We start from the raw sequence: 72,089 nt of genomic DNA, 5'->3' as shown, positions 1-72,089 counted from the left end.
ATTCCAGGGGTCCACGGGAAGTTCCACACGCGGTTTCAGCAGGGTACGTGTATTCCAGGGGTGCGCGGGAAGTTCCACACGCGATTGGCCCCGTGCGAGCAGGGTACATGTATTTCAGGGGTGCGCGGGAAGTTCCACACGCGATTGGCCCCGTGCGAGCAGGGTACGTGTATTTCAGGGGTGCGCAGGAAGTTCCACACGCAATTTCAGCAGGGTATGTGTATTTCAGGGGCGCGCGGGAAGTTCCACATGCAATTTCAGCAGGGTATGTGTATTTCAGGGCTGCGTGGGAAGTTCCACATGCGATTCCATCAGGGTACGTGTATTTCAGGGGTGCGCGGGAAGTTCCACACGCAATTCCATCAGGGTACGTGTATTTCAGGGGTGCGCGGGAAGTTCCACACGCGATTGGCCCCGTGCAAGCAGGGTATGTGTATTCCAGGGGTGCGCGGGAAGTTCCACACGCGATTTCAGCAGGGTACGTATATTTCAGGGGTGCACGGGAAGTTCCACACGCGATTGGCCCCGTGCGAGCAGGTTACGTGTATTTCAGGGGTGCGCGTGAAGTTCCACACGCGATTGGCCCCGTGCGAGCAGGGTACGTGTATTTCAGGGGTGTGCGGGAAGTTCCACATGCGATTGGCCCTGTACGAGCAGGGTACGTGTATTTCAGGGGTGCGCGGGAAGTTCCACACGCGATTTCAGCAGGGTACGTGTATTTCAGGGGTGCGCGGGAAGTTCCACACGCGATTTCAGCAGGGTACGTGTATTTCAGGGGTGCGCGGGAAGTTCCACACGCGATTCCATCAGGGTACGTGTATTTCAGGGGTGCGCGGGAAGTTCCACACGCGATTGGCCCCGTGCAAGCAGGGTATGTGTATTCCAGGGGTGCGCGGGAAGTTCCACACGCGATTTCAGCAGGGTACGTATATTTCAGGGGTGCACGGGAAGTTCCACACGCGATTGGCCCCGTGCGAGCAGGTTACGTGTATTTCAGGGGTGCGCGTGAAGTTCCACACGCGATTGGCCCCGTGCGAGCAGGGTACGTGTATTTAAGGGGTGTGCGGGAAGTTCCACATGCGATCGGCCCTGTACGAGCAGGGTACGTGTATTTCAGGGGTGCGCGGGAAGTTCCACACGCGATTTCAGCAGGGTACGTGTATTTCAGGGGTGCGCGGGAAGTTCCACACGCGATTTCAGCAGGGTACGTGTATTTCAGGGGTGCGCGGGAAGTGCCACACGCGATTCCATCAGGGTACGTGTATTTCAGGGGTGCGCGGGAAGTTCCACACGCGATTGGCCCCGTGCGAGCAGGGTACGTGTATTTCAGGGGTGCGCGGGAAGCTCCACACGCGATTTCAGCAGGGTACGTGTATTTCAGGGGTGCGTGGGAAGTTCCACACGCGATTTCAGCAGGGTACGTGTATTTCAGGGGTGCGCGGGAAGTTCCACACGAGATTTCAGCAAGGTACGTGTATTTCAGGGGTGCGCGGGAAGTTCCACACGCGATTTCAGCAGGGTACGTGTATTTCAGGGGTCCTGGGGAGTACTACACGTGAATTGGCCATGTGGGTCCTCCCAGGTGTTCGCTCTACAACCTCCACGGCCCCTGCAGGCAGCCCACACCACGGGGGACTACCCTGCACCCCTGCTCATGTCCCGCAGGCAGCCCATTCACCATGGGAATGCCCCCCAGCCAACCCACATGTCACCTTGCACTACTGATCAACAATGCATGTCTCCCAGCACCCCCACCTCCCAGCAGTCAGGGGCACCCTCCACCAGGCCCCCACACATGTCTCCCACCACCCCCACCCCCAGCAGTGCAGGGGCAGCCTCCACTAGGCCCCCACTCATGTCTCCCACCACCCCCACCCCCCAGCAGTGCAGGGGCAGCCTCCACCAGGCCCTCACTCATGTCCCCTATTACCCCCACCCCCCAGCCACCAGGGGCAGCCTCCACCAGGCCCCCACTCATGTCTCCCACCACCCCCACCCCCCAGCAGTGCAGGGGCAGCCTCCACCAGGCCCCCACTCATGTCCCCTATTACCCCCACCCCCCAGCCACCAGGGGCAGCCTCCACCAGGCCCCCACTCATGTCTCACACCACCCCCACCCCCCAGCAGTGCAGGGGCAGCCTCCACCAGGACCCCACTCATGTCTCCCACCACCCCCACCCCCCAGCAGTGAAGGGGCAGCCTCCACCAGGCCCCCACTCATGTCTCCCACCACCCCCACCCCCCAGCAGTGCAGGGGCAGCCTCCACCAGGCCCGCACTCATTTCCCCTATTACCCCCACCCCCCAGCACCAGGGGCAGCCTCCACCAGGCCCCCACTCATGTCTCCCACCACCCCCACCCCCAGCAGTGCAGGGGCAGCCTCCACCAGGCCCCCACTCATGTCTCCCACCACCCCCACCCCCCAGGAGTGCAGGGGCAGCCTCCACCAGGCCCCCACTCATGTCCCCTATTACCCCCACCCCCCAGCCACCAGGGGCAGCCTCCACCAGGCCCCCACTCATGTCTCCCACCACCCCACCCACCAGCAGTGCAGGGGCAGTCTCCACGAGGCCCCCACACATGTCTCCCACCACCCCCACCCCCCAGCAGTGCAGGGGCAGCCTCCACCAGGCCCCCACTCATGTCCCCTATTACCCCCACCCCCCAGCCACCAGGGGCAGCCTCCACCAGGCCCCCACTCATGTCTCCCACCACCCCCACCCCCCAGCAGTGCAGGGGCAGCCTCCACCAGGCCCCCACTCATGTCTCCCACCACCCCCGCCCCCCAGCAGTGCAGGGGCAGCCTCCACCAGGCCCCCACCCATGTCTAACACCACCCCCACCCCCCAGCCACCAGGGGCAGCCTCCACCAGGCCCCCACTCATGTCCAACTCATGTCTCCCACCACCCTCACCCCCCAGCCACCAGGGGCAGCCTCCACCAGGCCCCCACTCATGTCCCCCTGCACCCCCACCCCCCAGCCACCAGGGGCAGCCACCACCAGGCCCCAACTCATGTCTCCCACCACCCCCACCCCAGCAGTGCAGGGGCAGCCTCCACCAGGCCCCCACTCATGTCTCCCACCACCCCCACCCCCCAGCAGTGCAGGGGCAGGCTCCACCAGGCCCCCACCCATGTCTACCACCACCCCCCAGCCACCAGGGGCAGCCTCCACCAGGCCCCCACTCATGTCTCCCACCACCCCCACCCCCCAGCACTGTGGGGCACCTGCCAGCAGGCCCCCACTCATGTCCAACTCATGTTCCCCTGCACCCCCACCCCACAGCACTGTGGGGCACCTGCCAGCAGGCCCCCACTCATGTCCAACTCATGTTCCTCTGCACCCCCATCCCCCAGCACTGTGGGGCACCTGCCAGCAGGCCCCCACTCATGTCCAACTCATGTTCCCCTGCACCCCCACCCCCCAGCACTGTGGGGCACCTGCTAGCAGGCCCCCACTCATGTCCAACTCATGTTCCCCTGCACCCCCACCCCCATCACCGTGGGGCACCTGCCAGCAGGCCCCCACTCATGTCCAACTCATGTTCCCCTGCACCCCCACCCCCCATCACTGTGGGGCACCTGCCAGCAGGCCCCCACTCATGTCCAACTCATGTTCCCCAGCCAACATGTCATCACAATCTAGATCCCCGGTTCCTATGGTCAGCCTCCAAATGCAAAACACCCACCCGAGTATTGCATCCACCCACTCAGAAATGGCAATAACAAGATAGAACTGCAATTACAAGTTTGGAAACAAACACATGTCCCTCACATACACCCAATGGGTGTCAGTGAATCTCAAAACCCATATCATGATATGCATGAAACCAATGAGATGATACTACACATTGAAGTTTGATCAAAAAATATGTATTAAAGAAAACATGAATTGAATCAAAAATAAACTAACAGAAATGGGAATGTAAAAAAAGTAAAAAGAAGCATGTCCATGAAAAAATGCAAAACCAAAAATCAGAATCCATAGGAATGGTTTCCAAAGTCACAGTCCATAAAAGAAAATCCAATGGGAAATTATAATTGAAAGCCATTGCTCCATGGGTAAATTGTAAAAAGAAAAGAAAATCCAACAGAGAACTATGTACAGGTGAACAAGCCAGGGTCCATGATCCCAACAAAAGAAATGAAACCTATCTAACAACACTACCTAACAAAAAATAACTATATACAAAAATGTGGCCCATTGTCCAAAAGGTCCAAAGAAAATGCAAAAACAAAGGAAGCCTAACACTAACTACATAACTATTTACATGGGCAGTAGGCTAGTCCAACGGCTCACTGGATGTTGTCATGGGCCAGGGCATCATCGAACTCCTGTTCAATGGCTTGGAGGCGGGCATGTTCCCTGGCCCTGAGGTCTCGCAGGGATAAAGCAGTGTCCAGCTCCAACTCCCTGCGAATACCCTCAAGGCACTCAGCCGCCTCAGCGCCCTCCGCATGGAGTTCCCCGCCCTGACCATTGTGAGCCGTTCCTCCTCTGCCCTCTGCTGCTCCGCACCTATCTGCTGGCCCAACCGCTCCCACACGGAAGCCACTCCCATTCCAGGGTTCTCGTGCCCTCTGGCCGATGCCTGCACCCCTGATTTTGATGGCCCCGAGCCATGATGCCTCCCACGTCGAGCCTGCCGCTGCCTCCGACGCAACTGCCTCTGCCAGCACGACGGCATCCAGGCTGATGGTATCCACCGACGCCGTCGTGCACGTGCCCTGCCCGATGATGCCGTCACATCCTCCATCTGCTGGGGTCCAGTTGCTGGTGTGTCCACCCCTGCTGGACCTCCGACTCCCGACTGTGGCAGGGATGGGATCCCCACCGAGCCGGCTGCATTGGTCGGGGCAGGTCCACAGGGGGCCCTGGTGGCATCTGGGCTGGAAGACGGCATGGAGAACGACTGGTGCATAGTCTCCACAGAGGAGGAGAGGGTCGCCAGATTGGCCGACACATGTAGGAAACCCCCAACCATGGCCGTTCCCAACTGGGCCACGTCGGCACGGTGCTCTCCGTGATGACGTGCATGCTCCTCCCGGGAAGCACGCACCTCATCACGAATTGCACCTGTGCGCAACGCGACACCAATCAGGACCTTCTCTATACGGCCAGGGGTCCCCTCGTACGCAGGTGGAGGGGAGTCAGATGACATGGACATCCCCCCTACCTGCGGACGGGCCTGGGATGGGGCATCCCCGCTGGTGCATGGTGGTACAGTCACAGTGTCAGGGCAGTGACATGCACAGGCCCCTCCACGGCGACCTGTGCTGCCTCCTGCCCCTGCCCCTGGACTGCAACACTTGCACCAGCAGGGATGCCCTCACCAGGCCCCATGTGCGCCTCAGTAGCGGCCTCCTCCTCCTCTGTGGAAACCACCAACCTGGATGGCTCCACTCCGTCTTCCGCCGTTGCAAGCCCCTGTTGGGTCTCACCCACCCCTTCCGCTGCAGCTGTGGGGGCATCCCCGCCACTTTGCTCCACAGAGCCGTCTCCGCCCTCTTCTTCACGTGGCGCTGTGTAGAGGGAGACATAGAACACAAGCATCAGGGTACTTTACAATGGTCCCCTAGACAGGAAGCAATAGCAGATGAGTGGCACTGTCAAAGATCACTTCCATCATGTCCCTCCACAACACATGGCTCAGTGCAGGTAAAACACATGGGGTAACAGGCATGGCGCATGCTATGGACATTAGCATACATGTCCAAGTGATTCTTGAAACATACACTGTTGTTTTGGAACTCACATGCATCATGTGCCATGCCTATCACATGCACACACTTCACCCTAGTTTCATCCATCTGGCCTCGTACACCACAGACACAGTGGATACAAGGATGACTAGGCTGCATCAGTGAACCTGAACATTGCGACAGACATGTGTCATGCATCCCTGGCATTCACAAGTCACAGACACGCAGGTCAGACACACAGACATGGACAGCATACATGTACATGGCATCAGCACCCATCCCTCACCCATGTCCAGGAACAGAAACTGGCATGCTTTCATGTGGCCATTCCGCATAGGGCAACCCATGTTGCATTAGAACACATGCACCAACCGTGTGGTTCACACATTACTGGTCTCACATGCATGACGTCCCTGCACACACACATGCATACATGGCCTATGTCACACATACAGGCAAGTATCAGACAACCAGCACACTGCGACATGCCCTGTCTCACACAGCAATGCTTGGCCACTTACCGCTCAACTCCAGACGGGTCTGCCTCTCAAGGATCTGGGCGTGGAGCGCTGGGCCTATGCGTTCCAGGACCCTCATCTGGATGGTACTCATGCAGCCCCGGCCCCCCTCCATGAGGTGTCGGGCCTTCAAGAGGGTCCTGGACCTGCAGTCATCCCAGCGCTTCTTGATATGTTGGTAGTCGCGGACTGCCACCCCCTCCGCGTTGATGGCAGTCACAATGTCCGTCCAGATCTGAGTCCGTCCTTCCTTGTTGGCGCGCTTACTTCCGAAGAGGGCATCATACTGCCCCAGGACTTGCTCCACCAGGACACCAACTTCGGTGGCAGTGAAGCTGATGCCCCTCTGACTCTCTGGCCGGGGGTTGCCACTGGTGCCAGATGTTGCAGTGCCTGACATGGCAACCCCAGAGGCAGGAGTGGGTGGGCAACTGGGTCCTGGAGCTGGGCTGTGGAGCGATGGTATCCCAGTCGGGAGTCTTCTGTTCCAGCAGGGGTGGACACAGCAAATGGACCCCTGCAGATGGCTGATGTGCAGGCACCAAATGGCAGGGCACGGTGGCAGCAGGTAGGCAGGCAGGCAGCAGCAGATGGCTCGTGGGAGGCTGCTCGGGGCTCTGTGGGGCAGTAATTCGGCCTTTTGGGCAGGAGCGTGGTCTTCCGTGTGCTTACGCATGGCCAGCTTGATACGGAGTGATTTGGCACGTGAAAATCCTGCACGTCTGCATGTAAATCGAGGAAAGGCCCTTAGCGCGTATGCACGTCAGCACGCATATGCGATTTCATTGGACCAAAGGCCCTTAGCGCAGGAGCGTGTCTGTGACGTGAGGCGCGCGGGTGTTTCCCTCATTACACGTGATGACAGAGCACACGTGGATTTCCACCAATCGCGTGTGGAACTTCCTGCGCACCCCAGAAATACACGTACCCAGGCCAATCGCGTGTACGCTCACTTCCCTCCGATTACACGCGATGACACTTGGACATGCAGTTTTACCACGTGTGCTCGCATATACGATTTCATTTGCCCAAAGTCCACCATGCGCAGCTGTGACGTCACACTCAAGGCCGTAGAGAATGGCGCGTGTAAAAATGAAGAGATACACGTCCGAGTGTCAAAGCGCGTAATTGGTGGAAATGGCCACATTGCGTATGCGCTTCTGTGACGTGTGTATAAAAGGTACGTGTAGAACGCCATTTCCTTGTACGTGCTTTTCGTGGAGAGCGAGTGGGTGAAATCTGTACTTCTTGTCGGTTCACGCGCGATTTACTTCACTGCGTTTCCAGTTCGTACTCCCTGTTACCTCTGACAGCTTTTTCTCTTTTCCTCTTTTTCCTGGGCCTGTTTCCTCAAACAGCGTTCCCTACTACTGTTGTCCTGTCTCCTCAGACAGCGTACAATTCTTCTTTTGGCGGGGGTGTTGCCAACGCGCACACGTGCAAATTTTTCACGCTTTTGTTCCTGGCGGACGGTGAGTCGCGCACGTATTTAACATCTGTGCTTGCCCCGTGTGTCGCGTACCCCTTCAGAGGTCATTCTAGGCTGCGTGTGACACGCATACGTTCATTCTTGTGTTCCTGGGTGCCACAGCATGGTGCAGGTTTATTTTTCCACGCACGTGGTCTAGGAGGGGTTGCGTGCACCTTACTTTGCTTTTTTGGGGTGCCTGTGCATTGCGTGACCCGTCATCTTTCCCCAGGGGTGACATACAGCCTTGCTAGAGCACTAGGGTACGATTACCATCTGGTACCCAACCCCTTTGACCTCCAATTGCCCAGGACAATAGTTCACATCGACTCCCATACGCACAATAACATCAGTGCCATGGCTGGGAGGTGAACAAGCCGTAAGGGTGGCAAAGGTGGCCGAGCCCCAAGTGGTGGCCGTGGTGGATCCGGTAGGGGACGTGGCCGTGACTTGCAGGGTGCCCCTAGCCCCCCACATGTGGAGGAGCAGTCAGGGACACCCATGCCCCCCCCCTGGTTGAGGTTACACCATCCATGCTCAGCCCTTGTTGGACCAGCCCACTGTGGAACCAACCTGGCACAGGGTGACTCCATGGCTGACTTCCAGGTCAGCAGGTCTAGGCCACGTGCGCCGGTGAACGTTGGTGTCATCAGGCCACGTGGATCAGGGGCATCTGCTGCCCCGCGTAGGCAGGCTGGGGAGGCTGCAGGGGCAGCTGCGGCTCCATCCACCCCACCTCTCACACACCGATCCAGGACAGTGTCGGTCCAAGTCCATCATGCTGACATTCCCCCTGACACCATCATACTTGAGACAATGCCTGCACCAAGTCCCATGCTGAGTGTGCAATCCCACGCTCCTGCCCCTAGTGTCCAGAGCGGCCCAGGACACTCCGGATCCCCAACACCTTCCAAGCGGAAGAGGAAGAGTGCTCGTCCAGTAGAGGCTGATGCCCCAGACACGGCTACACAGTCCGGCCCGTCAAGGAAGCCCAGCTTTAATGAGGCCGAACTGAATGCACTTGTGGAGTATGTGTCCGCACATGACCGCGAAATGGTGATTGTTGCAGGATCCAAGACCATACCTGCACAACGTCAGGCACACTGGCAGACCATTGTGGACATCATAAGTGCCCTTAGAATCGTGAGGCGCACAGCTAATGAATGCTACAAGCGCTGGAATGACCTGAAGCGCAGGGCAAAGAATAAGCTGGCCTCAAGTCATGCCGCAACTCTAGTGACTGGAGGTTGGTCTCCAGCAGACGACATAGAACTCACTCCACATGAGCAGGTTGCTGGGACCTACGTCACGGAGGAACAGATCCAAGGCGTGGGAGAAGTGGCAGATTACGAGGCATTGTCCGGTGAGTGCACATGCATGTGTGTGTCATCCATGTGCATGGTGTGTGTGGGAGGACTTCTGTTAGGGTACCAGGGGAGGGTGTGTGTGCCTGAGTGGTTCGGCTCACCCATGTCCCTCTTCCTATACATTCTTGGAAACAGCATTTGGGTATAGCAGCATCCCTTCGGCCAACATTAGACATCCAGCCCAACACCACGGCAGTTGCCCTTGTAGTGTCATCTTGCCACAACACTGTTGCTTATTTACCTCTGTTTATTCAGGCAGATTGTTTACATACCACCACTTTTACTCGGGATTTCTCAGTCCTATTGTCACATGTCTGACATGGCTATGGTACAGTGGACTGGCTCAGTTTTGTGGACATGATTAGTTTGGACATGTCCCTGTGCTATAGGACCATTTTTGACTGGCAGCTGCAGGTTAAACATTTGAACCATTACAATGAAAATAATCAATTATATGAACAAATTGGACTGAATGAACAATTGGTGACCTCCTCTCCCTCTTCACTTCATAGCTAGGGTACATGCCATCTGTGTGATGGCATGTGTATTTGACCTGCCAATCACTGGCCAATGTGTGATGCCACTGCTAGGCAGCATGCAGCAAATGTGTTCATCTTCCATCTTGGTGTCATCAATGTGTGCCATCTGCTTCCCCATCACACGCAGTGACGGTGCATGCATGGGAGTGTTTTAGTCATGTGGGACATGTGTCAATCAAGTACTGTTTCTGTAACCTCTCAGCCCTAATTGTGTGCCATAGTGCTAATGCCTGTTGTTAGGGAGAATTCTCTGTTTAGGCTGAATTTCCTAACCTAGTGAGTCCCCCAGCAGCTTTGCTGGATTTCTGGAGTTTGTTTTTTTCCATCCTGCCAAGAGTGGGACTCTTTTCACCCGCTCTTGGACATGTATGTGTGTAATTCCTTTGAATGTCAATGTGTTCTATGGACTATGGGGTCTTTTACTCCATAGGGTCTCATATGTTTTTCTATGTGTGTTACACCGCACCCTACGTGCCGTAGCACTGGGGCGTCTTAGCGGACACCCACCATAGACTCCGTACCCGGGGACTGACTACTGTCTCCCCGGGCATGTAAAGTCACCATTGGCTTTACTAGACCTAAATTTACTAACAGAACTAGTACAAACCATTTTATTGTGGACGTACTAGTAGGGGTAATTCGATTACTCCTGGATCTGTTACTCGAGGGGGCACTGGCCCGTCCCCCCTCGTCGAGTTTTGGCTGGTGGCAGTGGAAACTACTTGTTATGTTCGACCCCGAACATAACCCTATGGGATTCGTCCCATTGTTGGAGATTGATACTTTTCCTCGTTAATCTCTAACGTACCACCGGTCTACTTATCATAAATAAGTTTATCGGATGGTATTTTCTGCCAGAACTCGGTTTTTAAAATGGCGTCTGTGTTCGTCTCTGTGACTCCTAAACCAAAGGTTGAGCCCTTTGTTCCACTTTTGGCGGGCTCTGTACAGAGACCCTCCAAAGTGGTGCCATTCTGTCTGGGATACCACAGGGGTGTGGGAGCGGGTTGAGGCACCCTGGACCGAGTTGCCTTGCCAACTCCGGTCACACTCTGGAGTGATTGGCCCAAGTGGTGAGCATCCCCGCTCACCACTTAGCATGTGTTGATTGACAGCTAGGCTGAATGAATGGGGGTTTTCTGCCTAAAAGCAGGGCTTTTGGGACTGTATCGTCAGAAGTCGCCACAGGACCTAAGACTCCGACGAGGGTAACGCTGAGCCCACCTGCACGACGACACCTCCGGTGGAGCCCTGCGGAACCGACTCACCACTTCCCGACGACACAGGAGATCTCCCTGCCAGAGAGTCTCTTCCCCTGACTGTTGGGAACAACCAGTCCCCTTTGCTTTTTATTCACCTCAGGACGCAGTGGTCGAATTGACCGTGCAGAGCACCTCGGCAACCGGATAGCCACTACCCCTGTACCGCGACCAAAAGGTGGTGCCTTGTGACGGAGCACTCCGCGGCTGGTCTCTTCCCTGGTGATGCACCAGACTTCACTTTTCTTCGATGACGAGAACATCTCTACTCTTGGCAAAGACCCGATGTGCATCCACCACCAGGAACAACTGCCCCCGCCGGAGCTGCCCTCCACAACAAGGTACCGTGTCCGCCTGGCTTCCCTTTCAATCTGTTCGAGTGAGGTGTCTTAATCCTCTCCTTTCCGTTGGGTCGCCTCCAAGATTTCTCACGTATTGTTCTGAACTGGTTCAATCGGCCGATAACAATTTGCCACAAAGACTCAAAAGCATTTCCACTAGAGACTTTTGGGACATATGGCCTTGCCTCTCTCCGAGTGGGCCTGGCCTCTGAACTTTATGATCTATTGTGGTTCTTGCCTTCTTGCCTTGCATTTTTCCCGTGAAGTATTGAACCGTGTTGCTTTCATAACCTGCCTATTTTTCTCTCCCGTCCTAACTAATATTAGAGTGCCATCTAGGTTGAGGCATACACCTCTGTCTGTAAATAAGTGGTGGCGGTAAAACCTAGACTTGTCGAAATATTGCTAGGGGGATTGATCGTTTCTTCTTCGTAGAGTAATTGTGTTTGATTTGTTTTCCGTGATAGTGCCATAGTGTTTTTGATAGATGTTTTGTTATAAATAAATACCTTAATATCTTTACACTGAGCCTCGTTGCGTGTTGCTTGTCCTACTGTGAAGAATTGCCCTATCTTGTATACTCCACATACTGCTTAACTCTTCTTGAGAGAAGTCTGACTGCTCAGCCACAGCTACCAACAGTGAATCTGTGTGGTGCAGACTGCTACCAAGTGGGTTTACTGCCAAACACCTGTAGTCCTAAATCTTTTGCAGTGGTCCCAGAGGGAACTGCACAGGTTTCCGCCTAACACTGGTGTACAGCGGTGGGATTTGTATTGAGTATACAGTTTAGAGTGCTTTTCGACACTTTAGGATAACTAACCACAAAACCTAGCACAAAAAGCAACTTTAAAAAAAAAACATGTCTACGATGGAAACTTACAGTCAAGAGTCCTTGTTAAGTGAAAATACTGAGAGTTTGCGAGCTCTCTGTAGGCAAGAGAATCTTCCTGTAAGAGGCAAGTAGTTAGAACTAATAGAGAGATTGCTGGCGAACCAAAGTCTGGGTACTGGTTCAGAGGAATCAATTACGCCAGCAAATGTAAATAACAGTGATGGTGTTGATCTAAATCGTAATTCTGATGATAGCGATGAAGAGGCTGAAGAGGAAGGAGAGGCTAACGAAACTGTCTCCCCTGCTCCTCTACCTGCCTTACCAGCTGTGCCTACGGGGCCCATACCAGGTCCCACAAGTAACCCTGCTTATTTTGAACTTGAAAAAATGAAGCTCGAATTAGAATACAAACGGTTCTTGGCTCAATCTGAACGAAACCAAGAGCTCGAGTTCAGACGGATGAATGCCCAGGCTGAGCAGAAGCAAGCTGATTAAGACTCAGGGAAATAGAACTTAATCACGAGTTAGAGATGAAAAAGTTGTCTATGGAAAATGCTTCTCTCTCCTCTGGTTCCTCTAGGAGCTCCAGTCCCAAAAGACCCTAGATGCCGAAGGAATTAGTGGGTATGTATGAACCGAGATTGGATGTGTTGGATTGGTTGAAACTGCTTGAGTACAATCATGGGCTCCAGGACATCACTGTGAATGATTTACTTCCCTGGTTGTTCTCTAGGCTCCCTCCTGTTGCGACTGATGTGGTAATGGAGTTGGGGGAGGCGGATAAGACGGATTACGAAAGTGTGAAACTGGCTTTGATAGCTAGATTCGGGAAGACCCCTTCCCAGTATCTTAAGAGGTTTAGAACCCTCAAAAAGCATGATGGTACCCCTTGGGCTACCTGGGTGAGTGAATGGTTGAAAAACTTAGAGGGATGGATTAAGGGTTACAAAGTGAACACTTATGAGGGTATGAGGAATCTTTTTATGTTGGAGTCTATTTATGATGCCTGTTCTCCTGAGCTCAGACAGCACTTGGCTGATTCGAAGGAATTGGATTCCCGGAAGCTAGCTTAGGCTGCTGATTTATGGGTTGCCAACCGGGCTACTCATAAGGATTCTGGGGCAACTCAGAAAAAGGATGAGGGAAAACAGCCTAAAAAAGACTCAAAAGAGAATTCTAATAACTCAAATTCCAAAGAGGGCCCCAAACAGAACCAGAAGGGTAAGCCACAAGGAAAAGCACAGCAGAATAGTGTGTCTTCTGGTGCCAAACCGGAAGGAGGTCAGAACAAGCCACCATTCCAGAAAGCATTCGGTAAATGCTTTGTTTGCGGCTCGACAGACCATGTGAAAGGAGATCCCAGATGTAAGGGTAAACTTTCAGGGGTCCAGCTTGTCTCCTTAGCCTTCGCTCCAGAGGAGGGAGTCCAAATGGCAAGTGGAAACTTTCTACTGCTGGCTGACGAACACTTTGGAGTCTCAGCCAGCGTTTCTTTAGTATCTCTGGGGTTGTGGGAACAACAGAATTTAGATGTCTATAATTCTATCCCCGATAATACTAAAGAGTATTATAAGGACAGTGTCCAGGTGAATGGTCAGGAGACTCCTGCCATTAGGGACACTGGGGCCAGCATAACTGTGGTGGATAAATCGTTTTTTCAGGCTGAGGATGTTGCTAAGGCACCCAAACGCCTCACCAAGTGAGCTGGAGGGCCTGTGCAGATGCTTCCCCAATTACCAGTTCTCATCCAGTGTAACGACATGACTGTGAAGATACCTGTCAGCATACAGAGTGAGGTACCAGGACGCGTACTGTTGGGTAACGATTTGAAAACTCTCGGAGTTGTATTGCATACTCCCAGACCTCCTAGTAAACGGCTACAGGAGCTAACCAGACCCGCAAGAGAGAGGACCATGCGCGGTACTCTCCAGGAGATGATGAAGAAAGAAATCACTCCTGCTCCACTGGAATTGTCGGCCGCTGTCTCCAAGAAATCAGAAGCAAAAGGGAAACCTAAGACTTCTATCCCGAAACCAGCAGCCAGCATTCCAGTGAAGCCAACACGGACTTCTCCGTGGTTGTCCAAAGTTACACCCATAACTCCACCTCCAGCCGAGGCTGAGAGGGAGGTACAACCCTGTGTGGTAGAATTAGACTCTGAGGAAGAGCTAATGGAAGTCCAGGAACTCATTGGAGATCTGGATCCTGTTGATCATCCTGAGCTGCAGTCTTTACTGGCAGAAGGTGGACCGAGCAGGGCAGACTTCAGTAAGGGACAGAGGGAATGTCCAACTCTGGAAGGTCTTCGCCACAAGGCAGAAGCTCAGGCTGAAGGGCAAGAGCCTGGGAAATACAGGTTGCACTGGGAAGATGGCCTCTTCTACAGTGAACCACCCGAGTCTGCACCTGGAGACTCCAAACGACTTGTAGTACCCCAAGAGAACAGACCACAGTTCTTGCAGTTAGCCCACGAGATTCCTTTGGCTGGTCACTTGAGTTTCAAGAAGACTAAGGAAAGGCTCTCGCTCTACTTCTATTGGCCAAAGATGGGGGCCGAAGTAGAAAAACACTGCAGGAGCTGCCACACCTGCCAGACCTCTGGTAAGGTTGGCTCCAAGAATGTGGCACCTTTAGTGCCTCTCCCAGTCATGGGAGTCCCATTTGAGAGAGTAGGGATTGACATTGTTGGTCCCCTTGATCCTCCCACCTCTTCAGGCAACAGGTTTATACTTGTTGTAGTAGACCATGCTACTAGGTATCCTGAGGCCATTCCTATGAGGACTGTTACAGCTCCGGCTGTGGCTAAGGCCCTCCTTGGTATTTTTACTACGGTCGGGTTTCCTAAGGAAGTAATCTCTGACAGGGGGTCAAACTTTATGTCCCACTACATGAAAGCCATGTGGAAAACCTGTGGAGTTACTTACAAGTTCTCAACAGCGTACCACCCACAAACCAATGGGTTGGTAGAACGGTTCAACCGAACCATGAAGAGCATGATAGGTGCTTTAGAAGAACCCCTTAAGCGTAAGTGGGACCTTCTATTGCCATGCCTTCTCTTTGCTTATAGAGAAGTCCCTCAGGAGGGAGTAGGCTACTCTCCCTTCGAACTACTCTATGGTCATCCCGTCAGAGGTCCATTGGCCTGATTAAGGAGGGGTTGGAGAGTGCTCCTTCCCCTAAGCCAGTCAGAGTGACTGACTACGTGATAGGTCTCCGGAGGAGAATGTCACACATGATGACGGAAGCAAGCGATAACTTGATAGCTGGACAAGCATTGGTCAAGCACTGGCACGATCAAAAGGCTAACATGGTTGAGTTCGCTCAAGACCAGCTCATTCTCGTTATGATCCCAACAAGGCAGAGGGCCTTGCAAGACAAGTGGATGGGACCCTTCAGAGTTGTGGGTAAACTCGGAGAGGTCAACTATCTGGTGGACTTGGGCAATCCCAAGGAGGCTCCGACAGTCTTTCACACCAACCGAATTAAAGCGTATGTCTCACGACCTGATGTAGGAGCGTTGCTTCTAGCATCATCCGAGGGAGAAGAAGAGAGTGAAGCTCTTCCGGTTCTCCTCAGAGGCTTACCTTTAGATGAAAAAATTGAAGGAGTAAATCTCTCCTCCAATCTGACACCCGAGCAACAAGAAGAGTGCAAATCTATGTTGAATCAGTTTGCCTCTCTGTTCTCGCTTTCACCAGGCTTGACCCCTTGGGGCCAGCACGACATACTCACTGGTGACTGTCTGCCAGTCAAAAGCAGAGGATACCGAATGTCAGAGAACGTACGAACCCACATCAAAGGTGAGGTCAGCAAGATGCTTGATCTCGGGGTAATAGAGCCCTCTACTAGTCCATGGTCTAGCCCAGTTGTGTTAGTACCAAAAGCCGGATCTAAAGAACTTTGATTCTGCGTGGATTATAGAGCTCTTAATACAGTCACCAAGACTGATGCCCACCCTTTGCCAAGAACAGATGAGTTGGTGGATAAACTTGGTGCCGCCAAGTTCCTCAGCACATTTGACTTGACGTCAGGCTATTGGCAAATAGCCCTGACAGACCATGCCAAGGAGAAAACTGCATTTTCTACCCCCGTTGGCTTATACCAGTTTAAGGTAATGCCTTTCGGATTGAAGAATGCACCTGCTACATTTCAACAGATGGTAAACCAGGTTCTGAATGGGATGGAGGACTTCTGCATGGCATACTTGGATGACATCGCAGTGTTCAGCAATTCCTGGGAAGAACATGTAACCCACCTGAGAGATGTTTTGCAGGTTCTTGGATGAGCCAATCTGACCATAAAGGCGAGTAAATGCCAAATTGAACAGAGTAAGGTAGTCTATCTTGGACATGAGGTAGAAGGTGGAGAAATAAGGCCTTTGCTCAGTAAAATTGAAGCTGTGCAAAATTGGACAACACCGACTACTCAAACCCAAGTGAGAGCCTTCCTAGGCCTCACTGGGTATTACAGGAATTTCATAGAGAACTATGGGACCATAGCTTCCCCACTGAATGTCATCACCTCGCCCAAATTTCCTAAGAAGGTTAGATGGAACGAAGAGAGCAATCAGGCTTTTGAAAACCTGAAAAAGGCTCTTTGCCAAGCCACAGTACTCAAAGCTCCGGATTACCGCCAACACTTCATTGTGCAGACAGATGCTTCAAATGTAGGAATAGGTGCCGTACTCAGTCAACTGGATGGGAAAGGTAGGGAGCACCCCGTTTGCTTCATCAGCCGCAAGCTGAAGGATCCTGAAACAAGGTGGGCAACAATCAAAAGAGAGTGCTTTGCTATCGTGTGGGCTCTGAAGAAGTTTAGGCCGTACTTGTATGGTTCTACTTTTGTCATTCAGACTGACCACCAACCCTTGAGATGGTTGATGCAAATGAAAGGGGAAAACCCAAAACTATTCAGATGGTCGATCTGCCGGCAAGGGTTTGATTTCACCATTGAGCACAGGTCAGGGTGTCACCACCAAAATGCTGATGGTCTCTCTAGGATGTATGTCATCGACTAGAGGTATGAGATTCATCCAGGAGTGGATTAAATCCTCCTGTCCCTTAGTCTGGGGGGGGCGAGTGTTAGGGAGAATTCTCTGTTTAGGCTGAATTTCCTAACCTAGTGAGTCCACCAGCAGCTTTGCTGGATTTCTGGAGTTTGTTTTTTTCCATCCTGCCAAGAGTGGGACTCTTTTCTCCCGCTCTTGGACATGTATGTGTGTAATTCCTTTGAATGTCAATGTGTTCTATGAGCTATGGGGTCTTTTACTCCATAGGGTCTCATATGTTTTTCTATGTGTGTTACACTGCACCCTAAGTGCCGTAGCACTGGGGCGTCTTATCGGACACCCACCATAGACTCCATACCCGGGGACTGACTAATGTCTCCCCTGGCATGTAAAGTCACCATTGGCTTTACTAGACCTAAATTTACTAACAGAACTAGTACAAACCATCTTATTGTGGACGTACTAGTAGGGGTAATTCGATTACTCCTGGATCTGTTACTCGAGGGGGCACTGTCCCATCCCCCCTCGTCGAGTTTTGGCTGGTGGCAGTGGAAACTACTTGTTATGTTCGACCCCGAACATAACCCTATGGGATTCGTCCCATTGTTGGAGACTGATACTTTTCCTCGTTAATCTCTAACGTACCACCGGTCTACTTATCGTAAATAAGTTTATCGGATGGTATTTTCTGCCAGAACTCGGTTTTTAAAATGGCGTCTGTGTTCGTCTCTGTGACTCCTAAACCAAAGGTTGAGCCCTTTGTTCCACTTTTGGCGGGCTCTGTACAGAGACCATCCAAAGTGGTGCCATTCTATCTGGGTTACCACAGGGGTGTGGGAGGGGGGTTGAGGCACCCTGGACCGAGTTGCCTTGCCAACTCCGGTCGCTCTCTGGAGTGATTGGCCCAAGTGGTGAGCCTCCCCGCTCACCACTTAGCATGTGTTGATTGACCGCTAGGCTGAATGAATGGGGGTTTTCTGCATAAAAGCAGGGCTTTTGGGACTGGATCTTCAGAAGTCGCCACAGGACCTAAGAATCCGACGAGGGTAACGCTGAGCCGACCTGCACGACGACACCTCCGGTGGAGCCCTGCTGAACCGACTCACCACTTCCCGAAGACAGAGGAGATCTCCCTGCCGGAGAGTCTCTTCCCCTGACTGGTGGGAACAACCAGTCGACTTTGCTTTTTATTCGCCTCAGGACGCAGTGGTCAAATTGCCCGTGCAGAGCACCTCGGCAACCGGATAGCCACTACCCCTGGTGGTGCCTTGTGACGGAGCACTCTGCGGCTGGTCTCTTCCCTGGTGGTGCACCGGACTTCACTTTTCTTCGACAACGAGAACATCTCTACTCTTGGCAAAGACCCGACGTGCATCCACCACCAGGAACAACTGCCCCCGCCGGAGCTGCCCTCCACAACAAGGTACCGTGTCCGCCTGGCTTCCCTTTCGATCGGTTCGAGTGAGGTGTCTTAATCCTCTCCTTTCCGTTGGGTCGCCTCCAAGCTTTCTCGAGTATTGTTCTGAACTGGTTCAATCTGCCGATAACAATTTGCCATAAAGACTCGAACGCATTTCCATTAGAGACTTTTGGGACATATCGCCTTGCCTCTCTCCGAGTGGGCCTGGCCTCTGAACTTTATGATCTATTGTGGTCCTTGCCTTCTTGCCTTGCATTTTTCCCGTGAAGTATTGAACTGTTTTGCTTTCATAACCTGCCTATTTTTCTCTCCCGTCCTAACTAATATTAGAGTGCCATCTAGGTTGAGGCATACACCTCTGTCTGTAAATAAGTGGTGCTGGTAAAACCTAGACTTGTCGAAATATTGCTAGGGGGATTGATCGTTTCTTCTTCGTAGAGTAATTGTGTTTGATTTGTTTGCCGTGATAGTGCCATAGTGTTTTTGATAGATGTTTCGTTATAAATAAATACCTTAATATCTATACACTGAGCCTTGTTGCGTGTTGCTTGTCCTACTGTGAAGAATTGCCCTATCTTGTATACTCCACATACTGCTTAACTCTTCTTGAGAGAAGTCTGACTGCTCAGCCACAGCTACCAACAGTGAATCTGTGTGGTGCAGACTGCTACCAAGTGGGTTTACTGCCAAACACCTGTAGTCCTAAATCTTTTACAGTGGTCCCAGAGGGAACTGCACAGGTTTCCGCCTAACACCTGTTTCCATTTGTTTTCTTTCATGTCTTTGCAGGGGAAGACGCACTTGATACTGCTGGGGTTGTGGAGATGGTGCAGACCCAAGAGGGGTCTGAGGGCCGACCGACCACCAGTGAGGGACGTGTTGTGGTGGTGGGTGAGAACCCACAACTGCTGCAGGTCGTGCTCTCAAGGGGTGTCTCTAGCTGCACCTCCCCCGAGCTGTACTCAGGTGTTGATTCGGATGATGAGACCTACGTGCCGTCGCAGGTGAGTGTTCCTGGGAGGGATTCTGTTCTGTCCGACCCACCTGCACCAGGGTTAGAACCCTCAATGGGGATGTCAGTGTTGGCAGGTACGCCTTTGGTGGTTACGGATGCAGGGTCACACTCCGCGACATCTGATCCTGTTCCTGGGCCAGCAGATCAGAGGGGGAATGCAGTCCTGCAGCCTCAGGCAGTGCCGGCACAGCAAGGCGCAGTTCACCTTGCCCCAGACAGGTGTGGTGCCCGCCGATGTGGTGGCCGTATGCCACCTGGCAATACCGCATGGGAGCAATCCATTTACAGTATGGCAACCCAACAGGCAGCATCAGCAGAGATGATGGCTCAGGCCATGGATAGGGTGGCCACTTCCATTGTCCCCCCCGAAAGGCTGGTGGAGCGACTACAGCAGGCAACCGACTCCATCTGCCAGTCATACAGGGAGGACATGTTGGCGTACGACAGGGACAGGCGGGCGGCACTGGCGACTCTGCAGGAAGCCATCTCCATAGAGTCCCAGGGCCACAGGGAAGCCCTGAGGCTGGAATTCCTTCACCTCAGGACGACTCTTGTTGAGCTTGAGGCTTCAACAAACCGAAGGACAGAACAGCAGCTGGAGCGTCTCACCCGTACGCTCTCAGCTGAGATGCAGGCAACTAGGTCAGAGGTCCGGGCATCCCGTGAGTTGTTGCATGGGGACCTCCGCACACTAATCCTCCAGAACGAGACCTACCACACCCGCATGCTTGCAGCCATGGAGGAACAGACTAGGGCTTTGCGTGGGCTGCCTCCCATAGTGCCACCACCTCCGGATGCAGCTGCAGAGGGTGAGGATAGCGACAGCAGTGATACTCCCACAATAGGGTAGCCGTGTAGGCCATGAGCCCATGGAGGTGTTTTTTTTTCGCAAGATCCACACAGGTGGGTTTTGGTGTGCACCCTGTCCTCGGACCTCCTGGGTGGCCTCCCCAACCCCCCGGGCCCATTAATGGGCATTTTTGATTTTTTTTTTTTTTGTTTGGGACAGTGTGTTGCCTTGTGTGGCTCCCGTGGGCATAAGCTGCATTGTGGCTGGGCACATGCCGGCTAGTCATGGATTTGGTTCAGATGCTTGGGTTTTTGTCACACACACCCCTCCTGCTTCCCTTTTCCATGGGCTTGCAAAGGGTGTGCCCAAGTGACATTGACGTACATGGTGACATTGGACTCCCATGAGCTGTGTGGGCAGTCTGTAGTCAATACTGTGTATACATTCATAGTGCATATTGTTGTTGTCTTGTACACTGCGTGGTGTATTTATATGTGCCTCTGCATCCTTCTCATCCTCCATATTTGCAGGTCCATTCCTCATGTCTTCACGATGCGGTCCACCTTGGAACTGGAGTCCATGTTGTAAGCAGTGCACCTAGACTCTTGCGTGGCACTAATACTGTATACTTGGAAGTGTTTGGAGGGCTGTCATCATCAGGTGGTGAGGCTAGCTAATTTTTAAGTCTGTAATGTCATGTTTAAGGTAGGTTGGAGGTTGTGTAGGTGATTGGTATTCTTCGTAAGTATTTGGTAATGTGGGTTGTAGGTCATGCATTACTGTGAGCATTTCATGTGTGGACATGTTTCCATTAGGGACACTGTAGCTGCTGACACTTGGGGCATGTTGTGGGGAATAATTTCTTTCCTCTCACATTGCATGACATGCCATGGTGTGTTGTGTGGCCGTGCCGGGGAGGGGGTGGGTGACATGGCACTGTTTTCATGTAGTATTTTGCAAGTGGGTATTAATTTCTGCAGCATGGAAGTGTCTTTTCATGACACTGCATTGGTGGTGTTTGTGTAGGTAGGGATGCACACATTGTGACACTTCCACATGAACAATCTCAGGCTGGTATGGTTCTGACAGTTGACAGTCCCTTTGTTCGTCTTAATTGTCAGGTCGAGTCATTGCTTATCAGATGGTATGTGCCAGGCCTGTGTGACCTCCACTGGGGTGTGATTTCTATGTGAAGTAATTAGCCACCAGCTGCGTACGGGCTGCCTCATTCCGTGCACTCTCCCCTCCCATGCGCAGCGGGCGTGCACGTGGTTGGGGATGTGGGGGCACCACCATGTCCACGGCCAGGCCCCAGCGTGTTGCAACATTATGCAGGACACATGCTGCCACTATGATCCTGCACACTACTGGGGGCGCATATAACAGCTCCCCGCCAGAACGGTCAAGGGAGGGAAAGCGTGACTTGAGCACTCCGAATGTGCGCTCCACTATGCCCGGGTTACAATATGGGCTGTGTTGTATCTTACCTCTGGAGGCGTGATGGGGTTCCGAATTGGCGTCATCATGTGGGTGCTCAGAGGGTAGGCACTGTCCCCTTTTGAGGAGGTGATGGGTATCATTAGTGGGGTAGTGACATAACTCTGCATCTGACATGCATGCATGTGCAGTGGCATTCATACTCACCAAGCAACCATGTATCGCCATGCCGCCCAGCTTCTAGGTCCCGGCTTAGGGTAGACATTCGGTAAATGAAGCTGTCATGGGTAGACCCTGGATAGTTGGCATATACTGAGGTGATGATTCCCTTAGCATTACATACTACCTGCACGTTGATGGAATGCCAGTGCTTGCGGTTCCTATAGATGTGCTCAGATGCCCTGGGGGGACGTAATGCCACATGGGTGCAGTCAATGGCACCTTGCACTTTTGGGAATTGTGCCACACCGTAGAAATCGAGGGTGGCAGCCTGCCTTTCTGCAGGTGTCCTGGGCAGGTATATGTGCCTACGGACTGATGGGCGTGCAGTGATGATGTTCAAGACCTGGTGTAGGCAGCGTGACTGTGTGGCCTGTGACACCCCACCCACTATGGCACTTGTCCGCTGAAATGATCCTGTGGCCAAGAAGTGCAGTACATTGAGGACCTTCTCCAGGGGGCTGAGTGCTTGGGAGCACAGGGTGGGTGATGTGAGGTCATCCTCCCACTCACTGACCAGGTCCAGTATTATGTGTGGGGGAAACCTGTACCTCCCATACACCTGGTCATCAGGCATCCCAAAAAGGCTGGTTCTGGAGTGAAAATTCGGGCCCTCACTATCCTCCTCCTCCTCCTTTGGTAACCCACGGCCACTGCTGCTAGGAATGGTATGTTCATCCTGGCGTATGAGTTTGTTTGTTGTTTGCGCGCACTTTTATGCTGCGCGGGTCGACGTACGCCTGCTTCATGCTGGCGTACGTGTCTCAGGATTGGACCATTTTTCGGCACGTCGTAGGCGAACGTGTGAATCTTCCCGCCCACCCCAGGATTACACGTAGCACGCTCTCACAGGCACAGTCGTGGGTAAATATTCCCGCCCACCCCTGGAATACATGTACCCCACTCTCACAGGCCCAATCGCGTGTGGAAGTTCACGCGCACCACGAAGTACACGTACCCAGGCCAATCGCGTATGGGACTTCCCGCGCACCCCGAAGTACACGTACCCAGGCTAATCGCGTGTGGAAGTTCACGCGCACCGTGAAGTACACGTACCCAGGCCAATCGCGTGTGGAACTTCCCGCTCACCCCGTAGTACACGTACCCAGGCAAATCGCATGTGGAAGTTCACGGTAAAACCAGCCGTTAAGCTCGGGTCCCGCAAAGGGAACTCGTAGTAAGGCGGTAAGGGTTTACCGGTACCGGTGCCCTTACCGGTACCGGTAAACCCTTACCGCCTAACGTGTAATGAGGCCCATATTCCTTTAGGAACCACCTTTCACAGTTAAAAAATAGAACTAAAAAAAACATGTATAGACTCCATCTACTTTATATTTCTCAGTAAAGTACATAGACTCAATAAGATTTTCCAACATTTCCATTTGCATTTTGTGTTATGCTAATGGGAATATTGTGGCGTTCATCCTCCGTTCCAAGGACTGGAACAGTGGTTACTGGCCCAGCAGCCCAAGTTATCAGCCCAAGCGAAGCGAGGGTGGATAACAAGGTCTCGGGACCATTATCCCCCCATTCCAGCCCCTGAAATGGGGGATCAAGGCCATTAGCACCCTAGGTTCCTAAAGCGGGAACCCGGGGTGCTAAAAAAGAGGATTTGTCTTCCTACACCGGGACGCCTACGGCACACAGAGCCCCTCTTCGCTTTCCATGGCAGCCTGCAGAAGGCAAAAAGAGAACACAATCAACATATTACCACAAATATATTTTTCTTCCCTTTGAGATCTATCCTAATTTCAAATAACTTTACCACAAAGCCAGTCCCAGGTGGACATGGCCACTTTAATCCTATGTTTTGTCCCTTGTGGTCATGGCCAGTAGCCAGATTGTCTGGATCATGACCTTATTCCATGACACAGAATATCTGGCCACTGCCCATGGTCACATAGTCACCAAAGGTATACCGCTATTTTTTGTAGCTACATTGTGACACTTGTCAAATAATAAAACACTGGCACATTTGCAAAACCATGCTTGTAGGTCCTTGCCAATGCTCCTTACGCAAGTTTGCTGGAAATCTACCCATGTTTTATTTTTTCAAAATGATGTTATGTTATGTTACTTTGCATTTATGTAGCACCTTATGTACCATTGGTATGGTCTCAAGGCGCTGGTAGGTTAAACGCCCTCGGGAACCGAAGTTCAAGTCAGTAGAGACAGTAGAGAGAGTCAAAGGTGCATGTGAGCACCGGCTATGTGTGCAGCTGGTGTGGCATTCCAGTGATAGCTGCTTCTTAGCGGTCGCTGTGGTGGTTTAGAAATCAGGAGTATGTGTTCGTTCTGGCAGGTTGTAATCCAGACCGATTCTGGCTGCATTAGGCCTGAGGAGAACGCCTAGGCTGGAGGCTGTGTAACCAGCAGTGTTTAGTTAGGGTGATGGGGAGTATGAGGCAGATGATGGTATGAGAACAGCTATACCAAATGGTGTTGTAGTATCGCTGTGTTCTATTTGAGTGGTGGTGTAGAGAAGAGAGTAAGCGTGGAGATGTGAATATGGTGTCAAATGTATGCACATACAATCGTCATATAACCTATCCCCACTTGACAAAATCCATTCAGACTTTACAAACACATCTATATTTTTTGCTTCTTGCAGCCATATCCCATCCCATCCTCATCACCCCTCACCTCCCCAGAGATTATTTGATAAGTTTGACCAGTGCAATGTTGTATTTTTTAATATGTTTTTACCGCAATCTCCGCAGACATCGGTCGCTGTCCGCGAATCCAAGATGGCGGGCATTTCCAAAAATCTGACGCACTTCACGCTCTTCACCATCCAATCAGCGAACACGTCGCATGTCCGAAGACATGACACAAGCCAATTAACCAATCGGTGTCCTGCCCTCGGAGCGGACATAGATATCACTAATTTTTTCTGACCTACTTTTTGGCCATTTTTAAAAAAACGACTGGACGGATTTTCACCAAATTTACAAAAGCATGCTTTTGGGACAAAACCGCTGCACCTTCTGCAAATTTGATGAAAATCCAGCCAGCTGCTTGATCTGTAGCCATGCGTAAAGTTTTTCCCCCATTCAGTCTATGGGAAAAAAAGACATTTTCAGAACCCCCCCTACAACTTTGGCCCCCCTGGACCAAACCTCACCATACTTTGCAAACAAATTCAGAGTGGGCCATATATGCAAACTATAGTGAAGATTCGTCCATGGGGAGCCAAGTTATAAGCTGCCCAAAAAGTGCTCTTCCTGTGGAAACAGCAATTTAACCATAACAACACGGCCACTACTGTGGCCGTGTAATATACAAATCATATACTATCTCACTTTCTACAAGTATCTCTATATGACAGGTTTAAGACACATGTTAACAATTGTATAAATGAACATTATAGCAAAACAAATATTAAAAGATTAACAGTTTCAAAGAGAAGGGGTATCTAGAGTGTAGTATAGATAAAATAAATGGTGTATGATTACCTCGACTACACTAACCACTTAGGTAACTACAAACCTGTATTTGCATCAGCAAATTCTAAATAGATTTGCTCACAATGTCAATAGTTGGGGTACCTATAGAGACACTTCATTACAATGAAGCTGTGCTTCAATTCTGTACAAATATTATTTAATATGAAATGGTATCAAAGTTGCAGATAAATGTATACAACATTAACCTTGAAACCAAGACATCCAGACGTGGACCCCTTGCTCACTGTGCTCAGAGAGGTACAGCTCCACCTCACTGATGATGCCCAACAAGGCTGAAACACATGAATGGGGCTGGATTGCCCATGTGGGCGGGATAAAGACTGATCTGCAAATTAATATTTCCCATCTGTGAAAGGTACAGTGAGCTAAAGTGTGGCAGCAGACCTTCTAGTGGGTTCCTTCCCAAAGAGCAGGTCAATGGGCCGTGTTCGTTCTTGCAGAGGGGTGCCCATGACTACATTTTGATCATTTCAAGGGCCTTAGATCTAGTCACCCTAAGTTTCCCAGGGTCATCCAGACGTGGACCTCTTGCTCACTGTGCTCAGAGAGGCACAGCTCCACCTCAATGATGATGCCCAACAAGGCTGAAACACATGTATGGGGTTTCTATTAGAACTCTTGTTCAGCCGGTCCAGTAGCACAGCGAGTAGAGTGCTCGATTTGACATCTGTGCAGAGCCTGCTGACACAGGTTCAAATCCCGGCAGGGACGAGCTCAGCCTTTCATCTTTCTGAGGTTAATAAAAGAGCACCACACACTGTGGTAATAATAAGCAGCGCTCAAATGCCTGAGGGTTTGTAGTGCTATATAAATGCTAAATTATGATTATTATTATTATTATTATTATTATTATTATTATTATTATTATTATTATTATTAATAGGCTGTGTTCGTTCTTGCAGAGGGTTGCCTATGACTACATTTTGATTATTTCAAGGGCCTTAGGTCTAGTTACCTTATGTTTCCCAGGGTCATCCAGACATGGAACCCTTGCACAGAGAGACACAACTCCACCTCACTGATGATGCCCAACAAGGCTGAAACACATCTATGGGGTTGCTGTTGGCACTCTTGTTCAGAAGGAAATTGCCATAGCATTGATGGCAAGACTGATATGCAAATTGATATTTCCCATCTGTGAAAGGCACAGTGAGTTAAAGTGTGGCTGCGGACTCTCGAGTGGGTAACTTTCCAAAGAACAGGTCAAGGGGCCGTGTTTGTTCTCACAGAGGGGCGCATATGACTAAATTGTGATCCTTTGGCAATCTAGCTTGTTGTGTGACTATAGAGTAATTACAGACATGCCAATTTACTTCTGTATGCACCCATGTTGTTAAATGTCCACAGTGAATGAGCATCATGAAACATAATTGCATACATTGCATATGCCCTAAAATATTGCTTACTAATAGAAACTTGGCTATTTACAAAATTCTTTACTGCCGTGTTACTTTTCCTACCATCTACACTGTGGGCCTCATTATAATTCAGGCGGTCTGGAAATAACGGTGGCGGTAAACCCGCCGCCACCGTTGTTTCCAGACCGCCTGATCCCAACTCCTGCAGGCGGGAGGTGGAAACACAGGCAGCATTACGAGATGCTGCCGGTGTTTCCATGATCCCCATTCCCATCGAGTCCCATAGGACTCGATGGAAATGGGGATTAACACCATTCCGCCTCTGTGATTCCCGGAAAACCGGCGTTGTAATGCCCCGGTAATTCCGGGAATCACGGAGGCGGAATAGTAAGACGAGTCCGGCGGTAACCAGGCGGTTTTACCGCCGCTGTTACCACCGGACTCGTAATGAGGCCCTGTATCTTTGAAACATAATCAATACACACTAGGTTTTGCAGTGTAGATTGTAAATTACAACCACGCTCACTGCATTGCATGTCATTGAATGCTTTAATTAGAAGACCAGAAAAATGTACACTTTTCTGATCATGTATAGGAACATATAAAAATCTTTCAGAAATATCCCGACTAGTGTAATGTTTCTTACATTGTGGACACTTTTGATTCCACTAAAAACTGATTCCTATATATCTATCTATACTAACAGCTTCCTGCTGTAATACATCAAAGACAGTCATTAAAACATTTTCACTATCTTTTTGTGTATTTTGAAACAATTGTTGATTTCCACGTGCTACAGCTACTACATTTCGGATTGACATTGCCGTATGTGTACTGTGTGTTTTTTCATCTATATATATATATATATATATATATATATATATATATATATATATATATATATATATTTTTATTGTTATTTATTTGTGTTGGTTAAATATCACCTTTATAAAAAAAATGATTTAAAATGGAGCAACATAAGAGAAAATACACAAATAAAACAACTTATGCATACATTATCAATACAATATAAACAGAATAAGATCACTATATATAGTAACTTAAATATACATTACACATCCTCAATAATGCACATGTTGATAACACATATAAAATAATAAAAACATCACAATTCGTATACTGATCGAGAAAAAAAATCAGTATCATTTCAATCTAGTCAGATCTTGATTTCTGAGGTATACATCTGTTGCTCAACACCCATTAACTATTTATACTGATTGCATGCAACTTCTAAAAAACATCCTTCAGTATACAAATAGGATTACATGCCTTCCACCTTAGAAAGCACACTGGATGGACGTTTGCTTTCACAATAAGTAATTAAACCTCTGAGGGCAAAGGTGCATTCATTCCAACTTTAAGGGACAATTTGCAGGAATAATTCAAAAAACGAACAACGGCAATCTGTAACGAGACCCTATTTCCATGAAGCATGTCCCACCACAGCCTATCAAGCTTTGCAAGTTCTGTATTTGTCACAAAATTTAGGAAACTTCTTATGCATTCAGGTCTCAAGAAAGTACAATCAATAAGGAAAGATCTTAATGTTTCTATGAGACCAATAACTTTACAAAACCTACAAACCAAGGGAGAACCCCTCCCACTCTTCCACATGTCTGTGATCTCTCTAGTCATCATTGCGTTAAATCTGAAACGCATAAATTCCTGCCGCTGCCGCTTATAAGGAAATTTGGTCAAATGTGGCCCCGGGATCCCCTCTCTTTTATGGTTTGAAACCAAATGATAATAGAGACGAGTTTCCAAAAACATCTCAATAGTATTAATTACTCCAATCCATATACTCTGAAAGTTTTTTGACTTTCTCAGGATTAAAGATTAGGAGCTCATAAGAAACTCCCAATTTTGCCAGAAATTCAAGGCATTCAATTTTTAGGTCACGTAAGTAACCCAAAGTACTAGTGCCATTACGCAAGCCACTCCCCATCAGATCATACAGAGTAGATTTGGGCTGGAAACCAACTTCCTAAAGAGGGATATCCTTTGCCACATGACCACATTTTCCATGAAAAATAAACCAAGTGCATAACGTTTGGCAGCCAGAGGAACACACTTGGGTAGACATCTCAGGACTGACCTCAGTATCCGTGCTTCATATTTAAATTGTTTGCATCTAGCCTACAAAGGCAGAAGCTCCATACCATAACAGATGTGCGGTATGATCTTATATTTATAGAAATGCAAAGTTGGTAAGAATGAGAATTTCCCAAACTTGTTGTCAATTCTTTTTAACTGAGCAATTTGAGGACCAACCTTCCCTTCTAAATAGAGCCTATAATGTGCGGTTTTCTTGTCAACAAAAATAGGGAAGCCTAGATAACATGATTCAAGAACCAGGAATACTTCAGACTAGGCCTAGCATGGAATCACAAAATGACTGTTTTTTGTCATTGATAAGCAGGGAATTGGACAGTGTATAATCTCTAAATGCATTCAGCATATGTTGTAATCCCTGAGGGATGTGGTAAAAAACATAAAATCATCAGCATATGCTGTCCAACTGATCTTATCTCCCTGCACCACAGGCGATGCAAAAGCTGCATTTTCAAGTGCTTCACTGGCATCCGTAATGTATAGGTTGAAAATTGTTTCTGCAAAATTGCAACCTTGGCAGAGGTCATTAGAGGCATTAATAGAATGGGACAGGGTTCCAGTATTGTTTAGAAGCACCTGTAGCTTAGACCCCTCATGTAGATGATACAAAATTGAAAGTAGGTGGGAAGGAAGACCAACAAGTTTGAGCTTTGACCAAAGTGTGCTCCTATCTACCACATCAAAAGCCATTGTAAGATCTATTGAGGCTACGTAGAGGAACACTTTTGGCCTTCCAGGCTTTATCATGTAGCATCTTTAATAATAGACCGCCTGCATCAGTCCCCACATTGAAACTTGGACAAGATTTTATTTGTATAGACCACTCCTGGCTGTGCTTCAAAACAAGACCAGAAAAGATTTTCGAATCTGCATCCAGGAGTGCTATTGGCCTAGAGTTGGATGGGCAGGATATATCTCCCTTCTTATAGACTGGGACTATGTAGGAGGTGTGCCAAGTCTCCACAATAACCCTTAGTATAACAATATCTCTAAAGAACATAAGGAGAATATATGGCCAAAGATCCACATTCCCTTTGAAAATAGCATTGGCCTGACCATTAGGCCCAGCTGCCCTGGACGTGGACGCCTTCAATATGAACAATTTAATATCATCCTACAGGATTTTGAAATTCCATGCTGAATTTTTAACAGAAGCTGAACGTTGATGTGGGTTCTTCGAAGGGGCATATAATGCACAAAAATGGCCTTCCCATTGCTCCTCCGATATAGCAGAGGATTGCACCATAATTTGGGATAAAGTCTCAGTGCCCAGAATGTTCTTGAGGAGGGATCCCTCAGGGCAGAGAGCATGTTTTCGCCATCAGACTGATAGAGGGAATCCTGATGTCTCTTTATTTGATTCTTCTGTTTATTATTGACCTTTTGTTTGAGTACCTCTTTCTCTTTGAGTACCTCATGCAGAACTTATGAAGATGCCTAAGTTCCCTTAGTCTACAGTTTTTTAGATGTTTAACCGTAGCATCATAGATGTGCGTATGTTTTGTTTCCCCATGATTAGATCTTAAAGGAATCGCTGTATTCTTAATTGTGGTTTTGACATAGTGACAAAAAGTGTCAGAGGTATAAAGAGTTAACTTCTTTTCAAAATTTGTGGTAGAAAAATCTGACAGAAAACAGCATTGGTTTTCACTACAATATTCTTGTGCCAGACAACACAGGTATGTGCTAGGTTAATGTTTAAAGGGAAAGGGTAGATCTCATGATTCATTTTACCCATTCCCCTGCAAACGTTAGCTCTAACATTTTGTGATTGCTGCTGTCAGTAAACGTAAGGCTAAATGCCGTAGCCAGATCCAACAGAGGTTTTAAGAGAAATATATAATCAATAGTGTTAGAAACATTTCCATTAGTCCATGTGGACGGATCATTTGTTCTGCTTAGCAGATCACTGGCATTGTATAAGCCCCATTCTTCAAAGAAATTACACCACAATGGCCCCCGCAACAATTTCCATGAGCAACCAGGAGGGCCACCTTCTATAATGTTATTAGGCATTTCTGCCACTCCCATGCCTAGCTCTTTCGACATTTAGATTCCCCACAGCCATGATCAAAAGATCCAAACACAATTCTTGACATTCTTCAAATATACAATTAAGTGATGCAAGAGATTCAGTCAAGTTGGTATTAGGACTCTAATAAATGTTTACCAATAAAATATTACAGGGACCTGACTCTGCTAAGCACCACTTAGAAATGTGAAAAACATTTTTTACTGTTGGAACTATGTCATTTCTGATGGCGATTATAAGGCCCCGTAAGGTCTCCCTCCATGTCCCTTGGTAGCTAGTTCTGTGTAAACTAAGAAACCGTCCAGGGCATAGGGAGAAATTAACCAGATTTATTTTAGACATACAGCAGAAAATGTCATTAAGTTGGAATATATTTTAATGGAGTTCTTAAGAAACCAAGAGCCCCCAGTGTTCTAGACACCAGGGAACATGTTCCATCCGTGTTAAAGATTGGGTTTCAGGCCCTGAAGTTGTATAATGGAGTCCCGTATGGTCCTGGCAAGCCACCAAAGACTGGAATCATTAGCCTCCCCCGCACCCGAAGTCCTACTCTGACCCCCCTGAGAATCATCTACAAAAATTCCAATTTGGCCCGCAGATTGTATCTCAGCCCTCGGATTTATAATGCCCCGGCTATAATCATGGAGATCATAACCAAATGTATTACTTGCCCACTATTCTTCCCATTTGAATCTGGAAAGGAGCCTCACAGTAACCCAACCGCAGCATGAGATGATTTCTTGTCAAAGAGATGGTAAACCCCCGTCCCCTTTCTGGTTCTGAAAGAAGCACCAGAATATGCTGTATTCGCATTTGCAGTTTTTTAATTATTTCTTTTTATTCCTTCATGTGACATAGGACGGAATTCAGGTGAATCCTCTACTACAATATCTGGGTCAGCCTCCAACTCCTGGGAGGCCATAACATCTTCACTTATAAAGTTTCTCCATGTTTTCTGGGATGGTTTGTTACAAGCTTTTTCTGATTGCAGCTGAGGTTGCTTTTTTTTTAATTCTTACCCTTTTTTACTGGGGACTGCTTAAGGGGAAGTAGTTCATCTGAACCAATTTCGTGCCCTCCCTCCTCAAGCCCAAGGGTATTTTGATCAGCCTCAGCTTTATCATTGCTCGTGTTCGTAGCAGACTCTGTGTTTACAGCCGGAGTTTCAATATCCGTTACGGAAGGCCCTATCCCAATGGTAATGCCAATTCCTCTATGGGGTTTAGCATGCCCATCTTAGCGCGGCTGCCTGAACAAAAGCACCCCACACTCTGAATTTCAAGCAATACTGATAGTATAGACTGAAGAGAAACAGTGTGCTCAGACAATTCATTTAACATCCTCATTATGAAGCCCACACCCTCCCCAACCAACCCCACCTCTCCAACAGCGCTGGAACCCTGAGCAGAGGGCACATGATCAGCCTCCTCTACCAGAAGAACTTCGTCCTGGTGAGACAGTGCCAGAAGAGTAATTTCACCCTCAGAAAATATGGGGGGAGTGTTGTGGAAGGACAAATCCAACATCCCAACAGACCTTCCACTACCAATGGAGATCTCACCATTCCTCTGCGAAGGTAAAGTTTCAGACTGCACAACATCAATTAGCGGGTAGGAAAAGCTACCCCTGTAACTTCCAACATTGTGAGGTCTGTAACGGAGGAGGTCAGGGGGGCAAGAGCAAGGCCAAAGCCATCCTCATAGTGTTTTTAACAGGAGTGAAGACTAATGGGGCAGAAAGAATATCGTCGTACAGACCCCTGCCACCATATTTGCTCATACTCAAGCAAAGATTTGGCTTCATATTAAGAGTAAAAAAAAACATGCCCAAGTCAATGCTTGCCTCCACAGTACCTCAGCAAACTAGCACACTTCCTCAGCAGTTATATACCTCAAAACTTATACACAAGATGTTGTTAAAGCCTTGGTATTTGTCTAAGAATGTTGAAACAATGAGAGCCACTGTGCTTTCACCTCCTTCACTTTGCTTCACATTTTCTGAGAAACCATTTTCCTGGTGCATTTGGCCTGAAACCCCAAATGACTTTTGTAGTACCTTGCATACTGTAGCCATTACCTTAGTGTAAACTTCCCAAACCACTTTGCAAGAGAAGCAATGTTCACTGGGAACTTACCAGTGGTTATTAACTTTCCCAGTAAACTGGCAGAATACAGGAATTTCCACAAATAAGCAAACGCACATTTGCCAACATCATAACCAAGCTAGCATTGATCTGGTGAACTCCATCATAGAGCTTGTCATATTTAAGGGCAGATTGAAACACTACTACAACTCTGACAAAATGCAGAGTCACTTAAATAGGGTCATAGGGAAGAGTTTGATATCCAACTACTAAGCACATACACAGCTGATATATTTTTCAAGGGTAGAGGTATGCTACCCCAATTCATTTGATATCTTCCTATGTCTGTGCATTTTATAACAATTTATGTTATCACATAGCATGGAACCTAAGTGGGTCCCTGCCCTTCCAAAGCACACCATTTCGAAGCAGACTGTGAAAGTGCCAAATATGGTTGCTGTGTATTTTTTACAAATTACTACCAACATTGTTTCCTATCTAGTACACACCTTGTGCTCATGTGCATGTAATGGTGCTATAAATTATGGTATCCATGGTGTTCTGAATGCAATTCAGTGATGTAATGTACTTTCAAATTTGTGACAGGAATGCTACACTCAATTTCACATAATTCTTAGTGAGGAAACTGTGGAAAGCTAAGGTACATAATGCAACAAAACCAAGAAAATACACCATATTTCTTCAAATTAAAATACATTTTCTTCCCTTACAAATAACATCTAAGAGTTCTGATTGTATATATTTCTTAGATACAGAAAAACAGCACATTATTTTTAACACATAAGAAAAAGAAAACAAGAAATTCACAAAATCACATTATCAGCAATTATCAAATAAATCCTTCAACAAAACAGTGAGGAAGAACCTTTAATGGGAAATACATTGTTCTCCACATAACCATAGCATAACATGCACTACTGCTTTATCACTCTTCTGAAAACACTGACATAAAATATGGAAAACCCTACTTTCCAAATAATACCTATACACTGTACTAAATTACAAACCTAAACATACTTAGTATATTTCATATATACATATTATACATGACATACGTAAAAACACACAATAACTGACCTTGAGCTGCTCCAAAGAATTAAAAGATCTTTACAATATCCGAACACAGAACATCTGTGGTCTCAGGGTTCTGCAATCAGAATATCAAAAGTTCACAAAAAAGATCACGTTCCTAGTTTTTAGAAATCAATAGCACAAAAGGTGGACTGCGTGAAGCAAACAAGTAAAATGTCCAACACATTTTTACTGCAACATATTACAGTCAATGAACCCCAAAACAATCTTTCTAAACACTAATGTGTAAATTCAATTAAACAAACCCAATTTTTTTATTAGACAAAGTCCATAGCCACGACTATAACCCTGGTTAAACTGGGGAGACATTCCATAGCTCTGGGTACATGTGCATTTTTTCCATACATTGAAAAAAACGTATTGCAAAGGTTTCAGATTTAAATCACGCATGCCTTGAGGCCAGTACATCCAAACAGAAGGACATGTGAACATCTATGTTAAAACATCCATAAAATGATATGATCACTGCACAGGAAAACTAAAAGTTATAGCCGCAGGTAGGTCCAGTGGGTTCATAGCCGTGGCTTCAAAAGCCTGACACAATGCACAATGTCCAACTGGAGCAGTGATAGCCGCAGGTGTGGACAGCCGCTGGTAGCCGTGTCTACCCATAATATCTTTACAGATTACAAAAGGCATATTGACAACGTATAAAAATTCAAACAACACAAAGGTACACATGAGGGCATAGAAACAGAAACAAATGTAAAATTGTGCAGTTTAAAATCTGGGAAATAATATGATCAATGCACAGAAATGTGTATTGCTATACCCGCGGCTACAGTGATAGTTATAGCCGTGGCTGCACCCACCAAAAAACACATGACGTTCCATTTGCTTACTGGTGCCCGCAACTATAACCCCGTCTGACGAACGTGCCTAGAAACACTTGTGCACAGGCATGTTATAAATGTCATATCATATATCATATGACAACATTTCTTTGGCTGCTGCCATAGCCGCAGCTATTTAAAACAAAGGCATCAACAATATTTGCCTTTTCCAATATACTTAAAATCTTCTCTGGGTGGCTTTCAAAAGAGCCTTTTTGTTCTTTTGCCAATGTATAACCAAGCAATATATATTTTCAATCAGAGAAATATTCCTTCACCTCTATTACAATTCAGAAAATCTCTCTGCTCTTTCCTTAGATGACTAATTCATTTTATTTTCCCAAAGAGAAAAAAAAAACCTCAATGTCAAAAATATGTCTCCACAATTGGAGCATACACCTCTCATTTCAAGTACTCCATCTAAAATAACATTATAGAACCAAACAACTTTGAAAGCCAATGTTTTGACAACACATCACCTAGTTCCTCAGCATCACTATTAATGCAATTCTCAACTTTCTCAAATTTTCCACAGTCTTCTGAGCGATGAGATTCCTATCCTTTTGAAATTGGCTACAGATTTCAAATATTACCCCAAAAAAGCACAATCTTCTAAACCACACCTTACCCTCGAGCAATACAAATTTACTATATTGAAAAACTCTTAATGTTATGATGCAATATAATCTATTGTTGCAATGGCACATATAAATATCACTCAGAAAAAGATGATAGGTTCAAATGTTCAACAGCATATTAGGTACTTGATATCCTATTGGGAGCTGCTCACCACACAAACAATAAACAACCATTCGGAAAGTAAATACATGAAATTCCAACTTCTCTCCTTATGTAATCTTCCTCAATTGCGTATTCTAATATCTGAGGTGACAAGCAGAATTTATATCTATCACAGTACAATGGAAGGCTATATGGAATGGCTGGAGGAAAATTATCCTACAGAGGAAGACATTAAAAAAGAAGATGTTCAAGAGAAGGAGCCAGAAGAAAATATGCAACATTCAGGATTTTGTAATTCTATTCTTTATTTCAATGTAAAATAAGACTAAAAACAATATTTTAAGAAACATGTATCAGTCACCAAACAGATATAGTTTATCTGACTACATTTAAAGCTCTCTGCAACCAATACAAATATTCTGTCATGGTGTTATATAAGTGTATTATATCTTCAATTGTTTACAAATATTTCAACTATTTTCAAACAGATGAAGAAGTCATTCAAGTATCATGAAGAATTAAGCAAGAAGCACCCCAAGAACTACCCTCAAAACGAATCATGGATACATTAAAATAAATAAAACAACACTATTAATTAATGTTCAAAAAGAAGTACAATCGATGAAAAGGACATTGAAAATTTAAGACCAATCATGGGCAGTAATAATGCAGATAAATGGGCTAAGGAAGAAAATGTATCATGTCTTCAAAGTAAAAGAAAAAGAAAACCCACAACCACATTCTCCCCAAATAAATATGTAGGCATATATATTTAACTTTTAAACATATACGTATTATTAATGAATACAAAGTAATAAAATGGTTACAGTAAGTGTTTCCCAAATACTACACTCAATATATATTAAAAGAACTTTACAAGACTACTGCCCACACATATATGTATATTTATCTTAAGACATTTTGTATAGCCGTGGCTACAGAGCGCACACAGTGCCAGTGGCTGCTTCTTAGCCGCAGCTGCACATATACCCGCAGGTAACAACGTTGCACACTGGGTGGGTGTGGGGTAGCCACGCAAAAATATCCCAGCCTTTGCTGTTGCTAGATACTATCCTGAATATACCAATCACACCCACTTATGTATAGATATGGTTATAAGAATTAAAAAAATATACATCTGAGTATGGAATATGAATGACGAAAAAGACAGTAGCGTTATATAGTGGCAGTTCATATACATTAGTATCCTTCGATCTGCAAAAAAAAGAAACACTTGTACATTAAAGAAAATCTTTTTTCATTGTTTGTGGCATTGCCTTTTTTATCTTGTCATTTCTATGATTTTATATTTTCCTCCCCTCTTAGATATTTAAACCAACTTCTCTGACAATTATAGCAGCAGTAATGATGATGTTATTTGGGCACCCAATCCACCTACACCCCACACAAAACCAATCCCCTTGAAGACCACTGCAGATAGTTGGCAATATTTCAAGGTAAAAGAACACTGTTCAAAAAATGAAATGGAGAAAGTCCAATGCTCCTTGTGCAAAAAGACACTGAGACGTGGGCCTTGAAAGCTTGGGAACATCATTGTTAATAAACCATCTACTGCAGGTCCACTGGGATGATGTGGATGATGACTACCGAAAACCAAATAAGCACACAAAATAAAATGCATTACGTCACAGACAATCAGCAGCTCATCCAGCAACTCCATCCACCAGTGGGACACCTTCGATGAAAAGTGAATCCTCAACTTCTGTGGCAGTGTCAATTCCATCTATTGCTATATTACAGGCTCCCAATGTATCAGTAATGAAAGTAATGTGCTGCCTATGCCACAACTGGGTTGTCGAGGGAGATACCACACTAGCCCATTGGAAAATGACTCTCTCCAAACTTAAGATGCATTGTCATCACTGTTTCACTAACACAATAGGGGTACAATAAAAGTGTAACAATTGTTACTATAATCAATGAACAGACATATATAAACTGGGTGAGAATAAACCAGGGACATTATTTTAAATAGTTAACATAGAGTGTATGGGGTAGGTTAATTAAACTTGCAAACAAGAGAGGATGGGGTAGGTTAGGTAAACTTGCAGAACAATAGAGGATGTAATAGGTTAAGTAAACTTGGAGAACATGGGAAACAAAAATGTCATACAGGTAGAAACAGTACCTATGATCAAACAAGACACACAGGAATTCATAGACGAGAATATCCACCAAACCCAAAGGAAATAACATTATATTGATCATTGCAAATAGTACATTTAAACAAAGAATGTACCATGCTAAACTATAGGAACATCAGTACTGATCAATCATCTGTTACAGATGTGCTACTGCTACAACAATGATTGTACAAAAGCAATATCTCCTCCATCACCACCTACATCCACTCTTATATTTTGAATAAGCAAACACATATGGTACAGGTCGACTGAAACAATGTGATTGATCACTACTAAAAGGTACATATTTTGGGGCATTAGTCATGTCATTTTTACTGTTTTATATTTCCCTCTGCTATTAGACATTTAAACATGTCTGACAATCATAGCAGCAGTGATGATGATGTGCTATGGCTCCCCCATTCATCCCCACCTCACAAAAAAATCAACTAGCATAAAGACCACCAAAGTCAGTTGGCGATACTTCAAAGCAAAAGAACACTGTTTGAAAAAAGAAATGCAGACCATCCAAAGCACCTTGTGCAAAAAGACACTGAGATGTGAGCCTTCAAATGTTCCATCTCAAACCTCAGGAACATCAGTGCTACAAAACCATATGCTGCAAGTATACTGGGATGATGTGGATGATGCATTTCGGAAATTGAACGAGCGCCACAAAATGAAAATGCATGGGCCTCATGCATTACATCACAGACAATCAGCGCCTCATCCAACAAGTCTATCCACCAGTGGGACACCTCCAACAAACTGTCAACCATCAACATTCCTACATTTAGAATATTGGTTGACCTGCCACTGGGATCTTCAGTAGCCATAAGTACTTGAATCCTATGAGCACCTGCCCAACATAAAAACAATAAAGACACAATCAGAAAATAATTGAAAAGAATCCAACTTTATTTCAACAGATACTTAAAAAGCAGCCACAAGAAAGTACAAAAATAGAAAAATGACTAAGATGAAATTGCACAACACCATCAATTGTAATAACTCACAGGAAACTGCTAGAAGTACTGCATTGTGAACGTGCATTACAATTACAACAGAAATACACCTTTAACCTCACTAAGATGCATACAAAAAACTAAATACCTGATACCACTGATTGAAAAATCTTATTTTGTAGTGAAAGTAAAATAATACATTAAAAATTAATTTACACAGAATCAGAGCAGATGAAAAAAATGTCAATGAACACTATGTGATAACAGTGGTTAATATAACTAACACACACAAGTCTGCAAAAATACCTTCAACTATGTAAATATTTATTAACACTTACTTTCACATTAGCCACACTCTCACCATGTGCACAGTGTGAGTTCTGGAATCAAAAGGATACAACTGCACAGAATCGTAGCTTTTATACTTTTCAAAATGAATACCACAAAAAGAGGACTATATACTAATACAAATACTAAAATGGATGACATATTTTCACTACAACCTATCACAGACAGATAGACCAGTAACAACAACCAATAAGAAACAATCAAAATCATAGAAATATTTTTCGCCCACCGGGAATGTTTCATAACCGCAGCTATTGGAAACGGGTACAGATCATGCCTTGTAGCCGCGGCAACGGGTACATTTTTCGCAAACTCAAAATCAAACTAAGCTAACTTTCAAAACTTCTACTAAACCTAGGGAACACCTAAGCACATAAAATAACAAACCCAGATTAAATTCTGTGCTGTATCAACCACATAACAATATGATTACTGCACAGAAAATGTATGGTTTAATAGATGCTCGTAAACCTATAGCCGCATGTCATGTACAAGAACAACTGATAAAATAACGAAAAGCTTTTATGCCCTACACACATGCTTCTTTATAGACGCGGTTATAGAAAAACCCTGTCATTGGCGGTTGTCCGCAGCTATATGAAAAAACTACAGATAAGAACATGTATTTCCACTGCCCCAAACTCCAAACAAGTGTCCCTAACGTGTCTAACAGCTCTCCAACACCCACTCCCCATAGTCCTCCCCCATTCCCCTGGTCTCTCTCAATCCCCGGAAACACTCCATGCCTCTATGATGCTACTCCACCCAAAATGCTGAAGAGCTGCGGCTATCATGTGTCCACAAACAAACAATGAGACATTTGCCAGTATATAGCCACAGCTGCACAGGGAGTGCCACTTATACCCGTGCACCAGATGGATGTGAGGTAGCCAAGAGTAAACGCCCTAGTCGTTGCTGTTGCTATGCGCGATCCAGTATACACCAATCACACCACTTAGCCACAGCTGTACGAATTTTAAAAAAGAATTAAATCTGAGAATGGAATATGAATGACAAAACAGTAGTGATACAATAGTAGTTAAAAAGTGTTAGTACAAAAGGACTGCTCATAGAGTTATGAAAGGTGGATGATGATAAAGACAGCATAGTATACATAGTAGTTAGGATACAGAAGATGGGGTTAGGTTGGGTGGATTTAGAGAAGTCCATATACATTAGTATCTGTCTATCTGAAAAAAAAGAAAACACAATTAGTTAAAGAACACTACATGAAAAACAATTAAATAATAATTTGCTGACTCTCATATAGTAGCATGGGGGAGAATACACACGCTAAAATACAGTGGATGGGTCATCTAAAACTAGAGTAAGGTGGCTGAGATTCAAAAACATGTAAAGGATGGGGTGGACACAAACAATGAGAGTATAGTGCATAGTGAGTTCTACAATCAAAAGGACACAGCTGCACAAAATGGGGACTTTTATACTTTCCAAATCAAAACCACAAAAAGAGGACTACATTTACCACCCAAAATACTATCATCTCATGGCTGATTTGAAAACTGTGTGGCTAATCACAGACAGTTGGTTGTTTTGGATACTGGCTTTTTGTGAGAAACTAAATATTAACATGGACCTAGGTTTGAGAGATTTTACAATTAAATGGCTTGGATTAAGGGGAATGTGTTGGTTCCAACTATTTCCAAAATCTTTCAGTCTGAGAAGTACAGAGCGGACAGATGTCATACTAACTCATTGTGGAGGCAATTATTCGGGTAATTTATGAGATGTGTCCCTTTATTGATGAAACAAGACTTTTTTTCCTCACACCATCTTTATCTTTTCCAATCTGACTCAGAGGCAAAAATAGAGATGGGCCACCAGATTTAATGGTAAAATTGAAAAATCATGGACAAATGTTAATAATGTAGTTTATCATTCATGAGAGACCACAACCATTGATGTATTTCAAACAACAACATACAGTTTTACATGGCAAATATGTATAGACATGACAGAGCACACCTAACCGATGACGGAAATGCAGTGTTCCTTCATAACATCCAACCAGTACTCCAATGTGCGAAACTACTACCCAGTGTACCCCAAAACAGTCATTTTAAGTACTACCTATCACATTTAAACACACAAATACAATGAAATAACATCCAAAAATGTTTTAAGTATAAGCGTGGCTAGAGATCATCATTGACTGTTTTTATAGCCATGGTTACAAAATGCAGGTTCTAGGGTAAGCGACTAAGGGTTTTATACATATATACATATTTAGGTAATAGGTGTTTCTAAAAAAACGGACTCTTTTGGGCACTTTTCAGTGCATTGAGGTCTAATAGCTGTGGGTACGGTCCACTGAACCCGTGGCTATGACCTCCAGTAGTTGCTGTGGTTGACCGCACCTCCAAAGCTCAACATCCCATTGGCCGATGCAATAGCCGCGGTTATGGATATGTGTTTAAAAATACATATATATTAACATTCATATATATGTAAAGTCAATGAGAATAAAGAGGTTGGAGTATGGTTAATCTCTGAGGTACAGCAGCTGTGAATAAATTCACTATATATAAAAAGAGAAAAAACAATATCCTTCTATGTGCTTGTAGTTAGAGAACACACACTTTAAGAAACACAATTTAATACTCATCTTTATTTGACCCTCATACCTCGTACGTAGTGGATCACATGCACTATATAAGACACAACATTTGTGCATGCAACACTGTTGTTCTCTTCACACATAGTAATCATTGGGGAAAAAAATCCAAGGTGGATTAAAAAAAAACATACCTGGGCCTAGGTTTGACATCTTTTACAATTAAATGGTTTGGATTGCGGGGGGATGTGTTGGTTCCAAGTATTTCCAAAAGTGTACAGTCTGAGATCTACAGGTCAGCCAGACATAATACTAATTAATTGTGGAGGCAAAGATTTGGGTAATGTATGATGTGTGTACCTCACTTTAACAATGAAACATGCCTTGGAAAAACAAATGCAATTTTTCCTCACACCATCTTTATCTTTTCCAATTTAATCATTAGTTATTGGAAAAAAAACATGGCGGAGAGAAAAAAAAAACTTGATGAAAACTTGGTGTGGGTGTCTCCGGCTTTACCACCACTCAAAAATCTTCAGGTCCAGTGGCATGCAATGGAAGAAACCTATAGGAAGGCTCATGTTCAACAAAAAGTGTCACCACATAGTTCACAATCAACAGACCACTGTACAAGTACAAGAAAGTAAACCTTTACACTCAAAAACCTGCAAAAAAATGAAATAGATGAATTTGAATACTATTGAAATTAAGCAGCACATTAATAAAAGTTTTAAAAAAACACATCAAACATTAACTGCCACTACATCTATATATGGACAATAGTCTCAAAGTATGCCATCTGACAATAGTAATACATATAACTGATACACGTTGTATTAAGCAGCATTAAAGTAAAAGGTAATAAAATACATTAAGAATAAACTGCCACTTAATCTAACTAGCTCCAAAATAGTGCCAATTTATATCATCTGATAGCAGTGGAAATTCAGCTGACACATAACACCCCAAATCAAATTTCAAATATTTAAATCTTTACTGGTACTTACTTCACAACAGCCACACACTCAGCATACTGTACAATGTGTGTCAAAATGAGAATACTGCAGACAATGGTGGCTTTTATACTACCCAAAAGCAATAACCAAAAGAAGAATATATATTATTATATATCACTACTAATATGGCCAGCACATTTCCCATGCAACCTATCACAAACAAGTACACAACTAAAAAAGTAATACAAGCCAATAACAAACAATGGTACACAACAAACCTCTTTTTATTTTGGGACACCATCTCTCGTTGCCGTGTCTAATAAACACAGCAATGAACACCACCTTGTAGCCGCAGCTATGCATACATTTTTTACTAACTCAAAAACAAACCTTACCAAAACTTCTAATGAGACAATGGTACACCTAAGCAGATGAAATAAGAAACACAAGTGTACTTATTTGGTCTAGCATTTACATAACAATACGATTATTGTGCAGAAAATGTATGGTTTGGTACACATGATTTTTTGATGTCGTGGGTGTTAGTCTTAGCAGTGCACGGTGATGACACGAGTTATGGTTGCTTAGCTTACCATAACTGGCGAATTTCAAGGGTTTTTCGGTTTTACTTGGAACCACAACGTCGCTTTAACAAAGTTTTTTTACTGAATTTCATAGGTTTTTAGTAGCGCAACTTAACCATAACGTCCCTTTAACAAAGTTTTTTTTACTGAATTTCATAGGTTTTTAGTGGTGCAACTTAACCATAACGTCCCTTAAGCAAAGTTTGTTTACCGAATTTCATAGGTTTCTAGTAGCACAACATAACAATAATATCTCTGACTTTATGTACAAGTAACTTAGAACATACTGAACCCCCTCTACTGAATTTGATGTCCGCAAACTATTCTGATGTCCGCGGACATATGCAGGCAACAGCATCACTACCCAAAAAGTCTGGGGGGTATATTTAATTGTTATATCATAACATATGAACATTTTACAAATTCACAAACCAGCACACATACACATTATATGTAGTAATAAATAAGAAGTGTAACCCATATATATAACACATTAACCATTCATTTAAATACAATGGGCCTCATTAGGACCCAGGCGGTAAGGGGTTTACGGCGGCGTAAACAGCGCCGACCCTTACCGCCTGATTCCGAGGTCCCTTAGCGCCATGGAGGTTTTAACACCTGCTTTTAGCAGGTGTTAAAATCCATGGCGCTAAGGGACCTTGTTGTTAATTACGCCACCGTAATTTACGGTGGCGTAATTAACGCCTTCCCCACTCCCATTATGCCCTATGGGGCAAAAATGGGAATGGGGAAGGGCAAATGGGTTAATGGGGACTTACCGCCCCACTCACCTCGGAATGGGGCGGTAAGTCCGCCAACCACCATGGCGTAAACGTAGTTTACGCCATGGTGGTAAAGGTACGACCCAGGCGGTAACTTACCGCCTGGGTCGTAATGAGGCCCAATATGTTCTAAAATGGAATATACCAAAAGCAGAATGATAGTCTTCCAACATGATTACCTCACAGAAACTCCACAACTAAGAGCAACAGCAGATCTACAGACCAGTAAGAACACACCTTACCAGAAGCTAGTAAGTGTACTACATTTTACTCATATATTTCAGTATTAGACACAAAAAAGTGATATTATGTTTGTTTTTCTCACAGAAATGTCTAGTACTCTGGAGTGGCTAGAGGAGCATTTCCCACGTGAGGAAATGTCTGAAGATAGTGAACCTAATGGTAGACACTTTACTATATAAACCAATTAATAAATATTATTTTATATACATTTAACATATACATTTTTTTTGTACAGACCATACACAAATTGAACATAATAAAGAAAAAGAAGTATTGGATAAGACTCTTCAGCACATAGAAGAACAAATGGACCTATTCATGGCAAATTTTAACAATTTAAAAAACTTTGTGGAGGATCACTTGAAACAAACAACTACGTACCATTGTCCCACATGTACATGTCTCCCCTCAACATATCCCAGGCAATTATCCCCAAACCGTCTCCATGAACCATAACATTTTGATGAGACTTCCATCCCTTCTTCACCTCATATAAATCCTATTGAAACCCCCAATTCTTCTGTTTGTGTTTCAGTTTCTGCCTCATCTTCTCTGTCATAAATTTAACATCCATATAAAATAAAGTAAAATTATTATATTGTGTCCTAATTCATTTCTTGTCTTTTTTTTAAAAAGCAGTTCAGGTGTCCACGGACAGCGCGGGTGTCCGTAATGTCCATAAAGAAATGAAAATGTGAGCATCCTAAGGACACTATATCAGTCCGTAATGTTCGCATGCAAGTTGAAACTGTTCTAAGAACAGAGCTGGTGTTCGGAATGTCCGCAATCAAACTACCACATGCGATGTCCTGAAATCTTCATCAGTAAACTAAATGGGGGTGTCCTAAGGATGCTAGACCTGTCCGTATTGATCGCAGGCGAGTTGAAACTGTTCTAAGAAAACAGGCGGTGTCCTGAAATGTTCATAAATAAACTAAATAGGGGTGTCCTAAGGAAGGTATACTTGTCTGTATTGTTCAGAGGCAAACTGAAACTGTCCTAAGAACAAACGCTGTGACCTGAAATGTTCGTAAATAAACAAAATGGGGGTGTCCTAAGTATGCTATACCTGTCCGTATTGATCAGAGGCAAGCTGAAACTGTCCTAAGAACACACACGGTGACCTAAAATATTCATAAATAAACGAAATCGGGGTGTCCTGTGGACGCTAGACCTGTTTGTGCTGTTCGTAAGCATGTTCAAACTGTTCTCAGAACACATCAAGTGTCCTGGGATGTTCGAAAATAAACAAAATGGGGTGTCCTGAGGATTCTATGCCTGTCCGTATTGTTCGCAAGCGAGTTAAAACTGTTCTAAGAACAAACGCCTGTCCGTAATTGTTTGTTTCACTTGTGATGCACTTCTAATTAATTTCAGCACCCGAACAGTGTCCGTAGAACACCAATGTGCATGCGAAAACAGTTTCAGTGCATTTGATGTCCGGCGGACACCCGCTCCCTTCGCGGACATGTTCGCGAAGCTATCATATGACCGCACCCACGCTGAGTGTGTGTTCTGACTGCGAACACTGTTTGTGTCCCTGAACAATTTAAAACTACCTTTTCAAGCAATACACAATATTTCTCAATAATAACTCACCATAGCACAGGTCCCACATAGTAATCCTGAGTTTCTACATACTCTTTGGGACTTTTTTAACCTTTTTTTGGTGTTTGATCTGTCCGCGGACAGCACGCATGTCTGCGAATCGCGCACAAGCATCCCTATAAAAGGCCACACCCTAGAGCTCATTCTCATTGTGTTTCTGGCTATTTTACAGAACACAGTGCATTTTCCAGCCAAATCTCCAGATTTTAATCGGAAACCTAATGGCATCCATGGCTGCAGTACTGCCACCTGGTGCTACATCTGCATCAGCACCACCCCCACCCCCTCCACCACCACCTCCCCAAGGGCCTGAAGAGGGGAACAGGAGAGCGAATGCAGAGGAAGATGAAGAGGATGACGAGAATGAGGTAGAGGAACTCCCTACCATGAAGCGACACCTAAAGTCATTCCACATTGGGGCCATTCACAAGGTTGTACCTTGCGAGGAGCGTAGTAGGTTGACTTCCTCTACTTCATCCTCTGTTTCTGATCCTGTCACCACAAGGAACACTCCTGTGGGACAGCGTATTCCTCAAACTGCCTCACAGGCCATACGCAATACTGATGACCCTTACCTTTCGAGGGTCACAGTTGTGTGTATGTACTGCAACGCAGTACTCTGCAGGGTGGAGAGACTTCGAAGCGCTTTTGAGGCTCTCGTTTCAGAGCACGAGAAGATCTACTCACTACCCAAGTAAAACCCACTATACATCTTCCTCTCTCCACCCGCCCTTTCTTATCCCCATGGTTGGTGTCCCCCCTTACCCTCCTTTTTCCTCCTCTCCTAGGTGTTGTGTATAAAAAACCAAAAAAAACATAAAACAATAAAAATAAAAAAAGGCTCTTTTCAGAGCCGCCTTTCACAGTTTAAAAATACAAGTGAAAATAAATGAAGCACGGCCCTGTGTATTTTTTAGAAGTCCGCAGACAGTCCGCGAACATCTAAAATTTTGAGGTGCTGCCCTATCATAACCATTGTAGTTTTGTCTGAGAGGAAGTGGTGGCTCTGAAAAGAGCCTTTAAGTGGTGTTTGTTTGTGTTTGAAAAATTTGAAATGCTCAACACCTACTACAAAATGGATGCTGTAATTCCAAAAAAGGTTGCAATGCATTTTGTACATTTCTTAGAAAAATCTGATTGCCAGCATAAGTAAGATGGACTCCATCTCTGCGAAAAATGTATGTGCTACGAAACATAATATTTTCATTGTGAAAAGAGGACATGCCAAAATCTCTTAGAAAGGCACAATTAGCCTTATTGACATTGCGCCTTGCTTTCTCCATTTGTGGGCCAAATGAAGAAGAACAAAGCCACATTTGTCTCTGCGCAATCCGTGAAAAAATTAATTGAGAATTTGGAAACATGTCCATGACCTTCCCAAGTCCTTCTTTCATTGCAAATTGCAAAGAAATTCCAGACACATGTCCTAAACTGTTCCCTCCACAATGAATTACAATTATGCCTGGATATTGCTCTGTCTCCAAAGTAGCACAGAGAGGTAGCAAGTCCAACCACTTCATTCCACGTAGTACATGCCAGTGCACTTCCACATGTGGGAATCCAAGATCTACAGCTGCGCCACAGCTTTCTGCATGCACCTTCAACCAATGTATCCACGAGTCTCCCAAAATCCAAACAATCGGTTTTCTGAAACACACAGACATGGCTATCTGTTCTTCTCTCAGCAAAAAGACTATCTGAGAAACTCTCTCCTGGCACAACACACCCACTAAACTTTACTGACCAATCCCTTGGACTGCTCATTCTCATTTGCATGCCTCCCCACCACAAAATCCCCGGATGTAACACGCGATGTCTGCGGACTAAAGCCATGTACGCGGACATATCGTAACATGGACAGTCCTTCTACCATTTTAATTTCACTTTCTGTGGTATTCCCTCATTGGATATAGCTAAGAAGTCACACAACCATCCACCAATCACATCCAAGACCTCTACATCTAACTGCATCATCATAGATCAGCACTTCAAATGTACTGTTAATGTCTCTGATTACAAGTGTCATTTTATTGGAAAGCACCTTCTACAAGAAATACTGTAAAAGTCTCCAAGATTTCTATTTGCAGCTGCATGCATATCCATATGCATGAAGACAAACTACAGGTATGCTAATTTTCTGTATAGTACATGAACAATTCTTATAGATTCATATAAACAGATTAACTGACTTTTAGCTTGTATAATCTATAAAATGAACTTACTGTAATTTTTTCCATCTCCTATAATCAACTGCCACTTCCAAACATATCTGCTATTTAATTTCTTTGTACACACACATTTGCAAAACATGTTGAACTAACATATTAAAGTACAGTATAAAGAGTTAACATACTCTAAGAAAATTGCATGCACAAAGTATGTTCAAATATCAAACAACAATACGTGTACAAAAACATGAAAATGTATTTATTTATTTATATTTATATAGCGCGCAAGCAGCCCATGGAAATTGAGGCGCTGTTACTTGCAAGAGCTTAGTTACAGGAATAGTGGCATTCAGTGGTACATTATGAATTCCACAAGCATCCATCTCTAGCAGAATTTGTAAAAATAGTTTTAAAAAAACAGCTAATACAGTCATTTAGCGAGAGAAAACAAGCTTCAAGTACAGAAACGTTGCCTCCTCTATCAAAATGTAAAACGAACCAGAAAACAATTAACAAAAATTCAGCTACCACTACATATAAAACTGCTCCTATAAATCTTGATATAGTGCAAAGTAAGCATACCAAAAAAAGTATTTTAGCAAAAATGTTCCTTCACAGAGTCCTTCAAAATCTTATAAAAACAGGAGAGAATTCAGGCACAACCCTTAAAACCTATCGTAGGAAATTAATCTTAGAAGTGTTGATAGACAGTGCAATCCTTCTCAAAAGAAAATTATTTATTTGGGTGTTAAAGAAAATGAAACCACTAACAAAACTAATGACTAAATTACAAAAAAGACTTCTCAATAAACAAAATGTCAACAGAAATAACTTCTTAAGTATCTGTGGAGGTGAGTGGAGTCACACTACAAACACAGAACCATATTTTAATGAAGAAGCATACAAACAAAAGCAAACAAATACAATTGCCATACATAGCAGTGGACGAGGTTATGAAAAAGTTAATAATACTATAATGGAACAAGAAATACTGCTTACAAAAATATCCCCAGAAAACTTAGAATTACTTGTCCATTCAACTGAATCAGAGCGTCTAGTACACAAATGGCCATGCACGTCAATGTATAACATTTCCAAAAAATCTTTCAAGTCTTTACGCCAATTCCTCAATCAATATGTGAAAGGCAAAGACAAAATCAAAATTAAACTACTGCAAAATATGGATACCTGTCCAGTGTGCAAGTACACAGGACTACAAGGACATTCATTGGCCTGCATTTCAGGACCTACTTGCAAAACCACCTTCCATTATATCAAAATGATATCAACACATCATTGAACTATAAGAAACCTAGTCTATAAACTGTATTATGCTAAAAGTCCTGCTTTAGCACTAGCCAATTTAAATAACATTCTTCTACATGGTACAGCAAAAGACCTACTTGAAGAAATTGTCTATATCCAGAAAAAATATTTTGGAAGTGAAAGCCACTTACAGAATGAAATAGCTTTAAAGCAAATTACCAACAATTCTATGCATGGCAACCTTCTACTACACACATACAAAAAAGAAATACTGTAATTTAAAATTACATCTTCTGAAATACCAAACCATGTGTGTGTATGTTGCCATAGAACTTTTTATAAAAGTAACACAAAAACTGTAGACCTAACATACAAAATAGAAGACTATGAAGATTCTAAATGGTTTGAATTAGCTCTATACCTTATAGCAGAAAACAAATACGAAATAACTGACCCCTTAATACTTCACAGTTACTGCACTACAAAACTTGACAACAACCAAACTCCTTCACGTGCTATCACAAATAATTTGGAATTATTTCCACTACCAAAACCCCTATAAGAACTCAATTTATATGAGAGCATCATAATTTCAAACAGTGCACCCCTTTCAAGCAATAATGCGCCTTCAACCAAAAACAGCAAAATTACCTCCCTCTGAATTAGTGAAAGGTAATTTGTGGAAAAGTAGTGTATTTACCATTAGATCCAAAACAAAATGCGCACACTCTAGGAGTGCAATGTCCCATGGAGCAATCTTTAATTATCTTAGTAAATGGTGTACCTACAAAAGACAAAAGAAATTGGCAACAACTGGTAGATATACATAAAGTTAGACAAGCCTTGCAATATCTAAAAGACAATAATGAATACTACAAAGAAATTAATATTGAAGAAAACTTGAAGGATACCACTGAAATAATTCAAGAGACACAAGAAGCTGGTCAATTTGAACTCCTAGATCCTGCTACAATATCCAATACTTTAGACCATTATACAATTCATCCATTGCACTCTAATGACACGGTAGATGCGTCAAAAAAAAGGATCACCAATCAGCATATGGGAAAAAAAGTATAGAAGCATGCATTTTTCCTCTACTCTTTCCTACTGGCAAATGGCAAATGAGCAAGGTACGAAGATAGACCGTTTCAAATAACAGCATCAGAATACTGCTCGTTACGGATGTATTCTGAAGATCCCAGATTTAGACAAAATGTGGAATACATATTCCACCTGCTCTTTGAAAGTGAACTAGCAACTTTATGTTATGGAGTTGCACACACATTAAAATCAGGAACCCGCTTTCAAAATATGTCAGCTACACAATTATTACAAAAAGTGCAACAAAAAGATGAGATTTTACAATCAATTATTACAAATCTATTAGCAAACATGCGTGGTACAAAAGAGTACTGGTTTCAACGTCATGGAGATGTACGTTGTATGATAAGAAACCTTGGCCCACCCACTTGGTTTGTTACATTACGTTGTGCAGAATATGCATGGGAAGATTTACATGATTTCCTATGCATATCAAACAAAAACAAAACAATCATATATATACTAACACCTGGAGAACTTTGTTCTCTAGATCCTGTTAATTTTTCAAGATATTTTCACCATCGCTTTATTGCTATGCTACACTTTATTTGTAATAAAACTGCTCCTCCCCTCCGAGAAGTGCAACACTTCTTTTGGAGAAAAGAATACCAAGCCAGAGGTGCACCACATATCCACATGCTTTTATGGATTAAAGATGCTCCTAAATTTGGTCAAGACAATGACGCCACTGTGTTACAGTTTATTGAAAAATATGTCACTTGTGAAATTCCATCAGAAGCAACAAATAGTGATCTTCATGCACAAATTTTACAATTTCAAAGACACAAATGTGGCAAATATTGTCCTCGCAAATACAAAAACAAAGGGAAATACTACACCAAATGACGCTTTGGTTTCCCTAGACCGGTTACAAAAACAGGTCAAGTGAACAACTTCATATCTTCAGTTAGACATAGGGCCTCATTACACGGTAGGCGGTAACCATGGCGCTATTAGGGCCATGGTTACCGCCGGTATTTTACCGTGTCCTCCTTGGTGGATGGCGGAATTACAGCCCTACTCCAAGGTGAGCGGGGGCGGTAATTCCCCATTGATCAAGGCTCTTCCCCATTCCCATTTTTGCCCCCATAGGGCATGATGGGAATGGGGAAGGTGCTAATTACGGTACCGCAAATTGCGGTACCGTAATTAGCTCCGAGGTCCTTTTGCGGCACCCTACTTTAACGGCTGGTAAAACCAGCCGTTAAAGTCGGGTCCCGCAAAGGGAACTCGTAGTAAGGCGGTAGGGGTTTATCGGTACCGGTGTGCTTACCGGTACCGGTAAACCCCTACCGCCTAACGTGTAATGAGGCCCATAGTGTTAAAGGTAAATCACCTAAAAATACATATAACATAAAAAGAACATCATTGCCCACTTATGGAATGCAAACATAGATGTGCAGTACATTGCAGACAATTCCACTGCAGTGGCATGATATGTTACAGTATACTTAACCAAAGCAGAAAAAAACAGAGCTCCAAGACCTCTGGAATGACCTGTCATCAAACAAAACACTGTCTCAGAAATTATACAGCTTGGGCATAAAAATGCTCTCTCATAGAAAATGTGGCTCCTATGAAGCAGCATACCGTTTAACTGGTACTGCTTTGTATGGAAAATCTGAAAACTATAGTATGGCTAAGTCTTGGTCCTGCTAAATCTAGAAAAAGAGTTCTAAAATCATACAAAGATATAGAAACAATAGCCAAACATGATCCCAACAGCCAAGACATTTTAAAAAATGATTTACTGGACACATACTACCCAAACAGAAGTACCACTTTTGAAACCATGTGTCTATACCACATAGCCCAATACTTCACATACAAAAATAATATAAAACCCGAAGAAAAAAAAGGTAAATACAGAGAGACAAATTGTGAAGGCAGCTTAGTAAAACTCACCAAACCAAATTTAATTAATCATATCAAATTGTCATTAAAGACTCCTCAACATAAAGAACTATATTACATGTCTCTGCTACAACTCTTTAAACCATGGAGAAAAGAAGAAGAAATACTAGATAACTATGACTCCTATGAGGAAGCTTTCAAAGCAAATGAAAGCACTATAACTGATGTAAACTTTATACAGTACAAAACAATGATGCACAATGAACAGCAACACGAAGAAGAACTCCAGGCCTAACTAGATAAGGACACTTCTGACAGTAGTCAACCTTCTGTAACAGGAAGCCAAGAACCACTGGGAGAGCCACTAATAACAAATGAAGCAGAATTAGCTATGACAGAAGTAAAAACACCATGTGTCTGTATGAAGATAATGAAGACTTAACTATACTACAATCAAAACTAAACAATGAGCAACGTAGCATTTTTGAAGAAATAACAAAAGAAATTGCACATGGTGTACAACATGAAAACAAAGAATGCACCTGCCAAAATTACAAACCATTACTACTGTACATCAGTGGTGAAGCTGGTTCTGGCAAAACATTCTTAATCAAAATCATCAACAATTGACAAACAACAAACTGTCAGCTGTTGTCACTGCCCCCACAGGTTTAGCAGCCTACAACATAGGCGGTGTCACTTAACACCGATTAACACTCCTGCCAGTAGAACACCAAAACAAATCAGACTATTACAAACTTTCTACAGAAGCTGCAATGGAACTACGCAGAGTATTAAAACAAATGAAAATGCTACTAATAGATGAATTGAGCATGGTCTCCAACCTAATGTTGGCCTTGATTCACCTCAGATTACAAGAAGTACTCAAAACAAACTACGGAGAGCTCTTTGGAGGAAAACACATTATTGTTTTTGCAGATCTTCTTCAATTGACACCAGTGAAAGGTGAGCCTATTTTTAAAACCTTAGGACACAAACTCTGCCGTAAAACTGTTGGCAGCATTGGAAATGTCAACCTTTGGCAACATTTCCAATACAGAGAATTAACAGAAAACAAACAGCAATCTGCAGATCTCACTTATGCCAACATCTTTAAAAGTATTAGAGTTGGTATATTATGTGAAGAAGCACAAGCAATATTGAAAACCCAGCACATTCATGCACTTTATGGCGATAATGCATGTGCTACGGATGTTATGGAACAATTAGCCCACAAAAATGTCAATTGTATGGCCTTAATGCAAACTCTTGCAAGCTGTTTCAAATTCAATGAAACAATGTTAAAAAATGAAATTCAACCAATAATTGAAATTAGCGCCACAGACAAACTAGACATACATGGTATGACACTACCCATGTGTGAACAAGCCACAACGAGACTAAATATTTTAGAAAATTCAATCTCCAACACAGCTGGATTGGAAAAAATATTAAAATGATCCTTAAATTGCAGAGTAATGCTTAAACGTAACCTTGACGTGGATCAAGGACTAGCCAATGGAGCACTGGGTACAGTTGTTGGCTTTCAAACATACCCACGTGACAACAACATTCAGTTTGTCAATATTCTCTTTGACAAACTTTCAGAAGTGATAGGATAGGACGCTCAACAGCTTGATTCCTTCTCTTCAAAGACATGTATGTACGCAGAGAACATTTTCTCTCTTACATACGCAGTCACCATTTATAAATAACAAGGTCTTACCCTAGACAAAGCATTGATAGACATTGGTAACACCGTCTTTAAAGAAGGCATGAGCTACGTAGCACTATCAAGCTTATGTACACTTGACGGTCTATTTCTAATCAACTTTGATGCAAGTAAAGTAAACGCTGATATTCCTTGCATTTCAGAATACAATAGACTTTGTTCACTATACACCCTCCATCTAAAAACATATCCTATTCCACAAAAAGTAAAATGTTCTAAAAGAAAACTAAATGAAACAGAAATGGGGGTGGGGGGAACACGAGGGAAACATGGGGCATGAGCAGGGTGTGGGGGGCAACATGAGGTAGACAAGGGGCATGAGCAGGGGGTGGGGGGCAACAGGTTGGAGACACGGGGCATGAGCGGGGGGTGGGGGCAACAGCAGGGAGACACGGGGCATGAGAGGGGGGTGGGGGATAACAGGAGAGAGACACGGTGCATGAGTGGGGGTGGGGGGGCAACAGCAGGGAGACACGGGGCATGAGCGGTGGGTGGGAGGCAACAGCAGGGAGACACAGGGCATGACCTGGGGGCAACAGCAGGGAGACACGGGACATGAGCGGGGGGTGGAGGCAACAGCAGGGAGAACAGGGCATGACCGGGGAGTGGGGGGCAACAGGAGAGAGACACAGGGCATGAGAGGTGGGTGGGGGGTAACAGGAGAGAGACACGGGGCATGAGAGGGGGTTGGGGGGTAACAGGAGAGAGACATGGGGCATGAGAGGGGGGTGGGGGCAACAGGAGAGAGACACGGGGCATGAGCGGGGTGAGGGGTAAAAGCAGGGAGACATGGGGCATGACCGGGGAGTGGGGGGCAACAGCAGGGAGACACGGGGCATGAGCAATTGGTGGGGGGCAATAGCAGGGAGACACGCGGCTTGAGCGGGGGTGGCAAACACGAGGGAGACACTGGGCATGAGAAGTGGGTGGGGGTAACAGGAGAGACACACGGGGCATGAGCGGGGGGTGAGGGGCAACAGCAGGGAGACACGGGGCATGAGCGGGGGGTGGCTAGAACACGAGGGAGACACGGGGCATGAGCGGGGGGTGGGGGGCAACAAGAGGGAGACACGGGGCATGAGCGAGGGGCATCAGGAGGGAGACACGGGGCATGAGCGGGGGTCGGGGGGTACAGGAGGGAGACACGGGGCATGAGCGGGGGTGGAGGGAACACGAGGGAGACACAGGGCATGAGCGGGGGTAGGGGGAACACGAGGGAGACACGGGGCATGAGCGGGGGTGGGGGGCAACACAAGGGAGACACGGGGCATGAGCGGGGGTGGGGGGCTATAGGAGGGAGGCACGGGGCATGAGCGGGGGGTTGGGGGGAACTGGAGGGTGACACGGGGCATGAGCGGGGGGTGGGGGGATACAGGAGGGAGACACAGGGCATGAGCGGCGGGTGAGGGGAACATGAGGGAGACACAGGGCATGAGCGGGGATTGGGGGGCAACAGGAGAGAGACACGGGGCATGACCGGTGGGTGGAGGCAACAGGAGGGAGACACGGGGCATGACCAGGAGGTGGGGGGCAACAGGCGAGAGACACGGGGCATGACCGGGGGGGCAACAGGAGAGAGACATGGGGCATGAGAGGGGGGTGGGGGTAACAGGAGAGAGACACATGGGACATGAGTGGGGGGTGATGGGGGTTACAGGAGAGGGACACGGGGCATGAGCGGGGGGTGGGGGGCAACAGCAGGTAGACACAGGGCATGACCGGGGGTGGGGGGCAACAGGAGAGAGACAGAGGGCATGAGAGGGGGTTGGGGGGGTAACAGGAGAGAGACACAGGGCATGAGAGGGGGTGGGGGGTAACAGGAGAGAGACACAGGGCATGAGCGGGGAGTGGGGGGCAACAGCAGGGAGACACGGGGTATGAGCGGGGGGTGAGGGGCAACAGCAGGGAGACACGGGGCATGACCGGGGGTGGGAGGCAACAGCAGGGAGACACGGGGCATGAGCGGGGGTGGGGGAACGCAAGGGAGACACAGGGCATGATAGTGGGGCGGGGGTAACAGGAGAGAGACACGTTGCATGAGTGGGGGATGGGGGGCAACAGCAGGGAGACACGGGGCATGAGCAGTGGGTGGGGGGCAACAGCAGGGAGATACGGGGCATGACCGGGGGTGGGGGACAACAGCAGGGAGACACAGGGCATGAGCCGGGGCGTGGGGGGGTAACAGGAGAGGGACACGGGGCATGAGCGGGGGTTGGGGGCAACAGCAGGGAGACCCAGGGCAAGACTGGGGGGTGGGGGGCAACAGGAGAGAGACACAGGGCATGAGCGGGGGAAGGGGGTAACAGGAGAGAGACACGGGGCATGAGGGGGGGGCAACAGGAGAAAGATATGGGGCATGAGTGGGGGGTAACAGGAGAGAGACACGGGGCATGAGCGGGGGGTGGGGGGCAACAGCAGGGAGACACGGGGCATGACCGGGGGGTGGGGGGGTAACAGCAGAGAGACACGGGGCATGTCGGGGGTGGGGGCAACAGGAGAGACACACGGGGCATGAGCGGGGGTGGGGGGTAACAGGAGAGAGACACAGGGCATGAGCGGGGAGTGGGGGGCAACAGCAGGGAGACACGGGGCATGAGTGGGGGGTGAGGGGCAACAGCAGGGAGACATAGGGCATGGCCGGGGGGTGGGGGGCAACAGGAGCGAGACACGGGGCATAAGAGGGGGGTGGGGGTAACAGGAGAGAGACACAGAGCATGAGAGGGGGTTGGGGGGCAACAGCAGGGAGATGCGGGGCATGAGCAGGGGTGGGGGGAACACGAGGGAGACACAGGGCATGAGAGGGGGGTGGGGGGTAACAGGAGAGAGACACGGTGCATGAGTGGGGGGCAACAGCTGGGAGACACGGGGCATGAGCGGTGGGTGGTGGGCAACAGCAGGGAGATACGGGGCATGACCGGGGGTTTGTGGACAACAGCAGGGAGACACGGGGCATGAGCAGGGGTGTGGGGGGTTAACAGGAGAGGGACACGGGGCATGAGCGGGGTGTGGGGGGTAACAGGAGAGAGACACGGGGCATGAGAGGGGGGTGAGGGGTAACAGGAGAGAGACACAGGGCATGAGAGGGGAGTGGGGGGGTAACAGGAGAGAGACACGGGGCATGAGAGGGGGGTGAGGGGTAACTGGAGAGAGACATGGGGCATGAGAGGGGGGTGAGGGGTAACAGGAGAGAGACATGTGGCATGAGAGGGTGTGGGGGGTAACTGAGAGAGACATGTGGCATGAGAGGGGGGTGAGGGGCAACAGGAGAGAGACACGGGGCATGAGCCGGGCGGTGGGGGGTAACAAGAGGGAGACACGGGGCATGTGCGGAGAGTGGGGGGCAACATCAGGGAGACACAGGGCATGAGCGGGGGGAGAGGGGCAACAGCAGGGAGACACGGGGCATGACCGGGGGGTGGGGGGCAACAGGAGAGAGACACGGGGCATGAGAGGGGGGTGGGGGTAACAGGAGAGAGACACAGAGCATGAGAGGGGGTTGGGGGGCAAAAGCAGGGAGACACGGGGCATGAGCAGGGGTGGGGGGAACACGAGGGAGACACGGGGCATGAGAGGGGGGTGGGGGGTAACAGGAGAAGAGAGACATGGTGCATGAGTGGGGGGTGGGGGGCAACAGCAGGGAGACATGGGGCATGAGCGGTGTGTGGGGGGCAACAGCAGGGAGAGACGGGGCAAGACCGGGGTGGGGGACAACAGCATGGAGACACGGGGCATGACCGGGGGTGTGGGGGGGTAACAGGAGAGGGACACGGGGCATGAGCGGGGGGTGGTGCGAAACAGCAGGGAGACACAGGGCAAGACCGGGGGATGGGGGGCAACAGGAGAGAGACACGGGGCATGAGAGGGGGGTGAGGGGTAACAGGAGAGAGACATGGGGCGTGAGAGGGGGGTGGGGGGTAACAGCAGGGAGACACAGGGCATGATCGGGGTGGGGGGCACCAGCAGGGAGACACAGGGCATGAGTGGGGGTGGGGGGCAACAGCAGGGAGACACAGGGCTTGAGCGGGGGGTCGGGGGAACACGAAGGAGACACTGGGCCTGAGAGTGGGGTGGGGGATAACAGGAGAGAGACACAGGGCATGAGTGCAGGGTGAGAGGCGACAGAATGGAGACACATGGCATGAGCGGGGGGGCAACAGGAAAAGACACGGTGCTTGAGCGGGGGGTGGGGGGTAACAGGAGAGACACAAGGCATAAGTGTGGGGTGGTTGGAACAGGAGAGAGACACAGGGCATGAGCGGGGGTGGGGGGCAACAGCAGGGAGACACGGGGCATGACCGGGGGGTTGGGGGGTAACAGGAGCGAGACGTGGGGGGTGGGGGCAAAAGGAGGGAGACACGGGGCATGAGAGGGGGAAGGGGGTAACAGGAGAGAGACACAGGGCATGAGCGGGGGGTGGGGGCAACAGCAGGGAGACACGGGCATGAGCGGGGGGAGGGAACAGGGGAGACACGAGGCATGAGCGGGGGTGGGGGGAACAGGAGAGAGACATAGGGCATGAGCGGGGGTGGGGGGCAACATCAGGGAGACACGGGGCATGACAGGGTTTGGGGGTAACAGAGAGACACGGCCCATGAGCGATGGTGGGGTCAACAGCAGGGAGACACAGGGCATGACAGGGGTGTGGGGGCAAAAGGAGAGAAACACGGGGCATGAGAGGGGGGTGGGGTGTGACAGGAAAGAGACACAGGGCATGAGCGGGGGGTGGGGGCAACAGCAGGGAGACACGGGGCATGACAGGGTTGTGGGGGGTAACAGGAGAGAGACACGGGGCATGTGCAGGGGGTGGGGGGCAACAAGAGAGAGACACAGAGTATGAGCGGGGGGTGGGGTGCAACAGGAGGGAGACATGGGGCATGAGCGGGGGTGGGGGGTACAGGAGGGAGACACGGGGCATGAGCGGGGGGTGGAGTGAACACGAGGGAGACACGGGGCATGAGCGGGCGTAGGGGGAACACGAGGGAGACACGGGCATGAGCGGGGATTGGGGGCAACAGGAGGGAGGCATGTGGCATGAGTGGGGGGTGGGGGGTACAGGAGGAAGACACGGGGCATGAGCGGGGGGTGTGGGGATACAGGAGGGAGACACAGGGCATGATCGGGGGGGTGAGGGGAACACGAGGGAGACACAGGGCATGAGCGGGGCGTGGGGGCAACAGGAGAGAGACACGGGGCATGACCGGTAGATGGGGGGCAACAGGAGGGAGACACGGGGTATGACCGGGAGGTGGGGGGCAACAGGAGAGAGACAAGGGACATGACCAGGGGTGGGGGGCAACAGGAGGGAGACACGGGGCATGATTGGGGGTGGGGGGTACAGGAGGGAGGCATGGGGCATGAGTGAGGGGTGGGGGGCTACAGGAGAGAGACACGCTGCATGAGTGGGGGGTAAGGGGCAACAGCATGGAGACACAGAGTATGAGCGGGGGGTGGGGGGCAACAGGAGGGAGACAGGGGGCATGATTGGGGGTGGGGGGTACAGGAGGGAGACACGGGGCATGAGCGGGGGGTGGAGTGAACACGAGGGAGACGCGGGGCATGAGCGGGCATAGGGGGAACACGAGGGAGACACGGGGCATGAGCGCGGAGTGGGGGGCAACAGGGGGGAGGCATGGGGCATGAGTGAGGGGTGGGGGGCTACAGGAGGGAGACACGGGGCATGAGCGGGGGGCGGGGGGATACAGGAGGGAGACACGGGGCATGATCGGGGGGTGAGGGGAACACGAGGGAGACACAGGGCATGAGCGGGGAATGGGGGCAAAAAGAGAGAGACACGGGGCATGACCGGTGGATGGGGGGCAACAGAAGGGAGACACAGGGTATGACCGGGAGGTGTGGGGCAACAGGAGAGAGACACGGGACATGACCGGGGGTGGGGGGCAACAGGAGAGAGACACGGGGCATGGGAGGGGGTGGGGGTAACAGGAGAGAGACACACGGGGCATGAGTGGCGGGTGATGGGGGTTACAGGAGAGGGACACGGGGCATGAGCGGGGGTGGGGGGCAACAGCAGGGAGACACAGGGCATGACCGGGGGGTGGGGGGCAACAGGAGAGAGACACAGGGCATGAGAGGGGGTTGGGGGGTAACAGGAGAGAGACACGGGGCATGAGAGGGGGGTGGGGGGTAACAGGAGAGAGACACGGGGCATGAGAGGGGGGTGGGGGGTAACAGGAGAGAGACACGGGGCATGAGCAGGGGAGGGGGGGTAACAGCAGGGAGACACGGGGCATGATGGGGGGTGGGGGGCAACAGCAGGGAGACACGGGGCATGACCAGGGGGTGGGGGGTAACAGGAGCGAGACACAGGATATGAGCGGGGGGTGGGGGGCAACAGGAGAGAGACAAGGGACATGACCGGGGGTGGGGGGCAACAGGAGGGAGACATGGGGCATGAGAGGGGGGTGGGGGGTAACAGGAGAGAGACACGCTGCATGAGTGGGGGGTAAGGGGCAACAGCATGGAGACACAGAGTATGAGCGGGGGGTGGTGGGGGGCAACAGGAGGGAGACACGGGGCATGATTGGGGGTGGGGGGTACAGGAGGGAGACACGGGGCATGAGCGGGGGGGTGGAGTGAACACGAGGGAGACGCGGGGCATGAGCGGGCGTAGGGGGAACACGAGGGAGACACGGGGCATGAGCGCGGAGTGGGGGGCAACAGGGGGGAGGCATGGGGCATGAGTGAGGGGTGGGGGGCTACAGGAGGGAGACACGGGGCATGAGCGGGGGGCGGGGGGATACAGGAGGGAGACACGGGGCATGATCGGGGGGTGAGGGGAACACGAGGGAGACACAGGGCATGAGCGGGGAATGGGGGCAAAAAGAGAGAGACACGGGGCATGACCGGTGGATGGGGGGCAACAGAAGGGAGACACAGGGTATGACCGGGAGGTGGGGGGCAACAGGAGAGAGACACGGGACATGACCGGGGGTGGGGGGCAACAGGAGAGAGACACGGGGCATGGGAGGGGGTGGGGGTAACAGGAGAGAGACACACGGGGCATGAGTGGCGGGTGATGGGGGTTACAGGAGAGGGACACGGGGCATGAGCGGGGGTGGGGGGCAACAGCAGGGAGACACAGGGCATGACCGGGGGGTGGGGGGCAACAGGAGAGAGACACAGGGCATGAGAGGGGGTTGGGGGGGTAACAGGAGAGAGACACGGGGCATGAGAGGGGGGTGGGGGGTAACAGGAGAGAGACACGGGGCATGAGAGGGGGGTGGGGGGTAACAGGAGAGAGACACGGGGCATGAGCAGGGGAGGGGGGGTAACAGCAGGGAGACACGGGGCATGACGGGGGGTGGGGGGCAACAGCAGGGAGACACGGGGCATGACCAGGGGGTGGGGGGTAACAGGAGCGAGACACAGGATATGAGCGGGGGGTGGGGGGCAACAGGAGGGAGACACGGGGCATGAGCGGGGGGTGGGGGCAACAGCAAGGAGACACGGGGCATGACCGGGGGTGGGGGACAACAGCAGGGAGACACAGGGCATGAGCCGGGGCATGGGGGGGTAACAGGAGAGGGACACGGGGCATGAGCGGGGGTTGGGGGCAACAGCAGGGAGACCCAGGGCAAGACTGGGGGGTGGGGGGCAACAGGAGAGAGACACAGGGCATGAGCGGGGGGTGGGGGTAACAGGAGAGAGACACGGGGCATGAGCAGGGGGGCAACAGGAGAAAGACATGGGGCATGAGTGGGGGGTAACAGGAGAGAGACACGGGGCATGAGCGGGGGGTGGGGGGCAACAGCAGGGAGACACTAGGCATGACCGGGGGTGGGGGGCAACAGCAGGGAGACACGGGGCATAAGCAGTGGGTGGGGGGGCAACAGCAGGGAGATACGGGGCATGACCGGGGTGGGGGACAACAGCAGGGAGACACAGGGCATGAGCCGGGGCGTGGGGGGGTAACAGGAGAGGGACACGGGGCATGAGCGGGGGTTGGGAGCAACAGCAGGGAGACCCAGGGCAAAACTGGGGGGTGGGGGGCAACAGGAGAGAGACACAGGGCATGAGCGGGGGTGGGGGTAACAGGAGAGAGACACGGGGCATGAGCGGGGGGCAACAGGAGAAAGACATGGGGCATGAGTGGGGGGTAACAGGAGAGAGACACGGGGCATGAGCGGGGGGTGGGGGGCAACAGCAGGGAGACACGGGGCATGACCGGGGGGTGGGGGGGTAACAGCAGAGAGACACGGGGCATGACGGGGGTGGGGGCAACAGGAGAGACACACGGGGCATGAGCGGGGGGTGGGGGGTAACAGGAGAGAGACACAGGGCATGAGCGGGGAGTGGGGGGCAACAGCAGGGAGACACGGGGCATGAGTGGGGGGTGAGGGGCAACAGCAGGGAGACATGGGGCATGACCAGGGGGTGGGGGGCAACAGAAGCGAGACACGGGGCATAAGAGGGGGGTGGGGGTAACAGGAGAGAGACACAGAGCATGAGAGGGGGTTGGGGGCAACAGCAGGGAGACGCGGGGCATGAGCAGGGGTGGGGGAACACGAGGGAGACACAGGGCATGAGAGGGGGGTGGGGGGTAACAGGAGAGAGACACGGTGCATGAGTGGGGGGCAACAGCTGGGAGACATGGGGCATGAGCGGTGGGTGGGGGGCAACAGCAGGGAGATACGGGGCATGACTGGGGGTTTGGGGACAACAGCAGGGAGACACGGGGCATGAGCAGGGGTGTGGGGGGTTAACAGGAGAGGGACACGGGGCATGAGCGGGGTGTGGGGGGCAACAGCAAGGAGACACAGGACAAGACCGGGGGGTGGTGGGCAACAGGAGAGAGACACAGGGCATGTGAGGGGAGTGGGGGGTAACAGGAGAGAGACACGGGGCATGAGAGGGGGGTGAGGGGTAACAGGAGAGAGACATGGGGCATGAGAGGGGGTGAGGGGTAACAGGAGAGAGACATGTGGCATGAGAGGGGGGTGAGGGGCAACAGGAGAGAGACACGGGGCATAAGCCGGGGGGTGGGGGGTAAAAAGAGAGAGACACGGGGCATGTGCAGAGAGTGGGGGGCAACAGCAGGGAGACACAGGGCATGAGCGGGGGGAGAGGGGCAACAGCAGGGAGACACGGGGCATGACCGGGGGGTGGGGGGCAACAGGAGAGAGACACAGGGCATGAGAGGGGGTGGGGGTAACAGGAGAGAGACACACAGCATGAGAGGGGGTTGGAGGGCAACAGCAGGGAGACACGGGGCATGAGCAGGGGTGGGGGGAACACGAGGGAGACACGGGGCACGAGAGGGGGGTGGTGGGTAACAGGAGAAGAGAGACATGGTGCATGAGTGGGGGGTGGGGGGCAACAGCAGGGAGACATGGGGCATGAGCGGTGTGTGGGGGGCAACAGCAGGGAGAGACGGGGCATGACCGGGGTGGGGGACAACAGCAGGGAGACACGGGGCATGAGCGGGTGTGTGGGGGGGTAACAGGAGAGGGACACGGGGCATGAGCGGGGGGTGGGAGGAAACAGCAGGGAGACACAGGGCAAGACCGGGGGATGGGGGGCAACAGGAGAGAGACACGGGGCATGAGAGGGGGGTGAGGGGTAACAGGAGAGACATGGGGCATGAGAGGGGGGTGGGGGGGTAACAGGAGAGAGACACAGGGCATGAGCAGGGGGTGGGGTTAACAGCAGGGAGACACAGGGCATGATCGGGGGTGGGGGGCAACAGCAGGGAGACACAGGGCATGAGTGGGGGTGGGGGGCAACAGCAGGGAGACACAGGGCTTGAGCGGGGGGTGGGGGGAACACGAAGGAGACACTGGGCCTGAGAGTGGGGTGGGGGGTAACAGGAGAGAGACACAGGGCATGAGTGCGGGGTGAGAGGCGACAGAATGGAGACACATGGCATGAGCGGGGGGGCAACAGGAAAAGACACGGGGCATGAGCGGGGGGTGGGGGGTAACAGGAGAGACACAAGGCATAAGTGTGGGGTGGTTGGAACAGGAGAGAGACAGGGGGCATGATTGGGTGGGGGGGCAACAGCAGGGAGACACGGGGCATGAGCGGGGGGTGGGGGGCAACAGCAGGGAGACACGGGGCATGACCGGGGGGTGGGGGGTAACAGGAGCGAGACGTGGGGGTTGGGGGCAAAAGGAGGGAGACACGGGGCATGAGAGGGGGGAGGGGGTAACAGGAGAGAGACACAGGGCATGAGCGGGGGGTAGGGGCAACAGCAGGGAGACACGAGGCGTGAGCGGGGGTGGGGGAACAGGAGAGAGACATAGGGCATGAGCGGGGGTGTGGGGCAACATCAGGGAGACACGGGGCATGACAGGGTTTGGGGGTAACAGAGAGACACGGCCCATGAGCGATGGTGGGGTCAACAGCAGGGAGACACAGGGCATGACAGGGGTGTGGGGCAAAAGGAGAGAAACACGGGGCATGAGAGGGGGGTGGGGCGTAACAGGAAAGAGACACAGGGCATGAGCGGGGGGTGGGGGCAACAGCAGGGAGACACGGGGCATGACAGGGGTGTGGGGGGTAACAGGAGAGAGACACGGGGCATGTGCAGGGGGTGGGGGGCAACAAGAGAGAGACACAGAGTATGAGCGGGGGGTGGGGGCAACAGGAGGGAGACACGGGGCATGAGCGGGGGTGGGGGGTACAGGAGGGAGACACGGGGCATGAGCGGGGGGTGGAGTGAACACGAGGGAGACACGGGGCATGAGCGGGCATAGGGGGAACACGAGGGAGACACGGGCATGAGCGGGGATTGGGGGCAACAGGAGGGAGGCATGTGGCATGAGTGGGGGTGGGGGGTACAGGAGGAAGACACGGCGCATGAGCGGGGGGTGTGGGGATACAGGAGGGAGACACAGGGCATGATCGGGGGGTGAGGGGAACACGAGGGAGACACAGGGCATGAGCGGGGCGTGGGGGCAACAGGAGAGAGACACGGGGCATGACCGGTGGATGGGGGCAACAGGAGGGAGACACGGGGTATGACCAGGAGGTGGGGGGCAACAGGAGAGAGACAAGGGACATGACCGGGGTGGGGGGCAACAGTAGGGAGACATGGGGCATGAGAGGGGGTGGGGGGAAACAGGAGAGAGACACGCTGCATGAGTGAGGGGGTGGGGGGCAACAGCATGGAGACACAGAGTATGAGCGGGGGGTGGGGGGCAACAGGAGGGAGACACGGGGCAAGATCGGGGGTGGGGGGTACAGGAGGGAGACACGGGGCATGAGCGTGGGGGTGGAGTGAACACGAGGGAGACACGGGGCATGAGCGGGCGTAGGGGAACACGAGGGAGACACGGGGCATGAGCGCGGAGTTGGTGGCAACAGGAGGGAGGCATGGGGCATGAGTGGGGGGTGGGGGGCTACAGGAGGGAGACACGGGGCATGATTAGGGGTGAGGGGAACACGAGGGAGACACAGGGCATGAGCGGGGAGTGGGGGCAAAAAGAGAGAGACACGGGGCATGACCGGTGGATGGGGGGCAACAGGAGGGAGACACGGGGTATGACCGGGAGGTGGGGGGCAACAGGAGAGAGACACGGGACATGACCGGGGGTGGGGGGCAACAGGAGAGAGACACGGGGCATGAGAGGGGGGTGGGGGTAACAGGAGAGAGACACACGGGGCATGAGTGGGGGTGATGGGGGTTACAGGAGAGGGACACGGGCGATGAGCGGGGGGTGGTGGGCAACAGCAGGTAGACACAGGGCATGACCGGGGGGTGGGGGCAACAGGAGAGAGACACAGGGCATGAGAGGGGGTTGGGGGGTAACATGAGAGAGACACGGGGCATGAGAGGGGGTGGGGGGTAACAGGAGAGAGACACGGGGCATGAGCGGGGGTGGGGGGTAACAGGAGAGAGACACGGGGCATGAGCGGGGGAGGGGGGGTAACAGCAGGGAGACACGGGGCATGACCAGGGGGTGGGGGGTAACAGGAGCGAGACACGGGATATGAGCGGGGGGTGGGGGGCAACAGGAGGGAGACACGGGGCATGAGCAGGGGGTAGGGGCAACAGCAGGGAGACACGGGGCATGAGCGGGGGTGGGGGGAACAGGAGAGAGACACCAGGCATGAGCGGGGGTGGGGGGCAACAGCAGGGAAACTCGGAGCATGACCGGGGGTGTGAGGGGCAACAGGAGAGAGACACGGGCATCAGCGGGGGGTGAGGGGCAACAGCAGGGAGACACGGGGTATGACCGGGGGGGTGGGGGTCAACAGGAGTGAGACATGGGGCATGAGAGGGGGTTGGGGGTAACAGGAGAGAGACACGGGGCATGGGAGGGGGTGGGGGCACCAGCAGGGAGACACAGGGCATGAGTGGGAGTGGGGGGAACACGAGGGAGACACAGGGCATGAGAGGGGGGTGGGGGGTACAGGAGAGAGACACGGGGCATGAGCGGGGGGTGGGGGGGCAACAGCAGGGAGACATGGGGCATGAGCGGGGGCAACAGCAGGGAGACACAGGGCATGACCGGGGGGGTGGGGCCAACAGCAGGGAGACACGGGGCATGAGTGGGGTGTGGGGGGTAACAGGGGAGAGACACGGGGCATGAGCAGGGGGTGGGGGACAACAGGGAGAGAGACACGGGGCATGAGACGGCTGTGGGGGTAACAGGATAGAGACACGGGGCATGATCGGGGAGTGGGGGGCAACAGCAGGGAGAAACGGGGCATAAGCGGGGGGTGGGAGGCAACAGTAGGGAGACACGGGGCATGAGCTGGGGGTGGGGGTAACAGGAGAGAGACACGGGGCATGAGCGGGGGGCAACAGGAGGGAGACACAGGGCATGAGCAGATGTGTGTGGGCAACAGCAGGGAGAAACAGGGCATGAGCGGGGGGTGGGTGGAACATGAGAGGGACACGCGGCATGAGTGGGGGGTGGGGGTAACAGGAGAGAGACATGGGGCATGAGCGGGGGGTGGGGGTCAACAGCAGGGAGACATGGGGCATGACCGGGGGTGGGGGGCAACAGAAGGGAGACACAAGGCATGACCGGGGGTGGGGGCAACAGAAGAAAGACATGGGGCATGAGAGGGAGCAGGGGTAAAAGAGAGAGACATGGGGCATGAGAGGGAATGGGGGCAACAGCAGGGAGACACAGGACTTGACCGGGGGTCAAGGGCAACAGGAGAAAGACACAGGGCATGAGAGGGGGGCGGGGGGTAACAGGGGAGAGACACGGGGCCTGAGAAGGGGCTGGGGGGTAACAGGCGAGAGACACAGGGCATGAGCGGGGGGTGGGGGGCAACGGCAGGGAGACACAGGGTATGAGCAGGTGGGGGAAACAAGAGGGAGACACGTGGCATGAGCAGGGGGTGGGGGAACATGAGGGAGACACGGGTCATGAGTGGGGGGTGGGGGGTAACAAGAGGGAGACGCGGGGCATGAGCAGGGGGTGGGGGTAACAGGAGAGAGACACGGGGCATGAGAGGGAGCAGGGGTAAAAGAGAGAGACATGGGGCATGAGAGGGAATGGGGGCAACAGCAGGGAGACACAGGACTTGACCGGGGGTCAAGGGCAACAGGAGAAAGACACAGGGCATGAGAGGGGGGCGGGGGTAACAGGAGAGAGACACGGGGCCTGAGAAGGGGCTGGGGGGTAAAAGGCGAGAGACACAGGGCATGAGCGGGGGTGGGGGGCAACGGCAGGGAGACACAGGGTATGAGCAGGTGGGGGAAACAAGAGGGAGACACGGGGCATGAGCAGGGGGTGGGGGAACATGAGGGAGACACGGGTCATGAGTGGGGGGTGGGGGGTAACAAGAGAGAGACACGGGGCATGACCGGTGGATGGGGGGCAACAGGAGAGAGACACGGGACATGACCGGGGGTGGGGGGCAACAGGAGAGAGACACGGGGCATGAGAGGGGGGTGGGGGTAACAGGAGAGAGACACACGGGGCATGAGTGGGGGGTGATGGGGGTTACCGGAGAGGGACACGGGGCATGAGCGGGGGGTGGTGGGCAACAGCAGGTAGACACAGGGCATGACCGGGGGGTGGGGGCAACAGGAGAGAGACACAGGGCATGAGAGGGGGTTGGGGGGTAACATGAGAGAGACACGGGGCATGAGAGGGGGTGGGGGGTAACAGGAGAGAGACACGGGGCATGAGAGGGGGGTGGGGGGTAACAGGAGAGAGACACGGGGCATGAGCGGGGAGGGGGGTAACAGCAGGGAGACACGGGGCATGACCAGGGGGTGGGGGGTAACAGGAGCGAGACACGGGATATGAGCGGGGGGTGGGGGGCAACAGGAGGGAGACACGGGGCATGAGCAGGGGGTAGGGGCAACAGCAGGGAGACACGGGGCATGAGCGGGGGTGGGGGGAACAGGAGAGAGACACCAGGCATGAGCGGGGGGTGGGGGGCAACAGCAGGGAAACTCGGAGCATGACCGGGGGTGTGAGGGGCAACAGGAGAGAGACATGGGCATCAGCGGGGGGTGGGGGGCAACAGCAGGGAGACACGGGGTATGACCGGGGGGTGGGGGTCAACAGGAGTGAGACATGGGGCATGAGAGGGGGGTGGGGGTAACAGGAGAGAGACACGGGGCATGGGAGGGGGGTGGGGGCACCAGCAGGGAGACACAGGGCATGAGTGGGAGTGGGGGGAACACGAGGGAGACACAGGGCATGAGAGGGGGGGTGGGGGGTACAGGAGAGAGACACGGGGCATGAGCGGGGGGTGGGGGGGCAACAGCAGGGAGACATGGGGCATGAGCGGGGGGCAACAGCAGGGAGACACAGGGCATGACCGGGGGGGTGGGGCCAACAGCAGGGAGACACGGGGCATGAGTGGGGTGTGGGGGGTAACAGGGGAGAGACACGGGGCATGAGCAGGGGGTGGGGGACAACAGGAGAGAGACACGGGGCATGAGAGGGCTGTGGGGGTAACAGGATAGAGACACGGGGCATGATCGGGGAGTGGGGGCAACAGCAGGGAGAAACGGGGCATGAGCGGGGGGTGGGAGGCAACAGTAGGGAGACACGGGGCATGAGCAGGGGGTGGGGGTAACAGGAGAGAGACACGGGGCATGAGCGGGGGGCAACAGGAGGGAGACACAGGGCATGAGCAGATGGTGTGGGGCAACAGCAGGGAGAAACAGGGCATGAGCGGGGGGTGGGTGGAACATGAGAGAGACACGGGGCATGAGTGGGGGGTGGGGGTAACAGGAGAGAGACATGGGGCATGAGCAGGGGGTGGGGGTCAACAGCAGGGAGACATGGGGCATGACCGGGGGTGGGGGGCAACAGAAGGGAGACACAAGGCATGACCGGGGGTGGGGGCAACAGAAGAAAGACATGGGGCATGAGAGGGAGCAGGGGTAAAAGAGAGAGACATGGGGCATGAGAGGGAATGGGGGCAACAGCAGGGAGACACAGGACTTGACCGGGGGTCAAGGGCAACAGGAGAAAGACACAGGGCATGAGAGGGGGGCGGGGGGTAACAGGAGAGAGACACGGGGCCTGAGAAGGGGCTGGGGGGTAACAGGCGAGAGACACAGGGCATGAGCGGGGGGTGGGGGGCAACGGCAGGGAGACACAGGGTATGAGCAGGTGGGGGAAACAAGAGGGAGACACGGGGCATGAGCAGGGGGTGGGGGAACATGAGGGAGACACGGGTCATGAGTGGGGGGTGGGGGGTAACAAGAGGGAGACGCGGGGCATGAGCAGGGGGTGGGGGTAACAGGAGAGAGACACGGGGCAGGAGCGGGGGGTGGGGGGCAACAGGATGGAGACACAGGGCATGAGCGGGGGTGGGGGGAACACGAGGGAGACACGGGGCATGCACGGGGGTTGGGGGGAACACGAGGGGAACACGGGGCATGAGCAGGGGGTGGGGGGCAACATGAGGGAGACACCGGGCATGAGAAGGGGGTGGGGGGGCAACAGGATGGAGACACGGGGCATGAGCGGGGGTTGGGGATACAGTAGGGAGACACGGGGCATGAGCGGCGGATGGGGGGAACACGGGGGAAACACGGGGCATGGGCGAGGGTGGGGGGCAACATGAGGGAGACACGGGGCATGAGCAGGGGTGGGGGGCAACAGGAGGGGACACGGGGCATGAATGGGGGTGGGGGGTTACAGGAGGGAGACACGGGCATGAGCGGGGGGGTGGGGGTAACAGGAGAGAGACACAGGGCATGAGCGGGGGGTGGGGGGCAACAGGATGGAGACACAGGGCATGAGCGGGGGTGGGGGGAACATGAGGGAGACACGGGGCATGCGCGGGGGGTGGGGGAACACGAGGGAAACACGGGGCATGAGCAGGGCGTGGGGGGCAACATGAGGGAGACACGGGGCATGCGCAGGGGGTGGGGGCAACAGGATGGAGACATGGGGCATGAGTGGGGGGTGGGGGATACAGTAGGGAGACACGGGGCATGAGCGGAGGGTGGGGGGAACACGGGGGAAACACGGGGCATGAGCAGGGGTGGGGGGCAACATGAGGGAGACACAGGGCATGAGCGGGGGTGGGGGCAACAGGAGGGAGACACAGGCATGAGCGGGGGTTGGGGAGGTACAGGAGGGATACACGGGGCATGAGGGGGGGTGGGGGAACACGAGGGAGACACGGGGTATGAGTGGGGGTGGGGGGAAACAAGAGGGAGACGCGGGGCATGAGCAGGGGGTGGGGGTAACAGGAGAGAGACACGGGGCAGGAGCGAGGGGTGGGGGGCAACAGGATGGAGACACAGGGCATGAGCGGGGGTGGGGGGAACACGAGGGAGACACGGGGCATGCACGGGGGTTGGGGGAACACGAGGGGAACACGGGGCATGAGCAGGGGGTGGGGGGCAACATGAGGGAGACACCGGGCATGAGCAGGGGGTGGGGGGCAACAGGATGGAGACACGGGGCATGAGCGGGGGTTGGGGATACGGTAGGGAGACACGGGGCATGAGCGGGGGGTGGGGGGAACACGGGGGAAACACGGGGCATGGGCGAGGGTGGGGGGCAACATGAGGGAGACACGGGGCATGAGCAGGGGTGGGGGGCAACAGGAGGGGACACGGGGCATGAATGGGGGGTGGGGGGGTACAGGAGGGAGACACGGGGCATGAGCGGGGGGGTGGGGGTAACAGGAGAGAGACACAGGGCATGAGCGGGGGGTGGGGGGCAACAGGATGGAGACACAGGGCATGAGCGGGGGTGGGGGGAACATGAGGGAGACACTGGGCATGCGCGGGGGGTGGGGGGAACACGAGGGAAACACGGGGCATGAGCAGGGCGTGGGGGGCAACATGAGGGAGACACGGGGCATGCGCAGGGGGTGGGGGCAACAGGATGGAGACATGGGGCATGAGTGGGGGGTGGGGGATACAGTAGGGAGACACGGGGCATGAGCGGAGGGTGGGGGGAACACGGGGGAAACACGGGGCATGAGCAGGGGTGGGGGGCAACATGAGGGAGACACGGGGCATGAGCGGGGGTGGGGGCAACAGGAGAGAGACACAGGGCATGAGCGGGGGGTGGGGGGCAACAGGATGGAGACACAGGGCATGAGCGGGGGTGGGGGGAACATGAGGGAGACACGGGGCATGCGCGGGGGGTGGGGGAACACGAGGGAAACACGGGGCATGAGCAGGGCGTGGGGGGCAACATGAGGGAGACACGGGGCATGCGCAGGGGGTGGGGGCAACAGGATGGAGACATGGGGCATGAGTGGGGGGTGGGGGATACAGTAGGGAGACACGGGGCATGAGCGGAGGGTGGGGGGAACACGGGGGAAACACGGGGCATGAGCAGGGGTGGGGGGCAACATGAGGGAGACACAGGGCATGAGCGGGGGTGGGGGCAACAGGAGGGAGACACAGGCATGAGCGGGGGTTGGGGAGGTACAGGAGGGATACACGGGGCATGAGGGGGGGTGGGGGAACACGAGGGAGACACGGGGTATGAGTGGGGGTGGGGGGAAACAAGAGGGAGACGCGGGGCATGAGCAGGGGGTGGGGGTAACAGGAGAGAGACACGGGGCAGGAGCGAGGGGTGGGGGGCAACAGGATGGAGACACAGGGCATGAGCGGGGGTGGGGGGAACACGAGGGAGACACGGGGCATGCACGGGGGTTGGG

The sequence above is a fragment of the Ambystoma mexicanum genome, chromosome 1q (assembly GCF_040938575.1).
Source record: "Ambystoma mexicanum isolate Mex_15411 chromosome 1q, UKY_AmexF1_1, whole genome shotgun sequence".
In the NCBI taxonomy this organism is placed as follows: domain Eukaryota; kingdom Metazoa; phylum Chordata; class Amphibia; order Caudata; family Ambystomatidae; genus Ambystoma; species Ambystoma mexicanum.
The sequence above is the reverse complement of the archived record's forward strand: the minus strand, read 5'-3'. Positions refer to the sequence as shown.